Source organism: Populus nigra, chromosome 16 (assembly GCF_951802175.1).
Source record: "Populus nigra chromosome 16, ddPopNigr1.1, whole genome shotgun sequence".
NCBI lineage: Eukaryota > Viridiplantae > Streptophyta > Magnoliopsida > Malpighiales > Salicaceae > Populus > Populus nigra.
This window is the reverse complement of record NC_084867.1, coordinates 7294443-7366531: the sequence shown is the minus strand read 5'-3', so window position 1 is coordinate 7366531 and position 72089 is coordinate 7294443. Positions and strand designations below refer to the sequence as shown.

General features: G+C 32.6%; 3 protein-coding genes across 5 annotated transcripts in view; 2 read left to right on the top strand and 1 right to left on the bottom strand.

Moving 5' to 3' along the window:
* LOC133676001 (chaperone protein ClpB1) overlaps nt 1–1023 on the top strand; it is a 3935-nt gene extending 2912 nt beyond the window's left edge. Inside the window, exons 5-7 of the mRNA XM_062097577.1 lie at nt 1–121; nt 238–435; nt 520–1023. The exon at nt 1–121 is cut by the window's left edge and continues 159 nt beyond it. Coding sequence (XP_061953561.1) covers nt 1–121; nt 238–435; nt 520–825 — 625 coding nt within the window. The 3' untranslated portion in view covers nt 826–1023. The remainder of the gene's footprint in view (nt 122–237; nt 436–519) is intronic.
* Nucleotides 1024–16651: 15628 nt separating this feature from the next.
* Nucleotides 16652–18973, top strand: LOC133675028 (RING-H2 finger protein ATL43). The gene has a single exon (XM_062096293.1). It carries the CDS (start codon nt 17131–17133, stop codon nt 18433–18435), a length of 1305 nt encoding a protein of 434 aa, XP_061952277.1. The 5' UTR covers nt 16652–17130; the 3' UTR covers nt 18436–18973.
* Nucleotides 18974–31060: 12087 nt separating this feature from the next.
* LOC133675911 (DExH-box ATP-dependent RNA helicase DExH14) lies at nt 31061–67998 on the bottom strand. 3 transcript variants are annotated; one of them, XM_062097464.1, is made up of 49 exons: nt 67743–67996; nt 67585–67646; nt 67332–67491; nt 66724–67177; nt 66568–66633; nt 64220–64324; nt 63846–64148; nt 62493–62609; nt 61810–61869; nt 61315–61386; nt 61081–61197; nt 60831–60992; nt 60360–60425; nt 60118–60270; nt 59948–60031; nt 58490–58564; nt 58275–58406; nt 58138–58203; nt 57364–57429; nt 57151–57273; nt 56112–56261; nt 47358–47570; nt 46918–47073; nt 46602–46826; nt 46411–46512; nt 46210–46290; nt 46033–46113; nt 45262–45465; nt 45066–45182; nt 44813–44935; nt 44409–44498; nt 42366–42491; nt 42201–42263; nt 41473–41561; nt 39883–39973; nt 38762–38911; nt 38489–38680; nt 38337–38402; nt 37452–37607; nt 37211–37354; nt 35469–35536; nt 34859–35024; nt 34718–34780; nt 34397–34492; nt 34128–34295; nt 33276–33446; nt 32183–32332; nt 31984–32115; nt 31061–31459 (listed from the first exon to the last, which is right to left on the bottom strand). In XM_062097464.1, exons 1-49 carry the CDS (start codon nt 67853–67855, stop codon nt 31358–31360), a joined length of 6291 nt encoding a protein of 2096 aa, XP_061953448.1. In that variant the 5' UTR covers nt 67856–67996; the 3' UTR covers nt 31061–31357. The 3 variants fall into 3 exon arrangements, with proteins under 3 accessions (XP_061953448.1, XP_061953449.1, XP_061953450.1); XM_062097465.1 differs by lacking the exons at nt 67332–67491; nt 67585–67646; nt 67743–67996 and having other exon boundaries at nt 66732–66923; XM_062097466.1 differs by lacking the exons at nt 31061–31459; nt 31984–32115; nt 32183–32332; ... (2 more) ...; nt 34397–34492; nt 34718–34780 and having other exon boundaries at nt 34962–35037; nt 67743–67998.
* Nucleotides 67999–72089: the final 4091 nt, after the last annotated feature.

Sequence of the window (72089 nt, the reverse complement as noted above, 5' to 3'; positions counted from 1 at the left end):
CACTGTGGATTTCAGAAACACAGTGATTATCATGACCTCCAACCTTGGAGCGGAGCACCTTCTGTCTGGACTGCTGGGCAAGTGTTCCATGCAAGTTGCTCGAGACAGAGTGATGCAAGAGGTAAGCTCAATGCTCTATAAATTCGGTCATGCAGTCTTGATGGGTCTTGTCAGAGGCTTGTTGCTTGAAGGAAGTTGAGATAATAACTTGCTGTCAATTGTTGATTTTTCTGACAGGTGAGAAAGCAGTTCAGGCCTGAGTTACTAAATCGGCTTGATGAGATAGTGGTTTTTGATCCACTCTCTCATGACCAACTGAGAAAGGTTGCAAGGTTACAAATGAAGGACGTTGCTAGCCGCCTTGCTGAGAGGGGTATTGCTTTGGCAGTTACGGATGCTGCCCTGGATTATATTTTGGCAGAAAGCTATGATCCCGTGAGTGTTCTGACACCATATTCTGTCACTTGTTATGTACTCTGTTTTGATGAAGGAACTCACGTCGTCTATCTCTTGTTTTAGGTCTATGGTGCACGTCCCATAAGGAGATGGCTGGAGAGGAAGGTGGTTACAGAGCTATCGAGAATGCTCGTGAGAGAAGAGATTGATGAGAACTCCACTGTGTACATAGATGCAGGCCCAGGACAGGACTTGGTTTATCGTGTGGAGAAGAATGGCGGGCTCGTTAATGCAACCACTGGGCAGAAGACTGATGTTTTGATTCAAATTCCCGAAGCCCCAAGGGATGATGCTGCCCAGAAAGTGAAAAAGATGAAAATTCAAGAGATTGTCGATAACGAGGACGACGACGAGGAGATGATTGAGTGAATTGCTAGTGGTTTCTGAAGTCGGCTCTGTTTTTTGTTCTACCTTATCATGTTTCAAGGGTTCTTAAATAACTTGTTTGCTTGAACATGGAGTTCCAAGTTAGTATATAATCAAGAGTGCTATCTCCGTAATGTTTTCGAATGGTGGAATGTCTTAATTTTCTGAAGCCTCCGCTTTAGAATTTAAACATCACTTTTGAATTTGGTGTGTTGATATTTTTTCAATATAAATGTATATTTTTAAATAAGCATTTACTTGGGCTTTGTGCTTTGTTTGTCTTGATTTTCTTTACTCTCTTTCCACCTTTTTGTCTTTTATCCCAACACTTATAATGGCAAGGGTGATTAGTCAAACCACCTAGAAGCTTGAATAAAATCAAGATAATCGAATTTATTAGAGCTATAATTGAATTTAATTCAATATTTCTTTTTCTTTTCATTTTACCACTAAAAATGATTTGTTGAGATTAATAAATGATCCCCTCTCGTATTATAAGATATTATCAATTACATCTTGAGCGCACAACAATTTCTAGCTCCCTTCTCGTCATTTGTTTTTTAATTTTAGAAAAAAAGCTCTTATTTATGGTTTTTTTTAAGGTGATTTTGTTGTTTTGTACATGATGAGAGCTAGTTACATGTGATTAAAAAGTTCTCACTTTAATGAATATCTTTCCTGTGGAGTTTTTTTTTTTTTAACTATTTGTATAGTTTATTAAGTCAGAGCATTTAAAGTGTTCAATTGATCATAAATCAAGCTTTTACTATGCTTACAATATGTTTTATTTTTAAGTTTTTTTCAACATGATAATTTCTTGATTGTGGATTAGTTTTAATATTCTTTATGAGTTGTATTTGAAAGGCCGATTAAAAGATCAAGATGTCAACATTATCATTATCAAACCAGATGGTCCATACCGGACCAAGAGATCCATCATTTTCATTTTTTTAGATTGATTATTCTTTTCCTCTTTGTGCTGGCATGCATGTTTAAGAGTTGATCTCACTTGTCTTTTCTTAGTTTTTTAATTTAAAAATAGCTCCATTATTTTTTCTTAAACTCAAGATATGGTAGAAAAAACTATTCTTTCAATTATCCACCACTAGACAATCACTTAGACAACAAATATGATATTATTTAGAATAGATCATCTTGATTAACCTTGTTGTCGAAACACGAGATACCCTCTAAAATTACTTTAAAACAACTAGTTTTTGTCCTACTAGTAACTCCATTTTGATCCCATTTTTTATATTTTTTTTAAATATAAAAATGCAAGAATATGAAAAATCTCTAAGGAAAAAAGTGTTCTCAACTCAATTTGATCCACTCATTGCTATTTTGTGATTTTTAACCTTTTTGTTTATCATTTAAAAAATTCAAAGAAAAATATGTTCTTGACGTATTTTAACTTCTACGGCATTTCACTATTTTTAACATTTTTATCTATCATTTTCGAGTTAATGAGTTTGCAAAAGTTGGGATATTATAAAGATAAAAAAAAATAACAATTTTCTTTCTCGTGTCTATGACAAAAACGATAAACTCTTCCCTTCATTCCCTCATGTTATTTTGTCTTGACCAAACAAGCAATAAAAACACTCATTGACTTCCAAGTTTTTGCCTACAAAGGGAGAAAAAAAGGATACTTTTAAGCCTCATTTTTTTGCTACCAACATCACATAAAATTCCAAGACTAAACCCTTGTACTTGTTGTTTTTTGTGCTTGTAAACTGGGTATAAACATGTAAAAAAAAATAAAATCCTTACACCTTTTTTTTCTCGCACATCATGCTAAGAAATATGACCTTACAGTCTATGTTTTATTGAAAAAACAATCATAAAATCATAACTCTTTCATCCTATTTTACAACTACAAGATCAAGCCAAAACAACACCATTTTGTTCTTCATTTAAGCTGGAAAAAAAAACCCTACTAAAGCCCCATTTCATGTTGCAAATTTTGTACATTTTGCCATACCAAATGTAATATCTTTACACTATGTTTACTATTGCAAAACACACTCCTCACACATTTGATTGAAGACAAAACAACAGCAAAAAATACACTACACAAAACATATAAAACCCCCAACCATCACAATTGTTTTATAAATGCAACAACACAACCCTTTTATCCTATTTTATAGCTATCAAACCAAGCAATAAAAAACCCTGCTTGTAACCAGATGCGACAAAATTCCAAAAAACTCCTTTCAAAGCCATGAACCACTATGCAAAGATGTGACAAAAATGCTTGGCTCATATTGTTGTATAAAGAGAGATGGACATATAAGATTCTTATGGAGGAATCAAAGACCAACATTAAGTATTGAGGGAGTCTCTAGGTATTTCCTTGAGGACTATAAAATAAGAGTAAATAGTGGGAAAAGAAGGAGAAGAAGAAAAAAGAAGCAAGCTAAAACAGTTAGAAAAGAGAAGGGAGAGGCTAATATATATATATATATATATATTAGCCTCTCCCTTCTCTTTTCTAACTGTTTTAGCTTGCTTCTTTTTTCTTCTTATATATAAGTAAAAACAAAATGAAAAGAAAAGGAAAAATAGGATATAAATGAAATAAAGGTAGATAGATATCAATTAAAAGAGAGGGGATTAAAAAAAAGAAGAAAAAAACGAGAAGACATCAGTATATGTTCTTCTCGTTATAGAAGTTATAGAGATTCAACATAAGAAAGCTTATAGGGGCTGCTGTTAAAAAGACCTGCAAAAAAAAAAGGAAACAAGAATAGATATACATTACAATAATAGAAACATTCTTGCCAGGTTTTAGAGTAGCAATTTTTCATCCTCATGACAGAAACAAAAACAATACTTTCACAACATCGACAACAACTTCATCCAGGTATGAGTTCACATCCTCTTTGAGATAAATATCTTTGTTTATGTCTATTTTGAATGCTACATGTTTAAATGCACCTCAATTTTAAATATTAGAAGTTAAGAATAATAGAGAATGAAACTTTTCTTTGGAGTATATGGTGTCAAACATGTGGTCTAAACATGAAGGTAGAGTTCTCTCTTTTTTTTTAATGAGTTTAACCCTCGAGTGTGAGAAATCTTTTAGATTTTATGTCATCATATGGTTTTTGATGTGCTTTGGATCTTGGTCTTGTTTTATAAGAAGAGTAATAGCTTTTGAGGTCACAACTCATGCCTAGTTCAATCGTATATGACAAGAGTGTTACTTTTCTTTTAGCTCATGTACATAATTCATATAACAAGTAAATAGTATGTGGATTTTAATTTTGTATTTCTATATTAAGCTAATCGCATGTTTAATGAACTTAAACCCTCTGTTGATTTGTTATTGTCCTATCTTCCTTACATTTATATATACATATTAGAAATGAAAAATAAATCAATAATTTTTGTTATGTTGATGAAGTTTTGAATATTTTTTTTTTATTGGTTAGGTCTACATGTCTTCTAGTTTTACAGATCAACGCAGATGTAATATTTGATTTTTAAACTTAAGTGAGATCAGAAATGCGTCAACGAGTTTTCTTCAAAATTTCATCAAGTTTTGTTTATGCTTTAAAAAAAGTTAGGTTGACGAGTCTCCTAGTTTTAGGGATCAACGTGGACCTCACACTTAGTTTCTAAACTTAAATGAGCTAAAAAAATACATTGATGAGTTTTCATCAAGTTTTGTTTTTAAAGATTTTTAACAGTTAGGTCAATGAGTCTCCTACCTTTGGAGATCTACATAGGCCTAACCCTTGGTTTTTGAACTTAAAATGAGCTCAAAATTATGTCAACAAGTTTCATCAAGATTTTTTCAAGTTTTGTTTAAGCTTTTTAAATGGTTAGGTCATTGAGTTTGCTAGTTTTAGGGTTTAACGTGGACCTAACACATGATTTAAACTTAAAATGCATTCAAAATTACGTTGAAGAATTTTTGACAAGTTTTTGGTAAGTTATCATCAAGTTTCATTTAAGCGTTTTTGAATGGTTAAGTTGACGAGTCTTCTAATTTCAAAGACCGTGTAGGTTTAGTGAGATGTATTTCTTTACTAAAAATATAAAAATTAAATAAAACAATTGTCAAGTTTCGAGGTTCTTGATTTAGGGTGTGATGCTAACTCAAACAAATGTCAATCAATAATAAATTGATCACAAATAAGCTTAGACATAATTTGGACAATAGATGGCATGCATAAAACAAATTTATGAGAAAAAAACATAGTGAAGATAACCTTTCTCTAGAAATGATGTTGTAAGGGTGATGTTTATCTTCTCTTAAGCATATTAACTCTATACTTAAATATTTGGAACTAGTGCATATTTTAGGATTCTTAACTTTCTTAAAACATAGGTGGAGACTCCATTTTCCATATTTCCTTTTAAATTTAAAGGTCTAAATTATGTCGGGTAGCGATAATATGACAACTCTATTAAGGACCATAGGGTTAAGCCTATGCCTGTGTTTTTTTTTCACTTCCTCTATTGTCATTTATTTTTTTTAGCATGTATTTTATTTATGTTGTCCAATATTTTTTAAATATGTTGGATTTAAGTTTTCATGCACTATAAAAACCAATAAAAGTTATGGACATGAGCTCGTATTATTTAAGATTAGCTAGGGAGACTTAAGTGGTGAGTATGACTTATATCCATTGATGCTCACTTGGACTTTTACTAAGATTGGTTTTTAGTCTTTATTACTTCTTAAGTCTTTATATTATTTGATTGTACCATTAAGATATCAATCTTTAATTTGTTATGAACTAGTTCTTTAAAGAACTGAAATCTTAAGAATTGGGTAGTAAAAGAAGAAGGTGAGAATATTTAAGTGAAAGGTCAAAATTTTATGTGAAACATGAAATGTGCAATATCAACTGAGAGTGTGCTACTAACTTAATTTTTAACTCTTGACGATGTCAACTAAAAAGGAGTCATCACCTTCAAAAGATAGGAATAATCCTGAATGAGGATATTTGCCATGTAATAACAATTAAAGCTGATGAATACAAGGTTTGTTGTAGGAATGAATGGAATGGTTGGTTTGAGAACTAAATTGGCTAGTCTTTGAAATGGGCCAAACTATGGGGGTTTGGAAGGACGAAGATCTACAAGACGAGCTAATTCATATTTTTAGAAGAACCTATAACTAAATTTACAGATGAGAAGGCTAAGGATTTTAACGATAACCATTGTGGTAGGTTTTGGCATCATAACAACAAAAGGCCTAAAAGAGTTCGATAACTTGACAAATTCATCCATAGGAGACTAGATAGGGAGGGTGAATTTTATGATGATTTGGATAGATATTTGGATAGTATTAAGATGAAGATTTTAGCTTTTCAAGATAAAAATAACTCAGAAGATTATTTGGAGTGGAAAAAAAATGAAGTTTGATTTTTTTACCGTCACCATTACTCTAAAAGATGAATAAAGTAAAACTTGTTGTTGTTGAGTTTATTGACTATGCTATTATTTGACGGGATCAACATGTCTTTAAAAGGAGGAGGAAAGAAGAGAGACATATAGAGACTTGGGATGAAATGAAAACAATCATGAGAAAAGGCTTGTTCCTAGTCATTATTATAGGGAACTATATCAAAGATTGTAGAGTTTATCTTAGGATTCTAGAAGTGTGGAGGATTACCATAAGAAAACAGAGATTACCATGATTAGAGCTAATATTGTAGAGGATAAAGAAATTACAATGACAAGGTTTTTGAATGGATTGAATAAAGAGTTAGAAAATACGGTTGAGTTGTAGAACAATATGGAGCTTGAAGATATGATTCATATGGCTATCAAAATAGAGAGGTAGTTGAAAAGATAGGATAATATATGTCAATGAGGTAATTCAGGTTTCTTTTTAGCTTGGAAGCTAAATTATAGGAGAGAAAGGGTTGTCACATCAAAGCCAAATATTATAGGCAACAAAGCCAAACCATTTGGAGGAAATATTTAATCACCAAAACAAAATATAAAGCCAAGATCCCATCTAATCATAATTGTGATATTAGGTGTTTCAGGTATTTGAGGAGTGGACATATATCTTCACAATCTCTAAACAAAATTATTATGGTTATGAGGGAGTGTCACACGTGTGTGGCGTCGCTGCGATCTTTAGGATGTGAATGGTGGAAAGGACAAGGAGTTCTTGTCCTTTATTAGTAAAAAAGAGATGGAGTCGCCATCTAGTATTTTGGTCACTAAAAAACTTAACTGGTCTCGAAGTCTGGATAAGGGGATTGGTTGTAAATAAGAAGAACGTATCACCCCTAGTACACCTTACCTAAGGTAAGCTGTATTGTTTGTTTGTCTGATATAAACTAAGATATTTGTTATATTTTATAATTTTTGGTATATCTAGAGTTTAAGAGAATTCTTTCTTGTTAAGGAGGTCCTTATCTTACTAGGTCAAAACCTAACCATTCTAATATTAAAGCATATAAATAACAGAAAGTGTTTTTATATTTAATATTAGAAATACATCTTACATATAAGTTCGTAATACTGTATATTAAAAGAAAACATCATAAACTTTTTGATGTTTTTGAAATGTAGACCAAGTTCTCATAATTTTAATAAACTGGTTATTAAATCTAAAAATATATACAAGAATATCAACAAAAATATTTTTTTTTGAATTTTTAAAGATGTTAAATCATGCATTGTATTTTTTTTATCTTTATTATTTATGAATATGATTTTTATTTTTATTTTTGATAGACTTTGTCATATGCATATGAATAAAAACATATTTTTATATTTTTCAAATAAAAAATTTAAATCTTTGATTTTTTTGAAAAAATAATTATTTTTAATACTAGATCTGTATTTTACAATGTAAGGCTATATAGCATGATATTAAATGAAATTATTGGAAAAAACATGTGAGGGACTTAAAAATAATTTTGAAATGATTTCAGAATTTTTTAAAAATTTTTAGAAATTATTAAGGGTGTTTGGCAAAATAAAAAAAATTAATAAATTTTTTTGTCAAAATATCTATTAGAGGGTGTTTGCAAATATACCTTAAAGAACAACAAAATTATCTTTTTAATTTGTAAAATCGTAGCTCAACCAAACACAGCATTAGACATTAAATGCTCAACCCAACGCTGAGTTTCCTAGCCTGACACAAGGCTGGTATTGCACAGCTTATAACAAAAAGAGACGTGGCCTCATCCACAGACAACAAACCGCTTTCTTAAAAAACCATTTCAAAAGCCTAACCCATGAACATAACTAAATATGCTCTTCTCTTTTTGAAAGATCAAAACAACATTATTTCATGAACTTGTGTATAGCCTCTGCCCAGAAACCATATACACGTTAAGCTAAGATTTAAATGGCAGGGAACTATATTCATGTAAAAGCTAACTTGCAAGCATGTTCTTGCACCACCTAAGACAGGTACAAAAACACACCATCATGAGGAAACACTGTAAGACTTCATGCATTTATTATTCCAGGGGACAAAGCTTCTTGAAACCAAACAAAACAAAAGGAAGCTGCAACGTTCTAGACTAAAATCCATGGGTAATATACTAGCATATTTCTCTGTTATATAAAGGGAGATACCCATTTCAAAACAAATCCAACTAATAAAAGAACCTTTGCTTTTTTGCAAACACAACTAATGGCCATACTACATTATAACTGGCCTTCAAACTAAGAAAAATAAAACTGGATATGGTGGGCATGAAAGAGCAGTGAGAGAGAAGCCCATACTTGTTACGACCGTACGTGAAGTCCTGGACTTCTTGTTTATGAACATTTATCGTGCCCTGACTATTCCATAGTGCCTGGGTAGATGCTATGTCGCTGCTAGAGATGCTAGAGACCCAAAAACTGATGTTTGAAACCAACAAAATAACCAGGTTGTTGTTATAAATTTGGTTTTAACTTCTTTTGCCCCAGCTAGAGCTGCTTTTTTGGATGGAGATACCGCATACTGTATGAGGTTAACCGATTTTAGAAGTTAAGATTCAAAGGTTAGGGTTGATATATCTCTGGTAGGAGGATTTTGAACAATTAGGGTGTGGCGGTAGAGTCTATCGATATAAGCTTTTTAACGGCAACGAAGATTTTGTAGGCTAAGTGCAGGTGGTAGCTCGCGTGTGTTTATTTGGAGAAGAAGGTGTTGTGAGAGCTGATCAGATTGACTGATGTTTCATGGTTGAAGGTTTGCAAACACAGTGTGTGGATGCTGGTGTGTTGTTAGGTGATAGTTTAACTTTCAGTTTGAACAAGGGGAGGTTGCAAACACAGTTTGGAATGATCCCAGTCATTGATGCCAAGCCAACAACCTAATACTCTCAAACCATCCTATCAAAAACTAGTTGAGTTAGTGGTACCACTCGACAGGAAACATGCTGATAGGTAGTAAGATGCCAGAGCTACCAGAGGAGTCCCTTTTGTCTTACTTGAAACGTGAGAGAGCATTAAATGCTCTAAAAAAAACAAAACCCCAGCCAGCTCCCTCACGAGATAAATGAAGAAGAAAATGAACAATGGTGCCAAAACGGCACCATTTTGTTCATTTTATAAAGAGGTCCTTGATCTTTCAATTTTGTTAAATTCAGCCAATTTAAGCTGATTTCTCAAGATTTCTTTTGATTAAGTTTCTGGTTATGTCAATTTGGACTTTAATTTTTGACATCTTTTTTAATTTGATCCTTCGTCTTGAATATCTTCAATTTCATCCTCAAATAATTTCAAATTTACCATTGAATTTTTTAATCAATTTTTGTCCCTAAATGTGCACTCCTCTTTCATTTTGATCACTGGTTTTAAGATTCTTCAATTTACCCCTTAATTAGCCTTCAAACTTCAAATTTCTTGCATTTGAATCCCTAATTGCACCAATTTAGCCTTTCAAAGTTTCAATTGTGTCCCTAATCTTTCAATCTTTGTAAATTTATCTGAATTAGGGCTTCAAAGTTGATTTTTTTTTCAATTGAGTCCTTGATTGAATCCTCCCAACTGATTACAAGTTTAATTAAATCCTTTAACTTAATTAATTCTTCAAACTTTGGCCAAATTGACTTTCAAACTTAATTTTCTTCAATTAAATCCTTAAATAAGTCAATTAAACTTGTTAGAAGTTTAATTAAGTCCTTAGATGTAATTAATTCTTCTAATTTTGGTCAAGTTTGGATTTGACCCTTAATTTGCTTCCTTTCTTCATCCCATTTTGTCAAAATATCTCAATCTAGCTATTCTTTTAGTATTTTGGTCTTTTGCAACTCGAAGACTTATCTTCTCGTGTCTCAAAAATATTTTTGGATTATATATATTTGGAATTTTTATTAAAAAATAAAAATAAACAATTTTTATAAAACAAATTTGAGGGGACAAAATTTGAAAATGAGGAGATTGAATTTAAAAATGATAAATCCAAAAAGGATAAGATGTCACCACTTAAGGATTGTAATGATGTTGAGTATTTAATTGATGGAGAGGATTTGATGATTTGAATATCACTTAATATTCAAATTAAAGAGAATAATGTGGACTAACAAAGAGATAATATATTCCATAGTAGATGTCAAATAAATAATAAGGTATATAGTATATTGATAGTGAGAGTTGTGCTAATGTTACTAGTACTATAATTGTTAGAAAATTGAATTTGAACACCATTGAACATGAAAAGCCTTATAAGCTTTAATGGTTGAATGATGGTGGAGAAGTAAGAGTTATTAAGCAGGTTTTGACTTCTTTTTTGGTTGGAAAATAAAAGGATGAGGTTTTGTGATATTTTGTGTCTATACATGCTACTCATTTATTGTTGGGGAGACCTTTGTAATTTGATAGAAAAAACAAACATGATGGGTTTTAAAAAAATTATTCTTTTAAGAATGATGGGTTTAAGAACATGTATTCTTTTGAGAAGGATGGAAATACATTCACACTTGTATCATTCTCTTTTAGACAAGTGTATAAAGACCAATTAAAATTGAAAGGAGAAAGCGAAGCGAAAGAAAAAGATTAACCATATAAGGATGTGAGGAAGAGTAAAAATAAAATGAGCTAGGAGAGAAGAAGGTTGGATTTGGCCAAAATAGGAATTAGTGGGGATTCAACCCGAAAAAGACAAAAGAAAAGAGAAGATAAGAAAGGAAAGATAAGAAAAGAATAGAGTGTGGAAAAGATAAAGAAACATATTAATTTTTATTCAAAGGGGAGTGAGATTAAGAATGCTTATTTTTCTAACATATGTAAGATTTTACTTGTGTATGAGTAGACATATTTCAACATTAATGATCTTAATCATAGTCTTCCTAGTATTTATGTTTCTTTGTTATAGGATTTTGAGGACATCTTTTCTGATGAGATTTCTAATACATTGCCAGTTATTAGGGGAACTAAACACCGAATTAATCTTGTATATGAAACATCTATACCTAATCGACTAGCCTATAGATATAGTCCTGATGAGATAAAGGAACTTCAAAGGCAAGTGGAAGAATTGATAATAAAGAGGTACATGAAAGAAATCTTGAGTTCATGTGCTGTTCCAGTGTTGTTAGTATAAAAAAAGGATGAGAATTTGAGGATGTGTATTGATTGTCGTGCCATCAATAATATTATGGTAAGGTATAGACACTTAATTCCTAAAATTGATGATATGTTAGATAAACTACATGGGTCATGTGTGTTTTCTAAGATTTATTTGAAAACTACATATCATCAAATAAGAATAAAAGAGGGTAATGGATAGAAAACTACCTTTAAAACTAAATATGGTTTTTTATGAGTGGTTAAGTTATGCCTTTTGAATTTACCAATGCACCTAGTACTTTCATCAGATTAATGAACCATGTTTTGAGCAATTTTATAAGTAAGTTTATTGTGGTTTATTTTGATAATTTTATAATTTATAACAAGAATTTAGAGGAGCATGTTAAACATTTAAGAAATGTTTTGGTTATTTTGCGGAAAAAAATGTTTATACTAAAAAAAAAGTGACTTTGGCATGGAGAAGATTGTATTTCTTGGATATGTTGTTAATGAAAAAGGTATTCAAAATGGATGAGGAAAAGGTTAGGTTTAATCAAGGATGACTAACATCTAAGTCAATCACCGAGGTAAAACATTTTCATAGTTTGGCTAGTTTTTATAGAGATTTGTTAAAAATTTCACTACTCTAACTACACCTTTAATTGAGATTGTTAAAAAGTCACTAGGATTTAAATGAGATAAAACAAAAAAGCATACATTTAACTTTTTGAAAAAGAAATTGATTTTGGCCCTATTATTATCATTTCTTGATCTTGACAAAAACTTTTAAGATTGAATGTGATGCTTTAATAATAGGTATTAGAGTTGTTTTAATGTAAGAAAAAAAGAAGGTCTATAGCTTATTTTAGCAAAACACTTAATGGTGAGACATTTAATTATTATACTTATGATAAAGAGCTTTACATTTTGGCAAGAACTTTGAAAACTTGACAACATTACTTGTGGCCTAAGGAGTTTATAATCCATACTGTCATAAGTCATTTAAACACCTTAAGAGCCAAAGAAAGTTGAATTATTGGCATGTCAAATGGGTAGAGTTCATTGAAATGTTCCCATGTATGATTAAGTATAAGCAAGGTAAAGAAAACATAGTGACTGATGCACTATCATAAATGTATGTACTTTTTTCAACTCTAAATAATAAACTATTAAAATTTGAATATATGAAATATTTATATATTTAGGATGTTGATTTCTACCAAGTACATGTTGCATGTGAACATTTGGCCTTTAATACGTTTTATAGAGCTAATAGATATTTATTTAAAGAAAAGAGATTGTGCATGCCTAATTATTCTATATGTGAATTGCTAGTTCATGAAACTCATGAGGGTAAATTAACGAGACATTTTGGGGTTGTTAAGACTTTATATATTTTGCATAAGCACTTTTATTAACCTAAGATGAAAAGAGATGTGCAAAGAATTTGTGATAGATGCATAGCATGTAGACAAACTAAGTCTAAATTTTTACCTCATATTTTATACACTTATTTGTTAATGCCTAAGAAATCTTGGGTTGATATATTTATGAATTTTATTTTAGGTTTGCCTAAGTTAAAAAGGGGCAGGGATTCTATTTTTATGGTTGTAGATAGGTTTTCTAAGATGACATATTTCATATCTTGTCATAAAACTGATGATGCAACTAATATAATGAACTTATTTTTTAGGGAAATAGTTCAACTTTATGAGGTTTCTAGAAGACTTATTTATGATCATAATGTTAAGTTTCTTAGCTACTTTTGGAAGGTTTTATAGGGTTAAGTTAGGAATAAAATTATTATTTTCTAATACTTGTCATATATAAACAAATGGTCAAACTATAGTAAATAGAACTCTAACTACATTAATAAGAACTATCATTCAAAAAAATTTAAGGAATTGAGAAGATTATTTGTCGTTTATTAAATTTACATATAATAAAAGTGTGCATTCTACTATTAATTGTTCTTCTTTTAAAATTATTTATGGCTTTAATCCTTTAACTCCTTTAGATCTGGTTCCTTTACTTGTGGATGCAAGGGTTAGTCTTGATGTCAATAGAAAGACATAGGTAATGAAGGCTCTTCATGAGAGTGTACGATAACAAATAAATAAATAAAATAAGCAATGTCCATTCAAAGCTAATAAAAGTAGAAAAGGGGTTACCTTTGAACCAGGTGATTAGGTTTGAATGCAAATACACAAGGAAAGGTTTCTTTAACTTATGAAGACTAATTTGATACCGAGAAGAGATAGTCCATTCTAAATCCTTAAAAGAATTAATGACAATGCCTACAAAATAGATTTACCAAATGAGTATGGTGTTATTGCTACTTTCAATGTATATGATCTCTCTTTCTTTAATATAGCTAACGATTCGAGGTTGAATCCTTTTGAGAAAAGAAGTGATGATACAATCTAAACTACACCAAATAATCCATTAGAAGTTCCAGATGGGTCAATTACAAGAATAAGAGCAAAGAAGTTCAAATATGCATTCAATAGGTTTATTCAAAGTATTTGGGCCAAGATAAATTTTATGGAGGCTACATATTTAACAAGTGATTATCAAAATTTATTTAATTTAATATATGTATAAAAGGGGTATGATCCATGTACTTTATGGGCTAATTAATTTTGACAGTTAGAGACTTGTTTTTTCTAATGCATAATTTTACTCTAATAAGCATATTTTTTTATCCAACAATTATATTTGGCTAAAAGTTTACCAGAAGATTCCAGAGACCTTTTTTTATATTGGGTTAAAATCTCAAGTCAATTAGAAATTTAGAAGTCCTTGAGATAAGGTTTAAAAGCTATTATATTATAATTGTAATAATTTCATAGTTGTTTTATGATTCCTTTTCTATTTTATTTAGAACTCTTTCGTTATTTTTTCAGCATTGTTTAGAATACTTTTACCTAGTATAAATATGATTATTTATCTTGTAATTAGTTTTTTTAAGGACACACTTTGATTTTAGAATAATTTACTATGTGATTATGAGATGATTCTTTTAATTTGATTCTTCATCAAGCTACTTTGACTTATTAAAAAATTAACGAAGCTTCATGACATTTTTTATAAAAAAAATTTCATGTCTTTTTATAGGTGTTGGGTGGAGGTTTGGTTACTTATAATCTTGGTAGCATAATACAGGTTATCATTGTTTCAAGCTCAATTCCAAACGTGGTTATAACTTCTTCTTTTTAGAAGAGTTGATTTGACAATGAGGTTTGCATCAATGTGTCTCATGCCTAACATCGTAATACTTTAAAATTTCAAGGTGCTAAAGTTTATCTAGTATAATGGCATATAATATCCCATGACACAACTATAAGTTTACTACAACAAAATGGTCGAGATAGTCTATGATAAGAAGGTTTCGATCCACTTCTTCTATGAGAGCTTATACGGTGTAGCGTTGAGTTAGAACATGCATTTGGATATTACTAAGATCTATAAGTGGATGGATTTGGTAAATACTTTTATAAAGCAATACAAGTTCAATAAAGACGTGGTGCTAGGCCATTCCAACTTAGAAACATGAAAAAAAAACCCATGAAATTTATTAGAGAGTACGCCTAAAGGTAGTATAAAGCGGTTGCACATATCCATCCACCTCTAATTGAAAAGGAAATGATTACTCTCTTCTCAAATATATTTTTAAAACTCTAATTAAAAATGCTCTTAATGTGCTCACAGGCACATCTTGGATCGTTTATAAGTTGATGCATCATATATGCGTTCGACCAATATGATGGCAATGGCATATATGTTGGGTTTCTCATAATATATAAACGTAACAAAAATGATGATTTAATTTTTTTTCAAGAGTCTAAAGGATCTTGTAGAAAATTTAGGGTTGTTTAGGGTTTAAGCATATATTATCTAAAGATCAGATATTTTTTCTAAGGTTTGACAAACTTTTTCAAGGCTGGGTTATCGTAAATTGTAAGTCATCCAAGTATTCAGACTCTAATAATAATCCATACGAACCACTAATTAGAATATTTTAAAATCCCTTTAAGAGAGGGATCATTATGCTTTGAGTGTTAGCCTTTTCTTTTCTATACTCTGCCTATCTATATAGGTAGAGTGTGTACAATACCTTTTATATAGAAAATATAAGGCACAACAATTTATTTATAGGAAAAACCGAATAACGAAAAATGACAAAATATTAATTTACCCTGAATAATATGATATATATTATTTCATAAATAGTTTATGAAATTTATTTAGTTAAGGCCTCACTTGATTTTTCTAGGTTTAAAATTGTAATCCATTATATTAATTACATTCTAATTCTCAATCTCCAAAATTTATTTATAATCAAGTCACACTTGATTACTCATCGTAATTTAATTTCTGACCAATGACTTTTAATGCGAGTGACTTGTTATGTTTCTAATAAGTTGGTCTAAATACAAATTACAATCCTAAACAAAATAGAATTAAATAATTTAATTTAATTCAATAATTAATTTATCTATATTTGAAGATCAAGTGCACCATTTAGCAACGTGTTATGATCTTCTAAATACTAGGAAAGTTATATGTGGTTTGACTTAATCTTTTAGTAACTTGTTTCTTAGTGTAATTATTATATCTTCATAAAAAATATTCTTATTTAGATATTATAGCATGAAATATATTTTTTCTGTCAAATCATGTTTGTTATCTACAATATAGTGATTGATCTTTTGAATAAGATTTGAAACTCTTTTTAAATTTCATTTCACCATGTATAAGGTTTTCACAATCAATATTATTTGAGAATACGTGAAATATTTTTTCTAATTCACATAGGGCAATGAATCATCTTTTAATCACTCAAATACTTTTATATAGTTCATGTTATACTCAGTATTTGTTCGTTTATTACCCTTGATTAGCATAATATGTAATCAGAATCAAATCATATCATTTTTTTTACAAGATAACTTGGTGATATCAAGTATAAAAATCACTTACACAACTATCATGTGAGCATTTTCATAAACACAAGTGATCTCTTTATATAAAATCTTCATGCGGGTCAATTCATCATACATGTTATCTAACAAGCATCTATATATTAGTTTTAAGTATTATTTGATGTGTATATATGTGTACATACTACTATCGTTGAATTTCATTGATCTAATTCTCTCACAAAAGATATTATTTATTTTTAAATTTTAATTGTGATTCAATTGTTATAAAGCAACGAAAATAAAGAACATCTAAAACAAAAGAGGGGGTAAAAGTTGAAACCATATAGTATAACTATGTTAATTTCAAGACATGAGTCCGGCATTCACACTTTCAGGTGGGATGAGGGAACCGTGTTTCATGATCTGTCGAGGTGAAGCATCGAACATGCGTCACGTGTTTGGCTCCTGTCTTTTAAGACCCATGTTTCGGAGATTTGAGGTTGAAATCTCTTTCCAACCAGCAAGCTAGCTGCCTCTCTCCTGCGTGTTCACTTGTTTCATCTCTCTCTCTCTCTCTCTCTCTAAGAACTCTCCCTTTTAACTCTTTTTAGAGACGATAGGCCGTTACAAACTACAAATTAAGTTCAAGCTATTCGGTTGTTGATATGGTTCATTTGTTATTTCTGATGGGTCTGTCTCCATCTCTGAAGGTAATTTAAGAGAAGGGAGCTGTGAGTATTTTAACGATATCTCAACCAGGTGAGTTAGAAGCCTTTGCCTCGTCTTCTTTGTGTTCTTATCTAAGCCCATTCCACAGAATCTTGCCGGAAAACAAACCTCCTTTTCCGGCCCAAGAGTCTCAAGCTTCCCACCATCTCCAGGAGGACACATGGGCGCTTTCAACAAAGCGTCATCAATCTTGTTCATTTTTCTTGCTTCGATTTTCTCTATTTGTTTTAGACCCTTATTTGCAGACATTAATGGAGACATTATCACACCATTAAACCCACCTACACCTCCTCCGCCCCTTTCGCAGTCAAATATTAGTAGACCAAATGAGACACCATTCAGGACAAGCATAGCCATAATTGTAGCCGTTTTAACCACCATATTTTCCGTGACCTTTCTCTTACTTCTCTATGCCAAACACTGCAAGCGTGGAAATGGTAACACTATCAGTGTTGCGGGTTACGACATTAACGATCCGAATGTAAGAGCGGCAAGAAAACACTCAGGGATCGACCGAGCGGTAATCGAGTCGTTACCAATATTTCGGTTCAGCTCACTTAGAGGGCAGAAGGAGGGACTAGAATGCGCTGTTTGCTTAACAAGATTCGAGCCTACAGAAGTTTTAAAATTACTTCCCAAATGCAAACATGCATTCCATGTCGAATGCGTGGATACTTGGCTTGACGCTCATTCAACATGCCCTCTTTGTCGCTACCGAGTGGATCCAGAGGATATTCTGTTGATTGGAAATGATGTTAACAATATCAATTACAACAATGCAGAACAAGATCCTGAATTCTTGGACATTGAAAGCGGAAAACAAGGAGACTGTTCCACCGCCGAGTCTCCAGGATTCCGGCGAATTTCAGGCAGGCATTCTTCGGCTGGTGAGAGGGTGAGTAGCTGGTTCCAGCACAAGTTAGGGGTTGTTCCTGCTGCGACGTCGTTTAGAAGGTCCTTGGACAGTTCGAGTTCGAGAAAGAAGAATATCGAGTCTGCGTCTGTGACCGTTGGATGTTTTGATCGCGGCGGCAATAGAAAGGATGGACTTCTCTTGACCATCGATGATAAAACAAGATTAGAGCATAGGATAATCGTCTCAGGTGGGTTCCACCATAGATGGAGCGACGTACAGCCGTCAGATCTACTTTATCTACGGTCAGAAATGATATTAAGTGACAGCCGTAGAATGTCGACATCGTCAGCGTCGGCATCAGTGAATCTGCAGTTGGACTTGGTAGGGGATGGGAGGCATCGGAACGGGACTGGTGGCAGTGGCAGAAGTGTAATAAATACAAGAAGCATGTCCGAATTCACGGGTTTGAACAGGTTTGCGAGCCGAAGCAGTAATAACAACAAGCAAGAGGGACAGGTAGCTGGGGTTGTTTCGAGATGGTTGGCTTGGATTTCTTCTCTCTCACAGCCAGCAGTACGGTCAGAGCGTACTGCCACTTCAGCTTCTTAGCATTGTTTTGTTTTATACACGACGGGATAATAATAATAATAATAATAATAATAATAATGCAATTAATTATTAGGAGGAGCATGGGAACAAACACTGTAGATTTTCGCTTTTTTTTTTTTTTTAAAAAAAAACTAGTGGAGTGGGAGTGGTGGCAGCAACACAGCAGGAAATTATTGTTAGCCGGGGAGCGGGGCAAGCAGGTTTTTGTCTTGCTTTTACCTTTTTTTTTTTTTTTAAGTTATAATAATTTTTATGATTTCTTAACTTAGGACTCCTAATTTTGAAAATCATGAGTTAATTCATTTATTGTAATTCTTTTTTTAATGTTTAGATTAAACTTTAATTAAAGATGAAAGATGTTTAAAGACAAACAATTGAATTAATTTTCAATATAGAGATTTAATATGTTGAATTTCTCAAACTATATGAAATAACTAATTTTTATTTATATTTTAAAATAAAATCACAAAGATTAAAATAGTAGTAGTTTACTCTTTTTTCTATTCCATAATAGCTGTATATTGAGAAAAATTCGAACGGTGCACCATCATAATAATAATAATAATAATAATAATAATAAAAAAAAGGTGAATAGCATGTTTTGAAATTAATTTTTTAAAAACAAACGGGGTGAAAAACCATTAGGTTTTTCAAACATATACACACAACAATAAAATATTATTATTATAAATATTTTATAATTTTTTATACAAAATACTTTTGTCTTACGGATTTTATCTTTACTTTATGTTTATTAATTAAATATGAAAAATAATAAATATTTATTAATAATAAATATATTTTTTACAAATAAAATTAATATTATTTTAATATATTTTTAAATATAAATACTACGATAACCAAGATTAATAATTGAAAAGAAGTAGAATCGGGAAATAGGAGCACATGGATGGAAGAAGAATGTCCAGGTACAGCTGTTATACGGTTCCCTGAAAGCATTACAGTGTTTTGTCTGTTTGCTGGTGGCTTTTTGGAGGATACAAACGGCGGGTATTGGAAGTTGATTCTTCGGTAGCCACTCTCCGGAAGCCTTCTACACTGTCCAATAGAGTCTTACTAATTTGTTTGTATTACAAGACAAAAGCTCCGAAGCACTTGAAAAAGCTCTATTAATTTATATAAAAACTTAAGAGGCAGAGCATGTTATTTATTATCACTTTGAATTCTCTGACTTAAGTGTAAATTACTTAAGTGACCATATGTTTATTTTCAAAGGAATACTTTGCATTAAATTAATTCTCTTGTTTTGCATGTTTATTGTTTTCTTTTTTAAAAAATATATCACAATGACAAAACAAACTTGCCAAAATATCACGACTAGAAACTTGTTTATAAAAATAACATGATTTAGTGAGACCAGGTCTCACATGCGCCACCAATCAAATTAAAAGACTTGTATAAATCATTTTCCATGTTTTTCAAATTCTACATTTGAAGAAAAAAAAAGGGTCTCGTCCAGGTTCACCCCAGTTGCCCGGGTCATGGGTCGACCAGCCGGGTCACCGGGTTTGACCAGATTGTTTTCCCAGCCGGTCTTTTAGTAAACCCAGACCGGTCCAGTCACCGGATCGACCGGATCCCGGGTCGACTCGTCGGGTCGGGCAGGGTTTAATAACACTGCCCTTACCCCTCCCTCACCTCTTGATCTCTCTCAATTGCGACAACTCTCTCTCCATAATAACAGAACATGTTTTTCTCTTTTGTTATCGTGTCCTTTCTCTTTCCCTCTCTCTAGTTGTGACAGCAAGTACAACCACCACCGCCACCATCATAGCCACTTTAACACACCACCACTGCTCACAACACCCCCCCTCCCCCCAATGATTTCAAGTATAGTCCACCTTCCTCCTCTATTAATTTGATGTTTTTTATACTAGTTTTTTTTTATATTATTATGTTAGGGTTAGGGTTAAGTGTTTTTTTTTAGTTTAGGGTTTTGCTAATTTTGGTTAAATTAAATATAAATTATATTACTTAACTATAAAATACATTAATTGAGTTGATAAGTTACATTATTTATAGAAAAAGCTGATGAATTACGTTTTTGTTGATTATGTTAAAGTTGGGGTTTTTTTTTAGTTTAGGATTTAATTTTTTTGGTTAAATTAACTATAAATTATGTTAATTAGCTTAAAATCACACCATTTGAGTTGATAAATTATATTATTTAGGGAGAAATTTTATGAATTGTGGTTTTGTTGATTATGTTATGGTTTCTGTTTTTTTTTTTAATTTAGGTTTTTGTTGATTAAAGTTTTGATGAAATTATGTAACTTGATGAATTTGCAATATTAATATATTAGCGTTGGATTTTTGCTGTGTTGTTTCATATAATATGTCTTTTAGTATAGGATTATTATGTTATTATGATGATATTATTGTCAATACCAACAATGTTATCTTCTACTATGAAGGGGTAACAAGTTCCTCACCACTAGATGAAACAAGTCAATAATCACGTATATCCTTATACTTTTACTCAATTCATCGATCACCACACATGTATCCTTAGGCTTACCATCAATCCATTATTATTTATTGTCTACATTGTACCATATTTATATACAATATTGCTTACATAGAACCCTTTATATTATAGTTGGCATACTCTCCTTGCGAGAACACAACGTCGCAACGACAATTCCCGAGTGGTGTTTTTTTAGAATGATCTTTGGTTTAGTTGGGAAGTCGTCACCTAGTATTACAGCTACTAGGAACACTAACTGAGTTTTTTAGAGACTCAAAGCAAGGAACTTATTGCTTAAAGAAAAGGTATTAGCACCCTTAATATACCTTACCTGAGGTAAGTTGCACTGTTTTTATTTGTTTACTTTGGTCTAATGACATCTATCTTTACTGACTTGCTATGACGGGTATGCTATGATGAACAAACTCTAATTTTCTAGATCAAGAACTTGGTCTGGAAAGGTGAAATATCCTCAATTATTGTTGAGGCTTTTTTTGGGGGAAAACTAGAATTCTTTTTTTTTTGTAATGTCATTCCGAATAATATTTTAGATAAAATTTCTTTTAAATTTTATCATTATATTAGAAGTGAATGAGTTGTATTATTCATAACAATATTTTGGATATTAACCTTATACAGGTTTCTTATCATTATATTAAAATGAGTCATAAAATTATTATCCCTAATAATATTTTAGATATTAATTTCTTTTATGTTTTTTATCTTTATATTAAAAGTGAATAATATTTTCTTGCCAAAAAATATTTTAAAATATTTTTTAAATATTGGCCAAAATCCTTTGGAATTTTACAAACTTGTTGTAAAATCCAATGCAATATATTTTTTAAAACAATGCCAAAAGTGTTTTAAATTTTCTTTAAAATATACTCAAAATAAATTTAGGATTTTTGGCCATATGCAAAAAAATATATATATTTATATTTTTTAGGCTTTATTTAGTAAAAATCTCATTTTTTTGTAATGAAACTAACCAAAATAAGCCTAAAGGGTATTTGCCAAATACATTCTTAAATCAAAAGACCCTTGAAAAAAAAGTGGTTAAACCAAACATGGTATAATTCCTTTTTTTTACTCGACTGGGTTGACTCGAAATTTTTGGTTTAACCATAAACCGAACCAAAAATTTTGGTTTGACCCAAAAACAAAGTGAAAACAAAGACAAAAAAAAAATTAAACTTGCCAAAAACACAAAAACTCATAAAACTTCAACAAAACAGATCAAATGCATAAAAAATAAAGAACATGAAGAATACCAAGCTTGAACCTGAATAAACTCAGCAACGTGGGCTCAGTTGCTCAATATAAAAAGCACATTCGTGTTGGAAATCATGTGAGGAATAAAAATCTAGCATCTAATCTTTTTAATTTTTACTAAAAATTCATGATTTTGTTAAAATGAGTTTCGATTTAAAACCCAAACCCAAGGCTTAAAATCTATTGTAAACATATTATTTGTGCAAATAAACACTAGATTACTTGTTAATTATGCCCATAGAAGTGTTCTAGGCAAGGAAATTGATCAAAATTCATCCAAATCATGTAACTTAGACAATGTTCTTGGGAAGAATATGAAGAACACGAAGAAACCTAAAAAACTAAACCCAGCAAATGTGATATTCAAATCAAGCCCAATATGGGTAAACCAAAGGTATAGACATGTTAGGAATCATGTAAGGATCAACAATCTAGCATTCATTTACTTCAATTTTCAACGAATCAACATGATTTGGCCAAAAATAGGTTTCAACACCGAAACCAAATAATAGGATTTAAACGCATTAAAACATGTTATTGATGTGAATTAACCATAAATTATTGACTAATCAAGTTCAAGGAATAGTTCTGAGCAAAGAAATAGACTAAAATTGATTCAAATCATGTAGCTAAGGCAATGTTCTTCGCAAGAACGCGAAGAACATTGCCCAACCAAAACCCAACAACATGCCTGGAATGCAGCCACTATCAAGCCTTTAAAACTGGCATTTTTTGCTTCTAAAACATGCTTTTTTTATCCCAACAGGTCACCCTAACATATACAAACATATTTGAATAAAAAACACTAACAAAAAATATCAAAACATGAAAATCAAGCTTGAGGTATCAAACCCAAAACAATAACTTAACACAACCTAAATATTCATGAAACATGGATTCAAAATTGGCTTTTTGAAACCATTTTATGCAAGAACATGCATAGCAAAGCTAAGGTAAACACCCTTGCATTAACATGCATAAGTTAGGTCAAAATACAAACTAAAACAATATTATATATATTCAAGGATAATTTGAAAAAAGAAGAAGAAATAAAGCTCTCTATATATATAAACTTAAAACAACAATATGTTTCAAAACATAAAAAAACTTTAGAAATAACAACACTAAATGGAAAACACATCATCAAAGAGATGAATGCAACATTTTTTATTAATCATTTCAAAACTCTTTGCTATGCTTGTAAATATAAATATAGAAAAAAAAACAACTAAAGCAGACCACCAGGGCTTGCTTTTAGATTAGAAAGGTACCTAGGATAGTTACTCCCTTCTTCTTCTTTTTTCACTCCTTTTCTTTTGATTTTAGGGGGGGTATTTATAGAGTTTTTGGGAGGATTTTAAATTTATTCTTGACCCTTGATCTTAAGGGAAGGGTTTTGAACCTTTGATAAGAACTTATAAGAAGCATTTGAGTGTGAATACATGAAAAAAAAAGCTAGTTTTTTTACACAATTAGGTTTCATCCCTGGATGACTAAGTTGTCCACTTTCAAGGCTTTGTTGGAGTAATTCATCGTCCCATACGACCACCTGGAGTTGGTAGATGAGGTGTACACCTTTCATTTGAATCCAACATTACTCAATTTGGAGGTATGTAGCTCCACATTTATTCATTTGAAGTTGCTAACTCAACCAGCCAAAATTGTCAGAGCTAATGGGTTGTCTACTTTCGAGGCCTTTTCGAAGTAATTCTAATGTCATCGTAGCTTGTGACCACCTGAAATTCGTAGAGGGGATGCACACCTTTCATTTGAATTCGTCCTTGCTCAATTAGGAGGTCTATAGCTCCACATTCATTCGTTTGAAGTTGTCAACCTAATCAGTCAAATTTATCAAAAACAGAGGTCAAGTCGACCGAATGGTGTGTCACTCACCTTCTCTTCTTTAAGTTTGAACGACAAGTCGTCTGTGTGGGATTAAAGTTTTTAATTTGGGATTTGATATTTTTAATTGAATCCCTATTCTTCTAATTTTTTTAAATTGCACTCCTAATTGCCTCTAAACTTTTAATTTCTTACAATTTCACTCATGATAAACTCAATTGACAACCCCTAAGTTGATTGCTTTTTTCATTTTAGTCATTGGTTCTGAATTTGTGTATTTTGATCCTCAATTGACCAAACAACTTTCAATTTCTTTAATTTGGCCATTGATTTGGTTAATTTCAGCCCCTACATTCATGCATCTTTTTCAATTTAGTCCTTGGTTTTGGATTTCTTTAATCAAGTCCCTAATTATCCATCAAACTTCTATATTTATGCAATTAAGCTATTGATTTAACCAAATTAACTCTTAAAAATTTCAATTCGACCCCCAGATTTTAACTTCTTCTAATTAAAGCCTAAATTGACTTAAAAAAATAAAATTTTCTTGCAATTAAGCTCTCTATAAATTCAATTAAACCTAGAAAAATTCTAATTGAGACCTTAAACATCTAATTTTAAATTTCTCTCCTCAAATTGAATTTTCTTTGTCAATAGAACCTTCCTTGGACATTCTGGTATATACTGTCAAATTTTTCAATCGTGCATATTTGATTCTCAACCATTCTTCAATGATTCATTGGGCATTCTGGTATACTCTTCTTACTGATATATTTTTTTCAAATTTTCTTCTAATTTTTTTATTTTTTTGTATTTTATTTTATTTTTCTTTTTGGTTATATGGGGCCCTAAAAAATAGGTAACAATAGATGCTCTTTTTTTACAATACTTATGGAGCAAAAAGACTAATTAAGTGCTTTGCATAAAAAGTTTGTAAAGACAAATAAATTGTTCTTCAAAACTAAACTTCTTAAACCTTTTAGTTTAATTGATCTGAAACCCTATTTATTGCTCTTGTACCTTAATTTTTATCCACAAACCTTTCAAATATTAAACATCACAACAATAAGATTTATCAAAAATCAAGTTTGCTTTCCACAATTTATAAACTAACAACTTGATCTTTGTTAACAAAGTTCATAATCTTGTCTTAACTTCTTCTCTCCACTTCAACTCACCCTTACTCATCTAATTTTTAGAATAATACAAGTTTTATCAATTAATAATGTCAGCCTTTTTATCTTTCCAAAATCTCTTAAACTTAGAATTTAGCCAACTTTGACATCAAACACTCCATCCATTGCATCTTTCCAAATTCATTACTTCATCATGTTAATTTTCTTAACACTAACATGTATTACAACCATTAAATCCATAAGCTATCATATCCATACTCCAATAAATGTCATTTCATACTTTCCAAAATATTCACACAACATATAATTCATGCTTTCTATCATAACTTTCATTTTAAATTCAATCACATAACCTTACGCATCAAAAGACATGTACACAAAATCCATTAGTTTATTTTAATTTTTTTTTCTCATCTCTACTAATTACCCCACAACCATTTATGATTAGAAAACCCCATTAGTTTATTTCAAATTTTTTTCTCAAAGTTTCCACTTAAACAACTATATTACATAATCCAACTTATTTTTCACACAAATAGCATTTCTTCATCCATAATTCAACAAAACCTAGCCCCTCCTTCAAATCAATTTCAAAATTAATTACCCTTTCAAACTCAAATTGATGATAATTTCCATGGTCCAAAGCTTCTCTTTCCCCTTTTCTTCTTTAATCTTTCATTTTCTCTCTGTATCCAAATCTTTTTCTCTTTATCTAATATTTGTTTTTTTTGTCAATAATCTCTTATTTTCCCTCTTTGCTTCCATTATCTCCCCAAAACTCTCCATTTATTGTGAATGTTCAAGGATAATTTGAAAAAAGAAGAAGAAATAAAGCTCTCTCTCCTCTAGCGATGACCAACTTCTTAAAAAGAAGAAGAAATAAAGCTCTCTCTCCTCTAGCGATGGCCAACTTCTTAAAAAGAAGAAGCTGGACTTTCCTAGCCAATTACAGTTTTGCCCTTACTTATTGTCCACATGTTGTTTTCGGCCACCGGTAATTTTGTATGGCTTTTTTGAACTCTGATTAACCTAGAATTTTAAACCATGTTATACCAACATGTCAGGAGACTTCATGTAAAATTTTAGCTCGATATGACAGTCAAGTTCAGAGTTATGCTTGATAGCGTAAAACTGGTCAATAATTGATTTTACATAAAAAATCTAAATTTTCATGTTCCATTCTTACATGGATCATATAAGTTGTTACACTAAATCCTTGGGATGATATACTTATTTTTTCTTTTCATTGTTTATTTCTTTTACAGACTTATTATAGTTTCACGATAACGTTACTAATTTTTAACTAAGGTTTACACCAACATTTTTTCATGTAATTCTTTATTAACTGTTATTCCTCATTTTCATTATAATTCTTCATTCTCAAAACATATTTATTTTAAATTTTTCTAATTCTTCTATTTGTCAAAACCTCATTACCAATTTCATCAACCTTGTGAATTGTAAACTAAATTTACCAACATTATGATTTTAAACTAAATTTATTAGTCCTCATTTTAACTTCATCAATACCTTTAAATTTGCTTACGAATGCTATCCCCTCCATTTACACATCACATGTGTTTTTATTTCCACCATTTATTTATTTATTTTCATCCCGAGTTTTCATTACTCGTTGAAGTCTTATTACCTTTAATTATAAGTTAACGCAAGGGTTTACATGAACACTCAACCCAAAATCCATACCATACTATGGCCAAAAACCTTATTAAAATGTTTTATACTCTAGTTTTTGTTTTTCAATAAGAAGAAACAATACAAAAACTAATGACTTGGCTCAACATGGATCATGATACAAGACAACCTTCAATAATTATCTCTATCAAAATCATTGATTGATCAACCATAATTGATATCTAACATGATTGTCATAACAAATAGAGCAATGCAGATTTCATAATTGAAAATGAAAAAGACAGTTAAACAAAATTGTTGCTAAAATTTTCTATTAAATACAAGCATAAAATCTTAAGACCATGCTAAAAGATAGTGTTCTTGAAGGAATTGAATGATCGACTTGGAGATCATAACCATAAAACACTCCATTTAGTTCCTTTAAGAACTCTATCTTATAGCATGGCATTCTAGTAAGGGTTCGATCAATGATCAATCAATAGTTTAGTTTCATATGTGAATTGATTTGTATCCTGGTATACTAGGTAATGAACACCTCCCTTCATAATTTTGGCAATAATCATATGTGAATTGATTCGTATCCTCTATAAAGAATATTGATTCTTGGTTAATGGTGGTAGTTTTTAAGAGTTCAAATCTATGGATGATCTATTCTTTAATGAATTTGATAACTATTTCTCAATTAATCAATTAATAAGGAAAGCTTCAACTCATTTGTTGAAGTAATCGGTGGAAACTAAGATGTAGTTATGTCCACTTGATGATGGAAAATGTATCTTGCCAATAATTTTCATTGTCCAACCTTTAAATGATCATGGTTTGACCATTTCATTGAGTTCATTAGAAGGTATGTGTTGGATTGAATCAAACTATTGATATTCTTAGCATTCTTTTACATAACTAGCACAATCCTTGGTTATGTTTGGCCAATGAAAGCCATGGTTTATGATAAGCCACCTCATTTTATTGTCAGGATAGTGAGCTCCATAAAGCTCTTCATGAATGTCAAACATGACTAAAAAAACTTCTTTTAGTCCTAAGCATAAAAGCAAAATTTTAGTTTTATATCTTTTGTATGATATATCTATTAGAAATATATAATTAACTACTTTTATTTTGAAAGATCTTAAATTTTATGTGAACGATCTTGCAAAAAAGTTATAAAATCATCTTTCTAATCCTTACGTGGATCAAGAGCACTAGTGTCATTAAGATGCTTTGCTCATACTTATTTGAAATTTAGCAGCAATTATATTTTTATTATCTTTATCATTCTTTACCATAGAATCTACATTACTTTGTTTGTCATTACAATTCTATTGAATATCACTTATGGATGATCAATCAAAGATTTTATCAGAGATAATGCCATGACTATTTAAGGCATCTTGTACCCTAATTCATGTTGAGCTAAGCCATCCTTCCACTAAAACTTTAATAAAGTTTATGACTACATTATGGTATAAAATTAGGTGAGAGTGTTTACACTTATATTCTCCATATAATTGGTTGATAATAAATAATAAATCTCTCCCCGATTCTATTAGTATTTCTAAGCCTATTATTACAACCTTATATTCTACAAGAAAAATTAATCCAAAATGATAAAATCATCTTATGATCTATTGATGATCATTAGCCAATTTATCATCCTTATTTCTACCTAATTTTTTTCCTATTTTTTATTATTGTTTTTAGAAAAATCAAAATTAGTAAAAAACAACAACAAAAAACCTAAAAAATATGTTCTTGACGCATGTGCGTTGTTTTCAGTGTATTTTCCAAATAATTTTAAATAATAAAAAAGGAGAGAAAGAAAATAGAAAAAGAAAAATGCCTTTATTTTTTAGTGATCTAATTATAATTGTGGAAATGAGAGGACCAATTTGAAATTTAGAAACCTTCTCACCAAGCAACCCATTTTTTTAATCAAATGATCTACAATCATTCTCTTAATCTAAGAATTCATTTTTCTTTGCTTTGTTTTCAAGTTATCAAATGAATGGTTGAGATTTATTCTTAAAATTCAACAGTTGATCTTGGTTTGCTTTGCCTTCAAGCCAAAAAATTTTATTTACCTATAAATATATAGTTATACCACACACAAAAAGAGATGAAATTTTAGGAACCAGAAAATAAAAATAAAAAAAGATTCCCACACTTTTCTCTCCAAATTTCCCACAAAAAAAACCTATCCCCAAGACCTGAACCTAAAAATTTAGCTAGGAGAGTGGGGGTATCATCTCTTTTTCCCTCTCATTTGTCCTCCCTATCAGCTCCAGCCGAACACCCTTGAGCCAAAACTCCCTCTTACCCTTCTCCTCCTTACCCATTGACAACCGCTCACTTCTCAAGACAACCACACTAACAAACTCATCAACCAGCCTTGACAATTAAACCCAAATCCATTTCACCTTTCCAGCTTCTTTTTTCCTATTATGACAATCCATCTTCCTTGCTGCAACAACAAACCCTCTCTTTTTTAGCTAACAAAAACTTTCAACCCAACCCAGCAGCTAACAACACACACTTCAATTTTTTACCGATTTGTTGCAGGCCTGACAACTCTAGCTTCACGATTTCCCTATCTCTCTACACAACAACGACACCATCAAGATCTACACAAATATAAGCACAACCCCTCTCTTTCTTTAGTCTTCTCACTACCATCATGAATCCTCTCTATAATCGCAAGTACCACTAGCAACCCACACCGACAGCTCCCTCCACAAACGCCACTAACCATTTCCATCGTCGCAACCACCTACTACCGATAATGTTAGCCTCTACCACGCCTCTCCCCCACTATTTATGGTTGAAGCAACGAGAAAAAAAAATTGAGAAGACAAACTCGGAAATAGATATGTGAAAAAAGTAAAATTAAAATAAAATCAATTGTTTGTTGCGTTTTGTTCCCTTTGCAAGTCACAGTGAGAGTCACCGCTAGCACAGGGAGTAAGAAGAGAGGAAATCACTCCAAATCCACCTATTTTTTTCACCGACGACAGCACATGAACCCAAGTACCGCCAGTAGTGGTGTTGCGTGGAGCAAACACACCGTCACTATTCCACCACAATTCCACCACTTCTAGAAGCTTCTCGGCATTGTCCTTGAGTTTCCAAGGACTTCTCCCAGATTATTTTGTGAATTTTAGGTAGCTTATTTTTTTAAATGTTAAAAGTTTAATGTGTGTTTTATGTATTTTTAAATTTTGAACTGTTATTGTTTGTAAACATATAATTGTGAGGTGTGTGAGTAAAAAATTATAATAAAAAAAGGAATGTTTGTGTATTTGTATATTTTTGTATGTTTTTTAATGTTTAAAAACATAAAAAAAAACAAAAAGAATTAAACATTTTAATTGTATCTGCTCATGTCTCTCAAAAATATATAAATCATGTCTTGTTCAAAAGACATATAATCACTAAAAATTTCATTTATGAGAATTAATGGTCAATATTTAAACATAAATATTGAACCTACAAGTAAAATTGATATTTAAATATTAGGAGTTAACCAAAAAATTCTCAAAGTTATTTTAAATATTTATCAATTTTCATTGAGAGTATTTACAACACATGTTGGGAAAAACTCATCTGTTTTCCAAGATAGATGAATCCTGTCAGGACATCTGTATAGATCTCTTCCATAAGAATTTGTTTGAGCACATGATCCTATAATAAAATCCTAAACATCAGATTTATTCACACGAATAAATCTTCATCACAAGCCATAGATAAACTACTAATTAGAAACTCATAAAACCATACAATGCAATTGACCTCAAATAAAATGCGCTAAAAATGCTAATATCAATTACAATCAGTCTCTCATCCTTAAATATCTAATAAAATCAATACATCTAGATTTCCTAATGATTTTGAATTAAATAACTAGGAATAAACTCCATCAACCCCTAACACCACGTGTCCACCATCCTTATGATTGAGTTTAGTTACCTTTTGTTATGTCTATCGATTATGTCATTCAAGCTTTTTGAACTTAAAAGGGCTTTGGCTTTCATTACATGCCAATATGTTTATCTGCACGTAGAGGATTATCACGATTACTTTTCTTTCTATTTTATGTGTTCATCTCTCAATTTTTTTTCCTTGAACTCTTATTTTCTCCCTACTTTTTAATTGTTCTCTTCATTTTCTTTTCTCCTTTTTTATATCCACCTTTCCTTATTATACCAAAAATAAAATGAAAATTGATTTGAAAATCAAATAAAACTAAAATAAAGCACTCTTTTTATTTAAAAAAAAAAACACATGGAAAATGCCTAATATAATTATTTGTGGATTTTTGGGTATTTAGAAATCAAAATTGGAAACTTGTTTCATAAGTAAGGGTAAAAAACTAGTGCCTACAGCAACTTTCTGACCACACCAGATCTATAAATAAAATCCTCAAGTTGTGAAAAACTCCATGGTATCCGCCTTTGAAGGGATGCAGTTTATATAACGCACTCCCACAAATATTGGTCGGAAATTCACGAATGTGTTGGATTGAGAAAATTCTTATTCAATCACCTGCTTCTGTTTGTTGAGATTTGATAAGTTCTTCAACTGAATGTTCTTGCTCAAAACCAATGTAACAATCTGAAACCAGCATCAATTTCATCCCCTGAGAAAGCCAACATATCCCAGTGAATTCACAAACAAAAATATAGGAATATGCGGCAGAAGTCAGAAGAGTGCAATAGTCTTTCAAGATGCTCACATGGGGGTGTTTCAAACAACACACTAACATAGCAAGGAACTACCTCCACACAAACTCACTACGGAAATATTTTCAGCATAATCATTGAGGTATATCGTAAAGAAAGATACTTGGAACCGGTCTTGGCCAATCAGGGTCTAGGAATGGTGCAAATCACCGTATATTTCATGATCTCCTCGTAGTTCTTTTTATTTGCAGAGAAAGGGCATGGATTAAGCATTGAGTTTTTTTTAAAACAGTATAAATCCAATTTTATGTTATTTTATTTTTTTGAAAAACAAGATCCTGAGAGGGGAAAAAAAAACAGATCCCAACAATAAAAAAAACCAATTACATACATGATGAGTAAAAACCATTACTTTAAAGGAAGGCTCCCGACAAACAAAAAGAATGCCAATTAACATGACTTTAATGGAAGGCAAATTAACCTGGACAGAAGTTAATGTTGATGGCAACTCCATATGGGTCACCAAGTGATCTGTGAAAGAAACTCTCTTCAAAGCATATAGTTCAGAAGTGGATGTGTTACCAAGAACTAGCCACCATGCTTCATCTTTCAGCTGTAAAAATAAAAACAAGCTTAGTCTGTTTACCAACTAATGAACAGAAAAGAGGCAAACCATTTACCTTAGGGAATCGGGGAGTGAAAGCCCTTGATCTATTTTGCTTGCGATTCGTCTTCTCCAATTTTATTTTCAGAGCGAGAGATTTTTTGCCATCAATGTCCTTTTTCTCAACTCTTAACTTCATTCGAATGCAGGGAAAGTTCTGCAGATCCTAAAAAAAGAACAGAAAATAAAGGTTGAATAAAATGGATGGTTGCATGCATAATGTTAACAGTCAGACAAAAGTTTTGACTGATGTATATAATTAAGAAATTCAATACATATATGAATGTGTATTTATTTAAGGTCTAACTTCTCCAAGTAACTTTTAACATTAATTTGCTCACATTATGCCATGTCTCTCCAATATCCATTACTAAAGCTATATGGCTGCCTTCCTATCTGCAACATGGAACTCCTCACGTGGACAACTTTCTAAAACAGGTGACACTTGTAAGGAATGTCCAACAAGTTCCTGGCTCAATAACTTCATCTCTGACCTCAATGTGCCCGTTCCTAATTGTCTATGATAAATATGCAGCAACTAATTTATGCTGCCCATGTATGGATGTCTCTCTGTTTCTTTTTTTACTAGTAAAAAAAATAAATTAATAGGCATATGAACTTCTCATCATGCATGAAAAACCGTATCAATCAAAACCAATTTTAACCCTTTAAGAGAGCCAGTGATGGTTGCAGGGGAAGAGAATTTAGATGAGCAGACTCTGCAACTGTAATCTTCCCATTTGTCATCATGAACACACAAAAATAGCCCTAGAAATCATCCTCATGTAAAAAAATTTGTAGTGGATTGGTGGACATCCATGTTAGCCACTTAACCTCTGCTTAGATGAGATCAATCACATCCTCAGAGATGCAATCAGAGTGGATTGGATGGTTTCTGTACAGCCATACTGATAAATCTATAGTCAAGAAGAGCAAACCTGGTATCCTTAAGCCCTCCATGCACAAACAGCCCCTTGTAGAGTTTGCCAATAGTAGGGCATGTAGAGAAATGTGATTGGCAATGGATCCCATCCCCAAAAGGGCCTGTGTACGTGTTGTGTGTTTTCCATGCATAAAAAGGTTGCACAAACATCTAAATGGTTGCTAACCTGATAAAATCTTGAAGCAGGAAAATTTCCAATCATGGCCTGCAAAGTTGCCCCAGGAAGATCCAATAGTTGTTGCACTGTAGATATTCCTCTTTTTCTTAGTGATTGCTGAAGATCTTCGTTCATGCATGGCAGCATCCACAACGAAGAATCCTTATCGAACCATAAGCCCTGGGAAAAGCACAAGTGTGTCAAAAAGGGGATGAGGAAAGCAATGTTTTCAATTCATCACATCAATTGTGTTAAGAAGAATCATAAACAGCAACAGCATGGATGAAGAAAACAAGTGATTTTTGCTATATATCTACCACATGGCACATCTGTTCCTACAATTGTTGGCAGAATAATGCCGCTGAGAATCTCCAGAAACCATGATTTTTGCTTTCCATCCATCTTCGCACTTTTTCTGCTCTCTAATTGCCATGTGCAGGACCTTATGCAAGCCATGTCTGTTGCTTACTAGGTTAGCTCTCTCTTTGTGTGCATGATGTCTCAAAAAAATAAAACATATCTTCCCTTCCACCAAAGAGCAACAGAGGATACACTCTTTTTACTTGTTCTTATATTCATTCTTCAGCTATTTTTTTTTCACTTGTACAATCTTTGCTAATCCTTTTTATTCTAGCATAGCTTTAATAATTTTACATAAATGCAAAATACTATAAATTTTTAGTTGATAAGCTTAAATAAAATATATTTTATTTTTATACTTGAAACTTCCTAGATTTCAAAAATTTAGGATCTAATGGCAGATGTGCATGGCACATCTTGAAACCATCGATTTAGCTTCTCCATTGGCTTGTTAAATCCTTCATTTCTAGTAAAGATACTGGGTAAAAAGGAGAGAAATACCTGCATGACCATTTGCAAAAGATGCATGCAATTAACTGAGGCTGAAAGCCATCCACTGTTAGCACATATATCTATCATGGCCTGGATGATGCGAATACTTTGGTCCAACACTGATTTTAAATCAGTTACATAGTCACTGATTGGTAACTCTAACTGGGAAAAGTGCGCCTGGAAGCCAGAAACAAGGTGTTATTTTAATGGGAAAGTGGATTATTAAGAAAGAAAAAATCATTACAAAAACAGAGGTGGTATGCAATGGGAAATCTTACCTGAAATAATAGATTTGCTTTCACATGTGGGTCATCCAAGCCATTCTTATCCACCATATATCGAACTCTTCCAGACAACGCTTCATTGTAATTTTCCTGTAACAAAGGAATAATTTATGGTTTACCTCAAAAAATTATTCTCACCAAACAATAGCAAGTATCATATATACAATCATAACAGATACACTTCCTATGAATAGGTTGTTGCACAACATTAACTATCAAATGATAACTGGAAATGACAAATCATGGGACATCAATGAAGAGATGGTTGTCATTATAACAATATTATCTTGCTTCAATCTCTAAAGGGCCATGTACCTCGTTATGCCGCACAGGAAGTTCATCATATTCTGAAGCACCGGATAGGATATGCAAAAACATCTATGACAGAGGAAAAATTCTAAGATTAAGGACCCAAATTAAAGGGACGTCACATCAACAGTTTAGTAAAGTGCTTACTTCAAGAGATGTATCTGGCCCTATGTTTGACCCAAACATTGATACAGTCATGTAGCTAAGGTAATATTGTGATGCTATCGTACCCAACACCATGGACTCAACATTTTCCTCATCCATCTTTATACACCCACTGTCTTCCAGGTCTTCAAATGTAGTTTGCACTAATCTGCCAAAAATTCCTATTGATGTCACCGAAAGAAAATCACAAATTGTAACAGAACAGATCCCATGAAATGATGTGGTCCATTTAAAGGCCTGCTGATGTTATTATAATCAACATTATAAGCTCTTTTACAAAAAAAATTAATGAGAAGAAAGTAAGCACAAAATAAATAGACTAACTATTATTCACATTTATAATTCTTATTACAGAAACACCAATTCTTTATCGTTTAGCATTGACTTCTAAAATATGCTAATTTTTGAAATGCATATGCTATTGTTTGAAATGCACAAGTCATTAATCAAAATACCTTTCAAGTAGAACATCTTTTGAATTATAGGAATTGTGTCAGCTAACCGATCATGAATTTTAAAGTAAAACTTGAATCAATTTAGTGATTTAATCAAGCTGAAATACTCTTAAAAGAAACAACTAGGTCCTTATTACCTAGACAAATAAGAATTCAGAGTTTCAGCCTCCGCATTCTCTAACCCATAGTAGGCTGGATTAACCATCTGCAAGAGAGATTTATGACTTATCTTTTGCAGGTGAATAATAATAATAATAACAACAACAATAATAATGCTCAAAATATAATACATGGATACTAAAAACAAAATATGATATATAATTGATATTGTGGCTTCTACATAGGGAATATTGTCATGCTACAGAGTTAATCATTCCAGAGTGTCAAGTAAAAGAGTATTTTATTCATCATCATTCAGCAATGGAAAAGAAAAATAGAGAAACTCAAAGCCTTTCATTTCTTTACAAGTTTAGCACATTTTTATCAGGTATACATCTTAGTTCAACAGGTCTTATTTTAATTATGGCCACCAACAAAAGCTGGCAATTTATGTGCCCTGGATATTTGCCAGAGCACAGATAAAATACCCAAAACGCACAAACAAGAAGATTCTTATTTACATATTTTTATTTGATGACATTAAAAGAAAATCAATCATAGTTTACCTTCTGTTTTACTTATATTTATGATGTATTTTTTGTGATTTCATCACTATTTGATTCACTATCCTCTCCTTTATGATCACTGCAGAGGATAAAACTCTCCAAGGCCACGGGTTGAAAGTTAAACATGGTACTAATATTAATAAGTAGACTGTAACTTGAAATGGAGTTGTGGACACCTCAATATTAATAGTGCTACTAATGCATTAAATGTTTTATAATGTCACATTATACATTAATAGTGGTGTTTTATAAGGAAAAAAAAAACAACTTTGATTCATGACGTTATAGAGACAGTGCAGGCAAGCCTATGTGGTGACTAAACACCTGATGAACGCTATTTAATTCCTACAAGTTTGATTGACCACAAACCTTGTGGTCTCTATTAACTCCTAAATTTATTATATATATTGCCAACATTTAAAACCAGTTTCTATCCTTCCATTAATGCCATGTTGCTATTTGAGTCTCAGGCAAATCTGTCAATGCTAGCAATGCCAGGACTCCTGAAATGACAAAGACAACATGAAAACAGGCTCAAATTTTTTATAGGGCAAATTACTTTCAAGTCTTACAGTTTTAGTGAAAACAGGGTAATTTTTAAAACCAACACTATATTTCAAGTGGTGTATGCTTTTACTTGAAAACTTAAGAGTAAAAAAATAGTTATATTCGAGCACAAAACAAAATCTCAAGAACTAGGTTTTAGAAGCTAAGAGACTAAAGCTGAACCTCACTAAAACCTCACGGACTTAAAATAATTTTACCCAATTTTTACAGCACAGGTGAACAATAGGCTTAATTCAAACTCATTTTAATGAATATTGACCACGTAACTTGTTAAATAAGCCAACCATTTAGTCGTGTGATATCAATATTCCATCTATCTAATACTAATAATAATCTTTTCCGAGAAACACTACAAAACAAGATATTGAAAAATTTTAACACTTTAATCGCAATCTAGATAACAGAAACTGGTAAAATTTTACTTCCAAAAGCTAATAATAAGATTTCTACATGATGAGAGACTTCCACAGAAATTTTGCAGGTAGGAAAGACCACTGAGTTAAAGTTTTTTTATATATATACTTTTTGGACTATTAATAACCTGACTCGTAAATGAAGAGCTGGAGCTGAAAGATCATAATCTAGGAAGGCAAACTCTTATCGGAGTAAATATTTCCTCCTCATATTGAGAATCATCAAAATCATACCAATCTACGGAACAAGTAAGTCCATGTAAGATAATGCATTGCATCCTCTTTGTGGCAAATTGTGCCAGTCACTATCTCTGCATTGATGTGTTCGTGCAATTGCTCCCTCAGACTACTCTCAACTGGAAACGGTTCGTACAAAAACTGAAATTAAAGAACATCAGAGTTAAGCCCAGCTTCCAAAAAGAGTACAATTCAAATTACCATAAAACACATACAAATTACTAATGGTACTCGTAACCTTTTTATAGAAGCTCTTTTTGGGTTCATGAACAAGAATAACAGCTTTGCCATGTTGATCATACTGTGGACGGCCAGCACGACCCATCATTTGCAAGATATCTGTGATTGGAAAATCTACATATCTCTTTGCTTTTCCATCATAATATTCTGTTCCCTGGAAAAGAGATGCACATTTTTGAAATAAACATCCATAGTTTGCAAAGAAGGAACTTTCCCTGGAGAGTAGATATAGATATCCGAATTTGATAATTTAAAAGGCATTCAGGGAATCACAATAAACTGATTAGCAGTCAGAGGTTTATTATTTTGTCATAATTCTTCTCATCCTTTTCTTTTTCTTTTCCTATGACTTTCCATAAAACTACTTTTTACAGTTTGAGTTTGGATGTTGGATGCCAGCATCTTTTTGAAGTTTACACAATACACTACAGAGGGCAAAATGCCTCAACTTTGCTTTTGAACATGGCACACCATTAACAATCAAGCTTATAAAGATTTCTACACCATCACATGATCGATTCAGAAACCAAACAGAACAACAAACTCCACAAGTATTATTTCAGGTTTACATAATGAATGAGGCATGTATGGAAGTATTAATTTCAAGCCACTTAACAACTACTGGTAGAGTTGTGGTGTCTGCTGAAGAGCAAAACGAGCTTGAAATGTTAATGACCCCGAAGCATAAGAAATATTATGACAGATAAATCAAAGGCCAGATAAAATCTTGCCAAATTTACATTTGTGCCAGCATGAGTAATCCAAGTACAGTAATGGTGCAGAGCACGAAAATGGTAAAAAAATCTTCACAAACTAGTGGTGAAGTTCCAATGAAATCTGTAATAATATAACATAAGAGTATATATGCATATTTATGTCTCACCTTGATAATAACTAGATGGGCTGGAAGATTTACACCCCATGCCAATGTACTAGTACATACCAATACCTGTGAATCAAAAGTCTCATTTTCTGTTTGGAGTATGTGCTTACTGGGTATGGAAAAAAAAAATAGATCATTCAGGTGATAGAAACCTGGATCTTGTTATTTGCAAAAAGTTCCTCAACCAGAGATCTATCTCTTTCATTCAGACCTGCATGGTGCAGCCCAATCCCAAACTGTAAGGTGTGCCTGAGGTTCTGATCAGTGACCTGAGAGAGAACCATCTGCAGCACTTCTTCTGTCATACTGAGGAACTGCCTAGGATGTTCATCTGAAGCTGCAAACTACATAACATAAAAACACAAAGTTTAAAATGTATTGTAATAGGACTACTCAACATGCCATGATGTGATGATGCACTTCACCTGAATAAGGTCAAGAGCAGTGAGCCTTGTCTGGCGACGAGATGAAACAAATATGATAACTGGTTTTGTCGGTGAATGGGTGCATATTGCAGCATAGGCAGGTTTATTCATGCTATTCATCCTTGGGCAGTAATACTTTCCAGGATATCCCTGTCCATAAAAAGCAACTACTTGTCAAATGCAAAATCACTTCCATATCAACAAAAAGATCTACATATGGTTGAACAATAATTTCTACAATTACAAGTCTTATGGACCAAAGGTTAGTAAATTTTAGGTAATCTCAGCAAAAACATCCTGATCTAAGAAGTGCAACGAAAGCAATACCAATTTTTCAGATATGTAATATATACACAAAGACCAACTCTAAAACACAGGGTGTACAAAGTGGGCAGCAACAAAAAGCAAAATACAAAGAACAATAAATAAGCAGGCAAAGGTCCAATACCGAAACCTAATGCATCTACCAGAAAAAATAACTCTGGCATAGAAGATTATTAAACCTTATATTGATCTCCAACACTGAGTGGCTACAATACATCTCAGCCAACAATCTAAACTTTACAGCATACCAGGTTGTGTGCTTGCCCACATAATATGATTGTTGCCTCTTCCCGACACCCCTTCCAACTTTTAACACAGCATTTTGTCTGTAAAGTGTGGTTTTGCTTCCAATAGGATGTGCCTAAAACAATGTGTGAAAAGTTGAGGAAGAGGCAACAATCTTGTTATGTGGAGAAGCACACCACCTGATATGCTGTATAGTTTATATTGTTGGCTAAGATGTACTCTAAAGCCACTAGGGGTTGGAGATCAATATAGGATTTTATGATTTCCTATTGAAGCAACACTACAGTTTATGGACAAAAATTAGGGCTACAGTTCCTATCACAAGCATCACAACCAATTCATTACAAAACTGACTATGATAATCAAAAGCTTTGATGACAAAATATTTTTAGCTACCATACAATCGAAAGATGACTGGAGATTGAAAAGGCCCATTTCTTGCATAATCTTCTCTTTCTAATGAAACACTCTTCTTCAAACAAAAGAGAAAAGAAAAGGACATTATTTCAGTTGCAAGATAAATTTCCATGAAAAATACAGCATCTACTTGCCTGGATATGCACTTCAAGAGGCACAGGTCTCACACTTGGCTTGAAATTGAAGAGCCCGATTTCACCAACACCCAACCAATCAGCCAAATCACTAAATAAATAAAGATCATAAGACAAGAATTACAATAAAAAAAGTTGTCATTAGCATCTTAAATGCACCAAAACCATGGAAGAAAAGGCTACTAAAGCACTGACAATTAGCATTTGTGGAATAGACATCATAGTAGCAATAGAGCAATACAGCTATGTGGTCTTTTTTTCTTTGGAAAACTCAACTAATGACATAATCAATGTGATACAGCTGAGTACACAAGTATCAGAAATTTTAGTAACAAAAAAAAAATAGCAAAACTTTAATGCAGGAACTTCTCAAACTAGTTCCTTCCTATTCCGAAAGTAGATTGATTTGACTAGCATAATGTTTTCATAACCATCCTCAATTCACTTTCAAAACAATAATATAAGATTATGTAAAACTCCTCTTATCCCATTTCCTCCTGTATATGGCACTGTAAATCTTATTTTTTTTCTTATTCTCAGTTAACTTCAATTGCAATTGTATCATGGAAGACACGTTTACATTGTGACTTTAGTCTATTTTTCTGTCAAAAAGGAAAAAAGAAATTGTCTATCCATGAGCAATGCATGAGAAATGTTTTTTGAAATTATATTACATAAATATTATGCTATAGTAGTTTAAATTTATTTCATCTTTAGTCCGAAAGAAATGAAATTTTATATTAAATTAGGAAACAATAGGATGGACTTTTGATCAAATTACATATACGATGGCTTGTACTTCTTAAAAGAGGCGATATTAATAGCATGGAACTCAAATCAGTTAAGCCTCAACACTAAACTATTCTATAAATTGTATAAGCAGGACTACACATCTCTTGATGTCAAATGGTCAATTTCTCATGCCGTTTGGCCTAATTTTTTTTAATGTTCTTGAAGAATTAAATTTAAAAGATAGATTACAAATAAAAGAGTAAAAGCAATTACAGATGAAAGGACATTGGCAGAAGTAGAGATGATAATAAATAAATAAATAACTAATAAGTACAAGATTAAAACATATTAAAAAGATTAAAAACCTTAAGAAAATTTCAGAATTGACAACATTTGATGCAGAAAATAATTAGAAGAAAAACTTGAGATATTAGAAACCATGTAAGATGAAGGAATAACCACGCAGACACATGAAGAGTGGAGAAAGAGTATTCATTTTAATTTGGTACTGCATGAATAATATTTGGCATTAGTAATATCCATTGGCATAACTGGTGAATTTCATCACATTTCAATATCAATTCTAATGAACATGTTAACAAATTCTTTGAAGATTTTGAGAAAAGGAGGTAAAGGATTATGAAAGGGTATCATTGTTGAGGTTTAATGAATTGATGAAAAAAGACAAGATATTAGTGGGAAAGTAAGATATTTAAACATCAACCCAACATTTTGGACCATTAACAGTAAACAAAAATAGTAGTCTTTATTATAAGACCTCATGCATCTATCAAAGAATAAATCATTGGCAACAATTGGTAAGACTTCGGTGCTTGAGATTGAATCAGATGCACACACCTTGCATTTGCCAAAGCAGTTGAAAGACCTACAAAACGCACCGCACGCTCTGTTTGTGATGATATGTATCTCATCCTAGAAACAATAACCTGGAAGCAAAAAGTTCAATGTTGTCAAAGGAACAGCAAACAATTTATAGACCAATGAAATAAAATGTAATATCGAGTTGGCTCTAAGCATTTAAACAATTCAATGCCAAGACCTCTTTTTTCAATACTCCCCTCAACTAACCGAATAAATTAACAAATTTTGGCAAAAAAACTTCACTTTGAAACCACTTCGAAAGCTGTCACACCAAGGAATTGTCAAAACAACTCAGTTGATCATCAATGGCCTTCTGATTAGAATGCAAGCCCATGATAAGATTAAAGTACAATCATGAGAAAAAGAAGTTGCCTAAATCTATCATCCCCTATAAAATTCTGTTGGAACTCGAACCCAAACCCAAACTATCTGCTATCAGTTTGAGCCACCGCTTAACATATGAATTAATCCCAAGTAAAAGAAGAATTAGAACAATTTTTTGAAAAATTAGTAACTTGACAGAAAACAAGGAGAAGTGCAAAAATAAAATAAAATGCTACATAAAACATATGAATAAAATCCAAAAAAAAAAACTAATCTCGTTCATCAATAGATAACCCTGAAATAATAAATGAGAAGACAAATTCTGAGGTTCTATTACAATAAATGCTCAGGAACAAGAAACAGAAATTTGCCATTAATACCTCAAGGATAGGTCCACGATCAGCTCCCAGTAAATGAATCTCATCTAAGATCACAAGTCCAACCTATCAATGAAATTGAAGCAAATGTCTAATGAGGTAAATAATAATTGAATGAGAAACAACAATTTCATTCAAAAGTAGCAACCAAATATAACAGAAATGCACCTTCGTTACATAGCCTCTACTATGCCAATTACGACTGATGCCATCCCACTTCTCAGGAGTGGATATAATGATATCAGCTGACAAGAGAGCCATCAAATCAGGAGTATAATCTCCAGTCATTTCAACCTGATGAAAAACATAATCTTAATTCCATAAGCATAGTTAATGTCTAGCAGACACTCACACGCACACAAATAAACAAACACTTGCAGTTACTAGCTTACATGTATACTTGTTTTAAAATAATCTATCTCCAAGACTTGATCACAAAACAAATAAAATATTATATTATTGTAGTTGTAAAATAGAAAATTTTATGTTAGGTTTTCTATAAATTTGATAGTATTAGTTAACACCTATAAATTAGAAGTCACTCATAGAAAATTTTATATTAGGTTTTCTATAAATTTGATAGTATTAGTTAACCCCTATAAATTAGAAGTCACTCCTAATTAGGAAATATGATTTGATTTGGCTCCTGATTTCATGTCTTGTATTATTCTTTAAATAGGAACCTTGTACAAACTATTTTGATTCAAGTCAATATAATGATTTCCAGAGTAATTTGTTTTCATAATATCTGAGCAAGGATTTGATCACCGACTATCTTGTTATTCATCAAATGGTATTCCTAGTGTTTCCTTGGCTCATATAGATAGTCATCCTTGTGCCTTATCTTCTTGTTCAAATTTTGCTTCTTAGATCATTGATTCAAGTCTATCCGATTAAATGACTAGTCATTCCCATCCTAATGAGAAAATAAAAATTACAAATGGTAGTTTCTCACCTATTGCAAGAAAAGGGTTAATAACAATTTCTAAGAGTATAAATCTTAAATTTGTCTTCCATGTTCTTAAACTTGCTTGCAATCTTATGTCCATGAGTAAACTAACCAAAGATTGTCACCGTCGTGTTATTTTTTTTTATTCTATCTGTATATTTTACGATCGGAGCTCGGAGAAGATGATTGATATGGCTAGGATGAATGATAGGCTTCACTACTTTAATGACAACTTCTTCGGCAATAAAAAAAAATTGGAGGCTTTAGTAGTATAAGTTCAATGTCTGGTAATGAACAAATAATGCTTTGACATCTTAGACTTAGACATCCTAGTCTTCTCTATCTTAAACATTTATTTTTTGAGTTTTTTTAAAATTTGAATTGTTTATCTTTTCAATGTGAAAGTTGTCATTTATCAAATATTTATCGTGCTACATATCCTTCAAAATCCTATCGTGCTTCAGAACCATTTTATTTAATTCATAGTCATGGGGTCCTTCAAAGATCACTATTGTATCTTAAAAAAATGGTTTTACATTCATAGATGATCACACAATATTATGTTCAATGTAAAACTATCTTTTCATGCTACACGAACACAATTTGATTTGCGAATAAGAGTTTTTTGTTGCATAGTCTTTTTCACATACAAACAAATTCCAATCTAAACTTAATCCTAGAATTGAAAAATGTGTTTTCATTGGATATGCCCCAAACAAAAGAGGGTACAAATGTTACAATTTGACTACTTGATCAGCTAGCAGGCCATGGAAGATATCTTTAAGCTAGCTTGAAAGGGAGTGTTGTAAAATAGAAAATTCTATATTAGGTTGTCTATAAATTTGGTAGTATTAGTCAACTCCTATAAATTAAGGATATATGATTTGATTTAATTTCTGATTTCTATTCTCCTTTAAATAGAAACCTTGTACAGACTATTTTGATTCACATCTCCAGAAAATAGTCTTTAATTTCTTTAAAATTTATTTTGAAGAAAATAAAATTTTAATATTTTAAATAACTTAATAGTATCAATACACCATTATGTCACTTATAATTACATGTTATAGAGATCATTTAGGAAAATATTTGAGTTTGTGCATAGTATTAGTATATTAACATGTCTCTTATTAAGTCACCTACGCTAAGGATATTTTTCCCAAGGACAAATTATTTTGAATATAATAGCGAGTGAAGAATTTTTGTGGCTTCATGCTTTGATATATAGTATATTCATAAAGCAAGTGAATAAATGTTCTCACCATCTGTTTCCCAAGCTGAGAGACAAGATGCTTTCTCCAATCATTCATTCTTTCTCGAACAATAGCCTTCAGAGGTGCTATGTAAATAACCTGCATTTAGAGAAATAACTAAACATACTGCATTCCAGGGTAAAAAACACTTAAAAAATCTTCCAAATAATGGATTAATTGGTATAACAAGAAACCTATTGTTATTTTCAGAGCATAATTAAATCCAACAAGGACCTTAGTCTCTTGTTCTTTATCAAAATATTGGTCATAGTGGTTTGTGCTTCCAGAACATACCAAAAAGCAACGCACATTTAGCTGCAAACAGCCCTTGTCCTCTTAGTTTTGCATTTTTCTCAATAACTTGTGTTTGCACATAATGTCTTTTGCATTGCAAAAATTGTGAAAAATAGTACCTTCATGTCAGGCTGTGTATTAAAGAGGCGAAGCATAGCAAGTTCAGCAGCTATTGTTTTCCCACTTCCAGTGGGAGCTCCTAACAGAACATTATTGTCAGAGTGATACAGAATATGAAAGATCTGCAACTCACAAACAAAAGCATCAACTCACAACTGCAGAATACTTTTCATAAGGTCAAAAGTGATGAACAGTTTAAAATAGCTAAAACCATGAAATAAACTGACAAAAATTATATATAATGGACTACACCTGTGTTTGTATAGGATTGAAATGAGAAAAGCTGTACAAGGCTTCATAAGTGTTGTTCCCAAGTGAAGTTACAGGAAGCGGTTTCAAATCTAGAAGTTCTGTATGTGAAGTACGAGCCTGGACAGACAGAATTTGGTAAGAGAAGAAAATTGCCATAAAGAAATGTTCAAACGATCATCTAATGTACAATGAGTACCTCTGGTAGCGCGAGATTATGGAAAGATATAGTGTAGAAAGATTCAGCATGCAACCAAGAATCAGAAACAGCACGAATGTAATATTGTGGGGGATGTGGTTCAAAAATTGGCACAGTGAAGGATAGCTTGTGAGGTTCCCCACGAATCATCCGCTTTGTCAGAGTTAAAAGCTCAGAATGATAGATGTGGTCATTCTCAGAATCCTGTTTGAATAGTTAATTAGGCCTCAGTTACATATGAAAAAAAACTGTGCATCTCATTAGAGACAATGTCAAAGTTGCACTCATTAGAAACAATGTCAAAGTTAAAAAAGACTAGTCAAATCATGACCTCTCAACACAGGAAATTGCAATGCATACCCAGTAAAGGAGAACTTCTGTAAGTCCAAAATTTAAATCAATCATCATGTGATAGTGCAGTCATGAGCTCAATAAGTGAGTGCAACAAGCCTGTTTACCAACATTTTCTACACCCAATCTTGCAATTACAAGAGAATAAAACGCCCCAAGTAATATTTCTCTATGGAGAAATTACCAATAGAATTTTAATTTTTAAAAAAAATTGATTAGAAACTAAGTTGCCAAATAAATATTTGAGATGGCATAGTTACTGAAATTTAGAGTTAAAAGGTTTTACACTTCCAGTTCAAAATGCATATTAGTAGACAAGAATTTATCCTTAAAGCCCCTTCCAGTTTTAGAGTGAAGCAAATCATCAAAATTTTATCCTCTAACTACATAGGAATCACATTGAGAGATATACAACAACACCTCAACAAGAATCCACCAACGTTGAGCAGCACCATGGAAACGATCTTTCCATATGAATTCTGGAATTATGAGCAAATCCAGCTGCATATTGAAATTAAGCATCATAATGATGTATCCATATTGATCGAATGGAATCTATAATGCTGGAGATATATGGAAGCAATTGACTATAATTACCTTCAATACTGTTCTGGTGATTGGACTTACAGTTGCTGATAACTGGATCCTTGGGAAATATCCCAAATATTGCTTAACCAACTTCCAGTGTTCACCAATCCCCAAAAAATAACAAAATAATAATAAATTATATAATTAAAGTCAGTATTATTCCTGCCAACACAAAACAATATAGAACATCACTCCATACAAAAAGATTACCCTTCCTCCAGGAGCATAACGAATAAGTGTTCCAATATCCTTTTCTTCCATCTCTTGCAGATGATCTAAGTCAGATCCTCGTTCCTCTAGCTTCCGCAATATCTGGACCAGGTACAAAGTGATGTCAAACAACGGTCACCACAGGTGCATTTTGGGGATAAAAAACGTAAATCAAAGTTCATTAGGCAAACTTCTGCTGAAAGATCCTTGTCAAATTGTCTAAGTGGATGTTGATGAGGCCAGATTTGGCGATCTACAGCCTTGCAGTATTCCAACATGAATAAAGACATCTCACTCCAGCCTCTGCGCAAACAAATCTCAAACAATGCCCGCATGATACGAGCCAAGCTTGCACTGATATATGAAGCATCAGAAACCAGTGAAAAGGTATCAATCGAGCCACGAGATATGTACAACTGCAAGTTGACATAAACAAAACAAGAGTCAGATAGAATAGTTTCTTAAACTATGGTAGGGACAATTAATTACACAAGAAAAGCTAAAAACCTGAATAAGAATTGAAATTTTCCCATGCTTGTTTGAAGGACCGCCCCTAACTTCTAAAGGGCATGATGAACGCAACAACATCTCCAGCTCATTTTGCTCCTCTTCTCGAACAACAATATTCTCAAATTCAGAAGAATGGGCAACCATGTCAATAACCTACCACAGGAGCAAAGCAACATAAAGGTTGTTAAATAAGATGATGGAAAGGGAAAGGCAAATAGTAATTAGAGATCAGAGATTAGAGAGATGGTATAACAGTCCAGTGCAACTGAAAATACTGACTTAACATATAATCACTAAATAACTCATTACTAGGAAACCTTGTGCACTAAAAATTCTGACAGCTTTTTTTCACAAAACTCAAGAGAAAATAAAAAAGAACCATAACATTTTGTAAACTGATGTTACACATAGTGAAAACATGGATAGTAAAAAATAACCTCGCTATCATTCATGTGGCGCCTCAACAATTCATTGTAAGTTTCAACGCTAGAATATTGTATATAAAAGTGGCTTGCAATGCGACCAAGCTCTGTGCAGTAAAAATTGCCACTTTTCTCATCAAATCGCATCATTTTAGCTTTGTCAAGTGCACGTGCAGCATCTGTTACAAGAGCTCTCTGCTTTAAACTCAACGAAGGGTCTTCAATGACCTAAAAGCACATAAGGATTCTTCACATAAGTGTCATGTGGAAAACAAAGTATAACAAGGACATCTTTTTAGATTCAAGACCATTCAAGTTCATGCTCTATCAAGGACATGGAAGTAAAACAAACAAATAAACTTACATGCATGCATGAGTCCATGCATACATTAATGCAAAAGTTCAGTTTGAGCAAAGTCTCATAGTAGACAAGAGAATCAAATCATGAGGTTACAGTAGTGATTGAACATTAGGGAACTATCACAAGCAAATTCATAATATTTGTGGCTATCGTGAGTGTGAAATATTAGCAATTTCTAGCAATATTGTCTTTAATGCCAAATTTCTCAATCATTTCAGTAGAAAGGGATGATGCTTATGCTCTCAACCTAATTAAGAAGGATCATAATTTCAAACAATTGTAACAAGTATCACAAAGTGTTTTTGGTACCACATAAACTTGAAGATCCAAACAATATTTTGTAAAAGCATTGAGAATTTAACCTTATATCTTCAAATCAAGAGATGAATCTTGATTTTTTAATCAAAATGTGCATGACTGTGGTTTGAATTGCAATTCAATCTTATGCAAGATCTTCAATTACAGCACCTAACTACTAAGTTTTACAAGCAATAAAAGAAATGATAGGTTAGGAAATGGAAAATTGGCTTTAGGTGGGTATTGTGGTGTCTTTAGCTTACAGTTATGGTTTGGGCGAGTAACAACAATGAACTAAGGATCTAGTAAGCTAAAAGGGAGAAAACAAACCTAGCATCACCCTAGGGCTCCTACAAATCTGAAGTGGGGAAAGTTCTTCAATATTCTTGGCATAATAATGTTTATTGCATTATTTTATTAATGGTTAAGATTTTTAGGTTTTGAGGGGTTTAAGAAGAGTTCAAAATGCAGTTTGGTAAATCAAGCATAACTTTTAATCCGACTATTGGATCGAGCTAAAATTTTAATAGAAAATTCTGAAGGATCTTTTTCCTATCTTCAAATTTCAAAATGATCAAAGATCAGAAAAGCACTCAAATAAGGCTTGGAATTTACTATGCAGGATTGTCTTTATTTACTTTGTTGTAATTGGATTCTTTTTTTCTAATTTTAATTTAATTATTATTTTACTATTTAGAAATCTTAATACTAGATGGATTCTATTAGTTAGGTAAGTTTTAATTAGTAATTACTTTTTATAAAGAATTTTAGTTTTAACTAGGAATCCTTTCCTATAAAGGATTTTAGGTCTAATTAATATAAATAGAAATATTTAGTTTATTTTGAGATTCAAACTATTCAGAATTTCTAATAAAATACTAGAGTTTTCTCTAGATTTCTTTACAGCTTAGGTTAGTAACATTGAAAACTGTAACTTTTATCCACGTTATACGCCACATCAAAATCACTCCTAAGAATTTTAAGGCATCACACCTAAGATAAGATGCATCACACATCTAAACGGCTGAAATCTTAATTTAGTTTCACTAAAAACCATCCTCTCAAGTGGGATTACAAAAAATATAATTTGGCTACTAAAGTGGTGCCTATGAGGTGCACAGCAAGTGCTAGTTGGCAGGTCACTTCCATAATGCTAAAGAAGTTGACTAATCTACTTCCTATAATTATAAGATTACCCCTAACAAAACAAAAATTACAAAGCTGCCCCTGGCAATTAGAACACCTAAAATATGTTGTGTTATCTATTAATGAGTCTAGATTAGCTCCAATTAGGATGAAGGCAAATCGAAAAACTTGTATGATTCGATTTCCCTCTTGTTCTATAAACTTTCTAGATGTTATTTGCACCATCTATCCCTATCTTGAGAAAACTTGACTCTAGAGAGTTAAATGACTTGTATCGTCCATAAAATCATGGTCTAGGCATTGAAACTCCACATCGAAAATCAAGTAGATTCAAATAATAGTTTGTTCTTCCATTTCACCAAAAACTTTTGGTCGTAACATATACGAGTTGAAACAATACTATTGTCCACAGTGTGTTCAATTTCTTCTTGAATTATAGGAACTGGGGTTGGAGTGTTGGAGCATCTATGGAAGAAGTATCTATATGTCCTAGGTAAAGAGTGAGGTCTTCAATGTTGAAGATGTTACTCGCACCAATATCTTTAGGTAGGTCCAAAACAGAAGCATTAGAGCTAATCTTCTGTAAAATCTTATAAGGGCCCATATTCGTATATTGAAGCTTCTTGTATTTGCTAGTTGGAAAGCCTCTTAGCCAAATGTGCACCATAACTTGATCTCCAGCTTCAAATTTAGCATGTCGACAATGCAAATCCACTCAGTTATTGTACCCCTTATTGCTTGAAGCAATTTTTAAATGTACATCAGCATGTATGCCAAGAATATGCTCCACAAATGAATTTTCTTCAGCACTAGTACCGGCTGAAACAGGTAATGGTACCAAGTCAATTGGCTTTCTTGGCTGTAAACCCAATACAACTTCAAATGTGCTACAGCCAAAGTGCGATTAATGAATCTATTGTATTTGAATTTTGCAATAGGTAGCATCAAGTCCCTCCCATATAGTTATTCTGTGACCTCAGTTTGTCCATCTAAAAAAGAAAGGCAGCTAAGAATTTCAATTGTGTTTATACTAATCGCCATAAGGTTCTCCAAAAGTAGCTTGTAAACTTTTTGTCTGAGATAGTAGTTAGAGAAAGCCCATGAAGTCTGACCACTTCTTAGAAGAACAATTTTGCAGCATGAACCGCATCAGTTGTTTAAAGAATATGTTTGTTTTTTTGGTTCAACCTGTTGTTCAAAGTGTTTCACCTGAAAAAACATCAAATTGATACTTTTTTTGGTGTTTTGATATGCCAATATCAAAAAAAATTAAAAAATATCAAAAAAATATCAAAAACATGAAATAATTTCATTTTAATATATTTTCAATTGAAAAGCATTTTGCACAGCTTTACCAAACACACACTTGGAATAAGAGATGAAATGTGTCATTTTTTAGAAGTGATCGATGAGTACAAAATAAGAGTCATGCCTTTGAATTGTTCTTGGCAATCCAAGAACAAAGTCCATGCTTAGATCTTGCCAAAAGCTTATGTGAAATAGAAAAAGGCATGTAAAGACCAATATTCTTCTCTTCCTTTTAGCCAATTGGCAAGTTTGGCATTGGATTGCCAGCTTGGCAGCATCATGCTTTACGCTTGGTCCGCAAAACCTCTCTTCAACCATTGTTATTGTTTTGTTACTCCCAAAAAAAAACTCTATTATGCAATTCTCATATATCTTGATCTCAAACAAAAGTATTGTTCTCAAACATAAATATGCTAGATTGGTGGCACGCACTACATCCCAGGTCAGGCAAATGTTTTCTCAACATAAAAAAAACAATGCCTAGGCCACGCTAGTATTTTTAGAGAAGCAAGAAAAATCCAAGACTCGGCCATTAACTTGATTGGATTCCATAAATTCGGTTAATTTAATAACATAATTATAAAAACAAATAGGCAACAACAGCAAATAAACCGAAATTAAAAAAAAATATTGACTCAAAAAAATAACGCTTGACAATATTACAAAAATATATCCTCAATACTTTTAAATAGTCCCTCGATGATCACATTTGATAAAGAAGCAAAAATTAAAAGAAAAGGTGATTACAAAATAGACATTAACCTCCGAGCAGAATGAATGTTAGAGGAAAAAATTGATAAAAAAAATCAAATTAAAAAAAGGACAAAAAAAACAAATCCAAGTCCATGCAAGTCAGGCTACCAAATTCGTGACGTGGTCGTGAGACCTGGATATCCCGCTAAAAAAAATTTGAATAAAATTATGAAACTTAATTCTCAAACAATCCAATGTTGAACAGCAAAATTGGAATAAAAATATCAATTTTAGGAAAAAAGCAATGACAAAAAAAATACTTGAATCAACCCAAACTAACCCGCAAAACTCATGACCCAGGAAAGGAGATTAGTGTAATCCCATATAAAGAAAACTGAAAAAAATGACGAAGCTCAATCCTCAACCAACCAAATGTTGAATGATGAAATTTTAAAAAAAAATATCAACTTTAAAAAATGAGCTAAAAAGGACCGAAATCAATTTGGGCTAATCATTGAAACTCGGACCCAATCATAAGGTCATGACTAACTCAATAGAGGTCCAACTCAAAAAAATCACGAAGCTAAATTCTCAATCAACTGGAAAAAAAATCAAAAAATAATCTAAAAAACAAATATCAATTAAAAAATAACCAAATTTGATAAAATAAAAGGAAACCAAATGTTAAGAGATGAAATTGAAAAAAATCAATTAAAGATAAAAAAAAAATAAAAAGCAATCAAAAGAATAAAGATTAAATTTGATATAAAAAATAAATAAAACCAAACGCTGCGAGCTGAAATTGAAAAAAAAAATCAATAAAAAAAAATTCAAAAGAAAACAAATAACAATAAAAATAATGAAGACCAAATTTAATACAAAAAAAATAACAAGACTCCTTTTAATTTTGGCGACCTAACTCGAATCCCGAGAAGAGAGAGAAGAGGGAAAAGAAGAAACCAAGGTCGTCAAAGCCCCTTAACTGACACACACTGAACAACCCGGGATAGCACGGTGTGCCGCTTCCATACCACTGCTAAAGCCAGCATTTGGCTGCTTATAGAATAGTTTTGGAGTGAATTTATATACTTGTTCATATAGTGAGACATGTCTCATCTATCCCACTGTCTCCATCTCTGTCTCTTTTTATCTCAAACGCTACCTTAACAAAATGTCCATCTTGGAGAGAGAAGTCTTTGCATTCCTGCTCATGTCTCAGTATATATAGTGTTGAAATCCTTGCATCTAGAGTACTCATTCTTCAAATGCTCAAAGCCCACAGCCTTCATTGCCATAATGGTAACCAAAAATAACACTCAACTAAGAGCATCAACATTTTTATTTTCAGTTCTAGCCTTCTATTTGATTAAAAAGGTATAGGCTTGTAGAAATTCAACCCATTTTTCATGTCTTAGGTTCAACTTTCTTTCGTTATTGATGTCCTCGAGAGCCTTATGGTCAAAATTGAGAACAAACTCCTTGTGAATGAGATAATATGACCAATAGGGTAACATTTGCACCATTGCATCAAATTTTGTCGTCGGTGGAGTATTTTTGTTTGACATTGTATAGCTTTTCACTAAATTTATTGAATGACCTTCTTGAGAAAGTACACCACCAATTCCATGGGAAGCATCACAAGAAACTTTAAATACTCTAGAGAAATCAAGCAGCTTTAAAATTGGAACCTTATCATTTTTGTTTTGACTTCTTCAAAGGTTTTTGAAGTTGTCTTTATCAAAACAAAGTTTCCTTTCTTCATGCAAACAGTTATTGGAGCCATTATAGTGCTGAAATTTTGAACAAACCCTTATAAAATGTTGTTAGCCCATGAAAACTCCTCGCCTAATGTAAAGTAGTAGGGATAGGATAGTCAAAAATAGCTTTAACCTCCTCTGGATTTGCTTGTCAACACAATGAAACCTAAAAATACAGCTCTCGGGAGCTCATGAAGGAGCCCTTCTTCATGTTGATAAAAATTTCTTGTTGTAAAACTTTCATTACTTTTTGGAGGTGGAAAAGGTGATCCTCTTTAGACTTGTTATAAACCAATATAGCATCAAAGTAAACAACTAGAAATTTGCTAAGAAAAGGGTGAATTACCTTTGTCATCACTCACATGAAGGTGCTTGGTGCATTGCATGAGCTAAAAGGCATGACCAACCACTCATATAAGCCATCCTTTGTCTTAAATAGTGTTTTCCACTCATCCCAAGGGCTTACATATATATGACAATAACCGCTGTTAAGATCTAGCTTAGAAAATATGGTAGCTCCACTCATCATGTCATCAAACCTTGGGATTGTAAAGCAGTATTTGATAGTTATATTATTGATTGCATGACCATCTACACACATACATAAATTGAATTGGTGCCTTCATTTAGCTTGCTAGGCCCTCTTGATTTCAGTGCTCATATGATGAAGAGTGATTTTCCTTACCATTGCAATTGAAATGGTAAGTGTTCTCTCCTCCACAGTGAGACAGAGAACGATCATAAAGTCATTGGTGACCCAAGAGTATGTGTGTGACATTCATAGGAACTATAACACCAAATAGAATCCTTATACTAATCATAAGATTTAGAAACCAAACACTCGGTTACTAGTATAATGGTGTTATCAATCCATGCTACTTGATATGGTTGTGGATGGGGTTTTGCGGGAAGTTATACTCTTCCCACAGTAGGGGCAGAAACAACATTCATACAACTTCCCCCATCAATGACCAGCTTGTGTAACTCTTTCCTTAACATTTGAAAAATTGCAGTTGTTCTCCAATCTTCCTTTCCATGTTTATGAGCACCTTTCCATGTTTATGAGCAGCTAGTATACATCTCACTACCATAGTAAGATAAGTATCTACATCCAAATCAGCTAAATCATCATCATTATACACCAAGTCTTCTCTATTTTCTTCTCCCTCAACAGCTTGATTCAGCTCTTCATGCTCCCCTCCAATATGCAAGTTGGCTTTAGTGGAACATTGATATCCCATATGGCCCTCACCTCCACACTTGAAATAAGCGTCTTGATCATTGGGCTTCTTAGGTGCTTCTATCAATGGCCTCTTCCCTCTAGGATCATAAGGCTGATTAGAAGTTGTAGGATTTGTCCGAAAAGTTTGTCAATTATCTTTCACCCTTGGCATTATTGAATCCCTTGGTTAAGGCTGCAATTTCCTGGTAATTGGCACTTTCAAGTATTCTTCCATGTCTAGTGCCACTTGAAATGCATGTTATGCCATATAGTGGTTGTTGAAGTAGTTCTCTTCTCCAGTCAGCCCTTCAACCTTGTCAATGTGAGACGAGAATCTTCAATAATTTGACTCTGCGTCTTCAGTTCATCAAATTTCTGCATATACACTGCAACTGAAATGCTGCCTTGTTTTGAATTGACAAGTTGTTTGTAATTCTTGTCATGGAATCAGAAGATAAGTACTTTTCTTGAAGTTTTGCCTTCATTTCTTGCCAAGTGCCAATTGGTGGCTACCCTAGATATCACCTTCAATACCAGTCCACCACACTTTTGCTAAGCCTACTAACTTCATCTTAGCAAAGCTTAAACACGCCTCTCATCAGATATCATACCAATCAAAATACTCCTCAATTGCAGATAACCAATTAGAGAAGGTTGTAGTGTCAAGTCTACCATCAAAATCTGTAAAATTCAACTCTCACCCTTCTTTGTGATGTCTCCAGCCATATCTTGAGGCTCATAATGTCCCTTTCAAGAAACTCCCTAGCTCGATCCAAGAGGGGAACTTGGGGCCTTCGTATAAGTCTTTCTTCCCTCACTTCTCCCCTGGGAACTTGATTATCTAGCTAACCTTATATACAAAGTCTATGGAACTCTTATCTTCTTCAGATTTAATTTATTTATACCAGTAGCTCAAGATTCTTAATTAGCTAAAAATTGTGGTGAATAAAAGATACACCAGCGCTTGAGTTTTGTTTGTCTGTGGTGCTGATATGCAAAAGAAACTCTTAGACACAGGTAAAATAATTTATGTTAGTCTCATTGATGATTCAATTGGGAACTACAACTAAGGACTGGTGCGACCAATTTCAGGAACCCATTTAGCATATCTAGGGAATTAGGATTATTGTAGAAGCACAGAACTTATTAGGCCACAAAAGTCTATGATAGTAATTTGCTAGCATATCCCATATGCTTTCGCATGAGCCAGACCTGATGATGTAGACAAGAAAACAAGCTGATTTCTTGTATTTCTGTGTGGTTAATGTAGACAAGGGAATATCTATAAATTCCAGATTAGGTGGAAATTTTCGGGGCCTAGGCTTTTATTTTATGTTTTCTTCTCTTATTAATCCTTAATTAAGTAGATTTTTATTGGGAATAATATGTAACACGATAGTAGTTCTGAAAAAGATCTTATAAGAAGTCAAGCCAGTATGTTTCCTATTTAAGAGTCTAAGTTCTTGTTGGATTAGGAATCCAAACTACATAAAGCTTTAAGAGGTTGTTGAGTCTATAAATACCAATGCTTGTATGCTTTGTTTTCAGAAAAGGCTTTTATGAATAAGATTTCCAGCCATATGCTTTTGATTGTGTGATGCAATCTTCTCTTTGGTGTAAAACACTGTTCAAGCTTAACACTATAATCAGTACCAGAACAGCCCATTAATATGTCCTGCATCCCCTGGGAGGTCTCATTGATTATCCTAAAGGCAATAATGGGTCAATATCACAATTGTTCATTAAAAATTCTATTGAAGCCCAACCAGTGACCACCCTTAAAAGTGAGTTTGAGAAAGTGCTCTCAAGACAATCAAGTTGCAACATGGATAATTACTTCAAGGGCAATGAAAATGCATCCTAAAATATCAAGTAAATCGTTAAAGATACCCAATTCCAACATGTTGAACCATGTGAACATTGTTTGTAGAGATCTGATAGTGCCAGTTGGGTAGATGTAGAACTTAATAAAATAGATGACATACCTCATCCCACCCGATACCATATGCCAGAGGATTCTGCCTCATCCTGATAAAAAGATATGTGTAACCAAGCCATGCACAAGCTTCCTTGACATTGGTAACAGTACCCAATGCCACCTCAGCATTTAAATTATCTTTTAAAGAGCTAATAAACTGCAAACACAAAGGAAAAATCACAACCAATATGTGAACCAGCCATTTAACTACATAGAATCAGTGCAAAAATGGAATATATTTCAATGCACAATCAGAATATAAGATATTTTAAGCAACCATCACCACACAGAAAACCATATAGCAAAACCCAACATAAACCATTTGCATTATCTAGACAGAACTTGTGAACTCAATAGATTTCCATCATGGCTTCAACAACAGATGGTCAGACCATCCAACTCTGCAGCAAATTAAGGATATAATATTTCCGTGCAAATTGCCAAATTATGAGGTTACCTTTTTTCCCGCATGCTTCATGCATACCCAGGATTTACCCAGCATACTGATTAAGAGGTTTAATTTATTTAGGTGGATAAGTTTGCAACCAGAACCGTTTGTAATGATTGCAAATATAGTGGCTTTACTGTTAGTGTAACTATCATCTAGTATTAAATACCTGAACCATATTCATTAACAGAGTCACTACAATCTACTAGAAACCGAGATATGAAAATCTTCATCACAATTCAACAAATGTAATATCAGATCAAATAGCGTAGATGCATACAGAACACAACTTCATTTTGCAGACAAGCTACACATAAAATCTTGTAGCAGACATGAGAGAATAGACTCCAAACAAGTAAAACATAGTCCATATTTTGTATTAAGCTGTTCAATAATCTGTGTTGTTCCTTGCCATAAGTGAAAGAATCCAAACTTCAAACGAAAAGATGGTCTTCCAGAGTTGACAAGGGAAGATGATACCCAAGTTACCTACTCCATAGTAACCCAACTCCAAATCATATTTAGAAACTGTAGCACACCAATAATGTGAGTCTAATATTATGCTTGGACATCCTGAAGTCAAACTACAAATAACTACCTGACTTTCTATAGGAAGTTGACATGTCAGCAACCTTAGATAGTATGCCAGTTTCTCATGGGACGTGATTATGATGCCTTCACCACTCTTGTCAAACTGAGGTCTCCCAGCCCTTCCAAAGATCTGTATACAATGAAATCATGAGAACTGTAAAAAGACAAGACCCCGATAATAAGCAAGAAAGAAATTAGATCCATTTCCTCCGAGTCTAACCTGCATAACATCAAGCATGCCTATGTCACGCCACCCACCAGCCTTTGGATCATATAACTGGGTCCCCTGGAGAATAACATCAGAATGGTTAATAGAAAGAGGAATGCAAATGAAAACTATATCAGAGATTTATCAATGTAAAAACGCTATCTTATGCATTGTATTCCTGAAACTAGCCAGTATGAAGAACAACTTCAAGCGCATAGCATTGCAATCAATGCATTTTCTGTTATCAAACAATGTCACTTTGATATTTACTTTAATGAGCCACATGTCGAATGAGATGTTGCATTAATATCAATTCAAAGGTTTTAGTTCAATTGGTTGAAATGAAATTTTACTTCCAAGTGTGATTTCTACTTTTTTTTTAAGGAAAGGCTCACTTACTTTCTCTAACTAATAAGATACCAATTGTCTTTTAAGTTACGAATTTCAAATAAGCAGCAGGTATTTGGTATTGTGGTGCAGGGTGTTTTTCAAAAGTGCTTTTCAATTGAAAATATATTAAAATGATATTTTTTAAAAGCATTTTGACACTAACACATAAAAATCATTGAAAAACATCTAAAAAGCATCAATTTGATGCTTTATTAGGTGAAAAGCACTTTGAAAAGCAAAAGCTAATACAATGCCAAACGGGTCGGTGACTTTACATACATTGAGATTGATTTCATTTTGTCTATGGTTGCAGCTATGGAAAACGGTTGCAGAAAGGATTGAATTTAGGCAACAGTAAAACCAATGAACATACATGGCCTGATAATGAGCACAAACCTTAATCACAACAGTGTGAGCAGGTAGATTTACACCCCATGCCAAAGTTGCTGTGCAAACAAGTACCTAGAACAGAAAATGATCTAATTTCAGCAAAGATGTTAGGCAAAATTTCAAAGCGCAAAGCAGAACACTACCTTCAAAAGTCCACCAGAGAAAAGCCGTTCAGTTAGACCTCGGTCAGCTCTTAGCATCCCAGCATGATGAACACCAATCCCACTTCCAAAGAGTTCAACAAGATCTTTGTTTCTGGACTTCATGACTTCTTTCTGAAATGCATAAATTTGATAGCTATTAATGTCATAAACCTCACAAGCACCAAGAAAAAAAAACGAAATACATCAGTTCCCACCTTGAACAAGGCAAATTGTGGATGTTCATCATTTCTAAAGAGCTCTACATCTTCATTATTCCGTGCAAGTTCAACCTGTAAAATATATTGTTAACAACTATGACTGTGCACCAATATTGGTCAAAACATACACATTCTCCATGTATATCTGTGGAGGCATAAGTTTCTGTTTCCATGACTTAATGAGTATTGAGTTTAGACATCGATACACGTTGACACTCCACAAATCAAAGTGTTGCAAGACCTGTTCCTTAATTTCTCAGTCAAAGGATGACTGCATTATTAATGAGAAAGGATGTACATGAAACACTTCAAGATAGCATATCCTCCCAACCAGGCAAGAAGAATATCAAACTGAAATAAAATAGCACTCCAGTCTTGCTTGATGTTAGCTAGGTAACATCCCCAAAATCCTGAACCACAAAGATGCAAGAAACAGTATCCTGTCACAAGAAAATTGTCAAGGAAAAGTGATCCTTACAAAATTATAGCATTTATCTCCATTCAAACACATCATGTAACTGCCAAAATGGGATTGACTGTACAGCCTTGTAATTTTTCATACAGATACCCATGAAACAAACTGGCAACAAATTTAACATCCCACCCAGGATCACCGAGTATCACCTTCAATACCAAATAGCCTACTTACATTTCCCACAAATTTGACAATGAAGAACCAGATGGCTTTGAGAATTTCCACTAAAACAGGATTACAAATATTAAAATGGAGGCCCAAGATTGACATCCTCAACTTATGAAGCCTCCCAACATGCAACAAGTCATTGGTGTTAATCTTACTAATAACCCCAGTCTAGATAAAAGGCTAAACTTTGGAGGCATCGGTGGTTTTCCGAGAAGAATTAGAAATCAGAAATTAAGTAGGATGGGAAGGTTCTTCATAAAATTCAGATGAAATACATTGTCAACTTACATATCTATAATCCAATACAGACAGGATCATGCAAATTTTATCATAATATCATCATTCATTGGTTGTCATAATATTCTGTCTCATCCAAATGCGCAGTTGATAGTTCTGGTGTCTAATTGTAAGTCAGTCAGGATAGCTAACTCGCAAAACACCACCACCCCACCCAGCACCCCCCACCCCACCCAAAAAAAGAAAAGGAAAGGAAAGAAAATAGTGTGTGCATGTAACTGACCGATAAAAAAAATCATAAAAGAAGATTATTCCTCAGTGGACCATCATTCACCAGCAGCAGATGAAAAATAGATATTAAGACACGTGTAAATATCAGGAAAACATTAAAATACTTGTAGATAACTGAGAAAAAAAATAACAAATGAAAATAGAAAACTGCAGAACCAGTAGTGTCAAAGAAGAAAGCCATCTAAACCAATCAATCTGATCTAGCAAGTAAATGTCAACAACATTTACAAGCAATAGCTGTTATTAATAAACGTCACAAGTTAAAAAAAAAAAAAAGAATGTACCAGTTTCTCAGCCGTCTTTGCTGTATCCTTCCTGGAATGAACAAATACCATTGCTTGATGACCTTGCTTTAATGAATCAACAACCTGAAACAAAGAGTAACATTGCTCCAATTAATTTTCAGTGTAAAGATTGATAAACTTCCAAAGAGAGTCCATCTACAAACAAATACCTTTTTATAACATATTTCATTCAGCAAGTCCTTGCGAGCTGCAAAGTTCTGCTCACTAATTCCAATATACTGTTGGGCAAGAGGCACTGGACGATAACTAGAATCAAAGAAGAAGAGACCTGTCTCTGGACTCACTCTGAGAAATTGAGCAACCTAGGAAAATTCACGATTAAAGATTTAAAGATTTGGATAATAGCTCTGAAATATATACAAGAAAGTTTCAACTATATTGTAGAGAAGACCTCCAGGTAATTGGGTAGAGTGGCTGAAAGTCCAACAATGCGTATCATTGTCTGTGTTGACTCAACCTGTCACCCAAAACAGGAAAAGGAGACGGAAAGAAAAGACTGGTCAGTTCTCCACCCACTCGTACAAGGGTTTATAATGATATGAAAGATTTGAAAGAATGTTAGTGGAGTAACATCAATAAGGAATTCTCTAGCACATACATACAAATATGAAAATTACATTCCAGCCATGACTAAAATAGTCTCAACATAAACAAAATCAAGGTACTAATGCATACAATTTGCAATACTGCGGTTAAAATAGGCAAAAGCTATCAAAGGGAAGAAAAAAAGACAGTGTATCATTTTACAGTGAAGCATTGCCAAATTACAAAGAATTTGATAGAAATAATCCCACAGATGAATATGATCACAGGGAAGTACTTTTCAAAATTACAATGCAATGATGGTTCAAGAAAATTTCACCTGTCGCAGAGTCCTGGCAACTAGTGCCTCTATCACAGGGCCTCTATCATCATTCAAAAGATGTACTTCATCAATAATTAAGAGCTTCACCAGCATTGAGAGAGACATATCACTGCTCTTACGAGTGATGACATCCCATTTCTCAGGTGTTGTCACTATCATCTGATTCAGAGAAAGTCAAAGAGAGAAACCATTATAGAATGCATGCAGTTACTGCATTAAAGCACAAAACAATTGAAAGAAATAAAACCTGAGTCTCTTCAAGTTCACTCTTAGACAGTTGCATGTCCCCAGTAAGTTCTCTCACAGTCATGTTCAATGGAGATAAGCGATGGCTAAATGTTGATGTGACCTCTGCAGCTAACGCCTGAAAAGAAAAGGAAGATCCAAGAAGTTAATAACAAAACCAACACCCCCCACCCCCTTCTTTACCCTAAACACACACACAGAAGGGGACAATATATGTCTTACAGGTGGGCTATACCTTCATAGGAGCAACATAAACTATCTTAAATTCATCTTTGTGCAAGTACCCATCCTTGAAGTGCTGTCCAATCTGAAGACATAAATAAATGAAGAAGAAGAAGAAGAGGCCAACTTACTAACCACATAAATTTCAAATATATATATCATCCTGTGCAGTATTTTAGATACACTTTCAATTGTTTAAGAAAGATCAAAAATATCATATGTTGTACACCAAAAAAAAAAGAAACTTGATATCAACAATATCACTATAGGACAAACTTTTAAACAACCAGTAACTTATAGAGGAAAAAAAACCAACCAAAAGAATAGAATCGTCCATGTGAATATGGTATTACTGATCAAAAAAAATAAGGTGATAAATCTAAGAGGCATTAAAAGAAATTGCTCCCACTCATGTGGCACCATACAGCCCCTCTCTAGTAAACCATAAGCAGTCTGCCCAAAGTCTCAAACAAAAACACAAGACAGTATTAGCCCATTGATCAAATACCTCATGTAGAACAGAGATCATAGCTATGTTTGTTTTGCCAGCTCCTGTCGGTGCACAAACCTGCAAATACAAAGAAACTTCAGACATTCTAAAAGCAATCCTTCATGCAATGAATCCAAACATATGGTTGATCGTGCTTTATAACAAGCAGTGAGTAAAAGCCATATATTGCTTTGCCATCAAGAACAACCTATCTCTTCAGCTGGATCTCCCCATTGACATCAAAAACCAATTCTGTCATAAACATCTAAAATCATTCAATTCATAGGTTCTTAGAAACATAGAACTTCAAATTTTAGTTTCAGATTATCATTTATTCTTAAACTATTTGAACCATAACTGAAGCTCCAACTTTACTTTATCTCCCCACTCTTAACCCCCCTCCCCCCTTTTCCATAAAAAATCCCACTACTCATATTAAGCCATTACAGTTTGGCAATCCTCCATCTCTAGTTTATTCACCCAGATAGAAGAATGAAAATGACTATATTTTGAGACTGAAACTAAAAGTAGGAAAACTCTATGTGCTAGGGGTCCACAGACTTGAAATGAAATAAAATAAATGTAGTAATACATGGCTTTACATAACTGGCTGCCATAAAGAAAGGCTTTACAGATCAGTAATACATAATTAACCTAGTTGCTAAAATGATTAAATGTTAACCACAGAACAGATTACTCACAAGTATATTCTCGTTAGTGTAATAGACGGTTTGAAATATCCAGCTCTGTATCCGGTTTAGAGATTTATAGCCATGAAAAGCAGCTTGAGCAAAGTCATCCAACTCCTTTATCTCAATCTAACAAAATATCAAGATGAAAGAAACATTGTGAGGGACAAATCAATATCAATGAGCAGCATACTACTAGAGTAACAGCAACCTTCCTGGAACAAGCAATGCAGAGAAAAAGAGAGATACAGAGAGCAACACAAGCAAATGAGAATTAAGCAGTAAGTGTTCCACAATGAATCACCATACCCACCCTAAAGAGAGACACCATTATCACAAACTGTCCTGTCACTAAACAACTTTATCCTGCAACCCCCAGAGTAACACACTACTTATCATTAATCTTCTACACAAGAAGGTGCACAGATTTCATTTAGCTACCATAAAAAGCTTCCAAGTCCTTGACAACTGCCCTCTCTTGAAGAAGGTCCCAGTTTTCCAACCTGCAAGTGCATAAAGCCTCTTCCAATGCGTCCATATTGTAGTCCTGAGTTCTTATCAAATGCAAACATCCAAAATCCAGAAAACATCTAAAGCATGGCGACAACACTTCTGGAGAGTGTTTCAGTTGTCATGTCATTAGTGATTACTTATATGTGACAAATCACCACCTTCCATCCTCTGGTAAAGTGTAGAAATCTAGGAGTTCAGAACAGTTAAACTTCTAAGAGTTCGAAAAGTGATGCCTGGTTTCTTCAAACAGTCTATCCTTGGGAAAAACAAGTGTATATTCTTCAAATCGAAGCAAGCACTGTTGTTGCAAATCAATGATTAATACTTAGTATCACTTTTGCAAGAAAATTGGGAAAATGAAATGCAAACAATTTCTCTTGGCAGCTTGAAGCTCATACATTTTCCTCAGTATCAATACAGTTTGAGAATGGAAGGGGTATTCATAAATTGGTTCTTACAGCTATCAAATGGACCTAAATTAAGAGGCCAACATGAAGCTTGCCAGAAAAAGAAATGGAATGATTCCTCTCATCATCAATACAAAAAACAAATGCTCTAAATGACAAAGTATCGTTCAGATATTGTAACAATCATCTCAACATTTGTTTCTAGACATAATAATAAGCAAAGAGAATTACTTCAACTATCTTATTTTGCCAGACAATGATAATCAACTGTATTTCTTTCTATTGTTATCTTTTTTCTTTCCTCTCTTTTGTGAAAAACACCTGTAGTTCCAATATCACCAACAGGACATACAGTTATCACTATCAAGGAAAACAGAAGCAAGAATGCACAGAATATCTTCACAATATATCATGAAAGAGATTAATCTACACCACAAGAAATTACCAGCTTTTCTCCAGGTTTCATTTCTGTGGTTGGTGTTGGGGGGATAATGACTTCCTCATACCCCTTGTAATGTTTCCTGACAGTACCTTGCGGAAGAGCAGTCACCAACAATGAATGGGGTCCTGGTCCAGACCCAATAAGATTGTCAAATGGGTTTTTCCTCTCACTTGCTTGAAGTAAAGATGAAAAACTTGCAACTGCCACATCACTCTCAACCCCATGTTCTGTTCCACGTCTATTTCGCTTTTCTTCCTTGCGCCGGAGTTTATCAATTTGCTTCGCAGATTCTGTTTGGATGGTAACCTAAAAAAAGAAGTTGATATGTCACTACTTGCAGAAAAATTAATGACATAATTATATAACTCTTTTTGTACCTGAGTACCATAACTAGGCATGCGTGATTGAGTGTTTGAGGCCGTTTTATCTGATTTAAGTAGAGACAATCCACGATGGATAGCATCAACAAGTTCCTTGCGATGCTGGGGAAAAAGTAATAGAAACTTTCAAATATAGCCCCAGAGAAATAAGTGATAGGTTTGTTTGAAATTGAACCATCAAATAATCAAAAGAAAGAGACAGATAGGGAAATAATAATTTAAGAAACATAACATATGCATTATTTCCAATCAAGTTGTTCCAGCAATTTAGTGTGCATCTCTCACTGACAAACATACTAGAAACCCAGAAGAGTGATACCATACAAAATTACAGGTCGTGATAGATTAAAGATGAACCCAATAGGGAGTCACAATTCAGTAGAAGGCATTGCATTGATTTCAGATGAAATTAATCTATAATGACCTTCTGTATAAACTTAGAACAGCAATGTTCTAACTTCTCAAGGAAGCATCATACATCATATATCAGCAAAGAGAAACAAACAAGTCCACTGACCAGCGCTTCGGGTCGAACCAAGTTTTTTTGAAATGTTTAAAAAAAATCAAGATTGCAGGAAATTTTTAAGCTACATCATTAAACCCGCAACCTGGATGACCAATAACAATTTGGTATGGATTTTTAAAAAAAATATATTCAAGAGGACAAAATAACTCTGTAAAAAGCAAATCGAAACCAATTAATCAAACAGAAACCAAAACAAAACATATCATGAAGACAAATACAAAATAAACCAAATGTGTAAAAAACTTTCAGTGTAGCATCTTTTTTTTCAAAAACAATTGAGCCTCCAACATATTTGATTGACCCAAGCTTTGTAGCCTAACCTACCAAGCCCGCGATTCGGGTCTTGAAATCCATTGGGTTTGATAATTTATTTATTTATTAAGTTGATTTTTTTAACCTAAATATAGGATAAAAAAAAACAAAGCTAAAGGATGAAACTGGAAAAAAAACAAATTAAAAGAAAAAAATTACAAGATGACTTCTTTTAGGAAAAAAAAAAAAGTACATGGTGACATTAAAGCGACCTGAGTCAATTTAGGTTAACCTACAACACCCGTGACGGGGACCGTGACAATCATGTAAAAAACAATTTTAAACAATTAATCCTATAGGAAAAAAAAAAATCAAACACATCACGAAGACAAATTTGAAATAAGCTAAATGCTTGAAAAAAAAATTCAATATGGCATATTATTTTTAAGAAAATATTGAAATGATAGATCAACTCGGACATTATGGCTTAACTAGTCAAACATGCAACTTAAGTGATGGACTTAATCGGGTTTAATTTTTTTTTACCTAAATATACAATAAAAAATATATAAAACAAAAAAGTCAAAAAAAGACCCTAGGCCTACCCCACGTGTCTAGGCCTAGTTTTATTTTTTTTTTATCTTTATAAAGGGTGAACTACAGGTTATTTGCCCCTTTTTTAAAATAAAAAAATAATCAGACGACATGTTGCTTATCTACATGGATTCTAACCACCACTACAATGGTTGGAAAATCATGGCAGAATATTTTGTGCCCTACAAACCCTTTTTCAACCCATTTTAATTAAAAAAACACCTTATAAACACCCTTATAATATCTAGAAGCCAATTTATCAACGTAAGAAACCCGAAAAACCATCCAAAAACACAAAATCAAACCGTGTAAAATATTTCTTCCTTTCGATCTTCTTTTTTTTTTTTGCAATATTAAGGTTCTAATCAACCATTATTAAACTCCTCTCATTAAATGGAACTCATTGAGACCAAAATCAACTATTTTGGTGGTCAAAATTTGTATCAACGATGATTTTCTCTCTCTACACCGAATTCGGATAACTTTCCCTCTCCTCTCATAAACTAGAGACTAACAATGAGGAAAAAAAGTTTTTTTATGACAATTGAATTTCCAATAACTAAAGGGACCGATAATTTATTAACTAAAAAGTATGGCGACCAAATTGATCTTTTGATATGAAATTCAAAGTTGCCATCTATTTTCCCTGTTTTGTTTACTTTGATCTTCTATCTTTCAATTTCACCCTTTCTTAAAAAATAAAAAACAATTAGGTTTCAATTGGGCTCAAAAGGATGCAATGAAGGGAAAAAAGTTTGAGAACCAAAATAAAAATTCAGAGAAAGAGAATTGTTCTAATCTAAAGTGAAATGTGAGACCGTGCAGTCAATCATGAACATGAACATGAACATCAACATGAACAGTATAATGACAACACATTTTAGTTTATTTTTTAATTTTAATTTTTAATTGTAATTTGTAATTTCATGATTTACTGGATAATAATGCGAAACTAGAGCAATAGTTAGCATACCAGTATGAGGTCTTGTACAATTTCGAAAGCACTATCCCCGACAAGATCCAATAAATCACCGGCTATCTAAAAGGGGGAAAGAAGTAAATAAGAATTAGGTTGCCATGCTAAAACCGACATCCATAGCTTACGAACATAATAACTATAAACTAGTACCTCCTCACCGGGCTTGTCTGAATCAAGTACACGGCATATAGCCATTGGAAGATCATCTTGGGAAAGCTGTGAAGTACTTTCTCCAACTATCTGGTCACATGCATCTCTTAACCAACTTAAATCGAAATTTCCACCATCAGTAGTAGAATGATTTTGTCCCGGGTCACCATGATCATACCATCCATCATGAAACATGGAAAGAGGAGCAGCACTTTCCTCACCCAACAGTTCACCATCCTCCAAACTAGTATCCACCAGAAACCTAGCTGGCGCTTGGAAAGCAAGGTCAGCACCAAACTCTAGATCATCCCCATTCCCATTGCCATGACTTTCTACAATAAGTGCAGCTCCAGAGTTTCTTGGTTGCAAACCATAAAGCCTCTGTGATAGAGCGGCAACTTTCTGCAACCTAGCATCTGAAACTGCATGACCAATAAGTTTCTGCAATTTCGACCTGCATTTGAACGAGTAACAACAATTGCTGAATTCCGGTCACCATCTCATTAGGAAGCATAAACAAAATCCGATGCACTCAACTCATGCACACCACAGACTCAAAAAAACAAAACAAAAGTGTTTCTATTGGTATTGGAGAATCAAGTTATTACTTCTTTTGGGTAAAGCTGCTGTCGGCACTCTCCTCTTCCCCAAATATGCGGTACACATTCAATGCCACCTCGCGGAACTCCTCTGATTGCACCTCTCCATCTATCAGCTCCACAACTCCTCCAATAAATTGCCTGTACGCTTGTCGCACTTCGGTTGAGGCTGCTCCACAAATTCCCAATCAACTTTAAAAATCATCTTATTATATCAAATGTTACAAGAAATTCCTATAAATATTTATATGACAAACACTACCTTCTTCCCATCCATCAATAATCTTCCTCGCGAGTTCTGATTCATGAAGCGAGTTTGCAGTACTAATCAAGCCAAAGAAAAAAAGAAAAAAAGAAAAATCAACATAAATTTAAAACAATATTAATTCAATTTAGGGGGAAAAAAGTACTGGCATATACTTGTTAGGCTTCTTGAGGTAGTTTTGAAGGAGGACTTTTCTCTGGAGATAGGCTTGGTCGATATCGAAGGGGCTTCTGAGAGAGCTTGTCAGCCGAGGAAGTTGAATCAACATTTTTTTCTTTTTCTTTTTTTATTAATTTTCAGGGATGTTTGATATCAGATTCAGAGAAATCCAATCCAATTTAGTTCTCTAGTTTAAAAATCACTGATTGGGGAACTCTGATTGTAAACCCTACTGAACTGCAGCAGCAACACAGAAGAATATATGTATATAGCATGAAGTAGAAGCCTTTGGATCATTTTTAGAGCAATCTCAACTGTTCAATATAAATTCCCTTGTAACTAATATTCTTAAATGTAGTTTAGTTATTTTTTTATTTTATCTCATTTCCTTTAAAAATTACAATTTATATTTTAAATTAATTTAATTTTAAATTTAGATTAAAAAACATTATTATATGTAATATAACACTAGAGGATTGTTTTTCACTTGGTAAAGTTAAAATTTTCTTGAATGTAAAAAATTTATTTATATATTGCTAATATTTTTTTTCTAACAAAAAAAAATTATATAAAAATTTACTCAATATAACTCGGTTGACTTTATAAGTTCAAAAACAACATATACTACTCGTAAAAACAATATTTGACTAAACAACATTTCAAGATGATATCTTTTCTTAACATTAAAATAATAATATATTGGATTGACATGAGTCAACTCGGATTAACATGTCAAATTCGTAACTCGGGTTATGAGATTATAATAACCCTAAAAAAAGCAAATCACAATAAATTATGAAGTCTAATTTTCAATCAACTCAATGTTATATGATGAAATTGAAAAAAAAATTCAATTAAAAAATAACTTGAGTTAACATGTCAAGCTTACAACCCAAGTCATACGATTGAGATAACCCCATAAAAATCAAATCGAAACAAATTACTTTATTTCAATCCCTAAGCATTTCAATATTAAATGATGAGATTAAGAAAGAAATCAATTTAAAAAAGAACATAAAAAAACAATATGAGTCAATTCATCAAATGATTACACGGGTCATCAAACCGAGACAACCTTATAGAATAAAATTAAAAAAATGATATGATTTAACTCAAGTTAACATGTCAAATCCATAACTTTGATCTTGAGACTAAAATAACCTCATAGAAAGAAAGTCAAAACAAATTATAAAACTCAATTCAATCATCATTGTCAGATCTAATGTTGAACGATAAAATTTGTAAAAACCTTAATTAAAAATTTGAAATAAAAAATAAGTCAAGTCAACCTGAGTCAACCGTTAAGCACTATTTATGGGTCATTAAACTAGGATAACTTAATGAAAAACAAATTGAAACAAAATCATAAAGTCTAATTCTCAATCAAACACAATATTAATTGATGAAATTTAAAAAAAAAACAATTAAAAAAGAGAGAGAAATGAGTCAATTGGGTTAACCCGCAATCCGAGTCATGAGACGGGGATAGCCTAATAAAAAGCAAATCCAATATTGAAGGACTTATGACCCGGGTCATGAGACCGATATAACTTCTTAGAAAAAAAAAACAACCTAATTTAACCATGGTTAAAATGCCAAACTTGTGAGACAAAGATATTCTCATAACAAGCAAATCAAAATAGATTATGAAACTCAATTATCAACTGACCCAATGTTGAATGAAAAAATTAAAAAAATAAAAAATACACAAAAAACAACCTGAGTAAACTTAGGTAACCTATTAAACACTATTCACGGGCTATAAGACTAGGATAACTAGGGGTGAGCAAAAAAATCAAAAAACTGATTAAACAAAAAAAAAATAACCAAAAAAACTGAACCATGAAAAAAACCGATTAAAATTTTAAAAAAACCAATCGGTTCGGTTCGGTTTTGGTTTTATAAGCCTGAAACCGAAAAAACTAAACCGAGCCAAACCGGAAAAAAATCGAGTCAAATAAAAAAAAAACTGAGCCAAACCTAAAAAAGCTGAGCCGAACTGCAAAAAAACGAGTCAAACAAAAAAACACCGAGTCAAACTAAACCGAAATCAATTTGTAGCCTAACTAAAAGAGGAGGTAAATTCACTAAACACCACCTTACAAAGCATAGTTCACTAGAAAAATGTTTTTTTTTTAGTTTTTTTTTATTTTTAATTTCATCCTTAATAGGAGGTTTACTATGGATTGGACTTCATAATTAATTTATTTTACTTTTTATGGGTTATCCCGATTTCATAACCCAGGTCACAGGTTTGGTAGGTTAACCCAAGTTGACACAGTTTTTTTTTTCTCCTTTTTTAATTGATTCCTTTTCAATTTCATCATTTCTTAAAAAATAAGGTTGATTACAGTTATTCTAGTTTCATGACCCGAATCGCGTTTTTGGTAGGTTAACCCGAGTTGATTTGGGTTTTTTTCTTTTTTTATTTAATTTTTTTCTAATTTTATTCTTCAACATTAGGTTGATTGAGAATTGAGCTTCATAATTTATTCTAATTTGCTATCTATAGGGTTATCATGGTCTAAAACCTCAAATTGCAGGTTTGGAAGGTTAACCCCGATTGATTTGAAATATTTTTTTAATCCTTTTTTTATTAGAATTTTTTTAATTCGTCCTTTAATATAAAATTATCTTAGTCTCATAACTTAGGTCATTGATTTGGTTGATTAACTCAATTTGATTCGGGTCATTTTTTCATCTTCTTTTTTTAATTTTATTTAATTTTCTTTCATGTTTATTCTTCAACAATGGTTTAATTAGGAATTGAGCTTTATAATTTATTTTTTATAGGGTTATCACAGACTTATAACTCAAACCATAAATTAGACAAATTAACCTGGTTTAAAATGGGTAGATCCAATATATTATCTTCTTAATATTAAAAAAAAATGTTGTCTTGTTGTGTTGAAAATACATCCCAATATCGGGCTTACACTCGATTTCACAAAAAAAATAATTTAATTTAATTTCTTACAAAACACTAAAAATAGATGGACTAAAACTAAAATTGAGGAAAAAATGTAGTAATATTCTTTAACAAAGAAGAAACTAGATGTGAAAACCAAAAGGAAAAGAGAAAAAAAGGAAGAAAAGAAGAATTGGTTACCGGAGCCATACTAGAGTTTCATTGTTACCGCACACCACCTTGAAAGGACAATTTCAACAACATTAAGGAGGGTCATTATTGAAGGTTTGAGGAAGCTGCATCCACCTTCTTAATACAACGACTCCCTTCACAAGCTGAAGCGTATGATACACACACCATTTATTTATTTATTCATTCATTCATTCAATTTAGTCATTGGTTCTTTAATAACTCTTTAATTTGATCCTGAATTTTATTTGATCTGAGGCCAAGCATTTTTTTTTAACTTAGTATCTAATTTTCTAATAACGCTTTAGTTTCATCTTGGATTTCATCTCACCTTAGCTTAATAAAGGCCCATATGGGGAGAGAAAAGGGGAATGGAAAAGACATAGATAGATAGTCAATCAAGTTAGCTCATTGTGGTCACGTCCATAACCCAAGTTATGACTTTGATGGGTTAACTCAGGTTGATAGAGGTCGATCTAATATTTTATTGTCTCAATATTAAAAAAAAAATATCATCTTGATTTTTTTAAAAAAACCAAATTATTACTATTCATCTGAGTTATTTTTGGACCTATCAAATCGACTGGGTCACATTGTAATAACTCCCACACAATTTAATTTGAAACTCAGGCTAAGCAAGAAATTAGCTCGAGAGGTTTCAAGGTTGTCTACTGCGGCTGAGTTAATGACACTTTCAAAGAGTTCATATGTCTTACCCTTTTTTATGTTAAAAAAACATTGTGTGATTTTTTTTAAAGAGTCGAACAACATCATCTTATAATCTTGTCCAATCAAATCAAGTTTTAATCGCTTCAACTTTTTATTTTATAAGTTTGCACTTGTTGTATTAGAACAAAAATATGCTCTTATGAACATTATTACCACCTTAAATTCATATCAGCATCAGAGTGTGGGTAACAAAACTAGTTTCACCACTACATTGTCCAACTCTCTTTTGGTCATTTCAGCATAAAACACAAAAGAAAATAGATAAGGATATCCATCAACTGCTATACTCACCAGTCACACTCACTAGCATAAGAAAAGTAGAGATTGAATGAACTTGGACTAAATTGGTTTAAGGAATAAGAAAGAGATAAAAAGTAAAAGAGATGAGTTATACTAAAATTATTATTATTATTATTATTAACAATTAATAAAAAAAACTAAAAGAGTATCAAGTTTTACTATGAATAACCCTGTTTGATGTCTCATTACTAGAAGTAAATCTTTCATTTGAAAATTC

Excerpts from the sequence above, each read along its gene's own strand:
- LOC133675028 (XM_062096293.1), top strand. The coding sequence starts at position 17,131 with ATGGGCGCTTTCAACAAAGCGTCATCAATCTTGTTCATTTTTCTTGCT.
- LOC133675911 (XM_062097464.1), bottom strand. The coding sequence starts at position 67,855 with ATGTTGATTCAACTTCCTCGGCTGACAAGCTCTCTCAGAAGCCCCTTC. Across the intron at positions 61,198-61,314 it reads TTTATGTTGCTCCTATGAAG|GCGTTAGCTGCAGAGGTCAC; the intron begins GTATAGCCCACC and ends TTTTCTTTTCAG. Across the intron at positions 34,296-34,396 it reads AAGCAAATCTATTATTTCAG|GCGCACTTTTCCCAGTTAGA; the intron begins GTAAGATTTCCC and ends TCTGGCTTCCAG.